The sequence below is a fragment of the Pelobates fuscus genome, chromosome 3 (genome assembly GCF_036172605.1).
Source record: "Pelobates fuscus isolate aPelFus1 chromosome 3, aPelFus1.pri, whole genome shotgun sequence".
Lineage (NCBI taxonomy): Eukaryota > Metazoa > Chordata > Amphibia > Anura > Pelobatidae > Pelobates > Pelobates fuscus.
The window spans coordinates 301,983,637-302,055,725 of NC_086319.1; the positions used below are offsets into that span (position 1 = coordinate 301,983,637).

Below are 72,089 nucleotides of genomic sequence, written 5' to 3' on the forward strand. Positions count from 1 at the left end.
AAAAATGCAAACATGTTCAGAGACATACATTCACACACACAAGGATACTCTTTGTCAGACACACTCTCAGGCACATACACAGGTAGACAGTGCATCAATGTGTATATGTGACACTTTTTTTTGTTAGTGGGGCCTCATGTTTGCGTTTCGCCTAAGGCCTCATAAAGTCTAGAGCCGCCTCTGTGGTAGACCATTGATATCTCCAGTTGTTACTCATGAGACTGCACCGTTACACATGTACACAGGGGTTTTACACTATGAAACCATTCAGTTCCAGGTCATCACCTCTCCCTCTTCACAGTTAGTATTAGGGTATCCATGGTTACGTGCCCACAATCCCATTTTTGACTGGGAGACAGGGCAGATAAAATCATGGAGTGAGGCCTGCCATGAGTCATGTACTATTGAAGTCACGCCTGTGAATTCTATTAATGTTCCTACCACTCCTCCTTTGTCTACGGCTATACCCTCTCAGTATTTATCTTTAAAGACTGTCTTTGATAAAAGAGATGTATACAAAGGGTAGAGGGGAAATCGCTGTCTATACCTATAAAGGAGAAATTAACAGTACATAGTGAAGATCGTTATGAACATGTATCAAGACACGCTAACAGGTACACTCACAAGATGTCAGAAGTTATGCGCATTCAGAACATCACCCCTGTTGGCAGAGGGGGAATATGCAACACTGGGACTGCTGGATGTTTTCAGTCCACAGGTCCGGAAACCACAGAAGAGCAGGAACAAGTAGTATGATTCAGATAATTTATTTGGTAAAATAAGGCACTGGTCCAACGCGTTTCATTCGGTTAGAACTTCATCAGGGACCTCTTAGTTAAAAAATCATACAATATAAATAATCTTCATACAAAACAAATCCCTATAGCGGGTAATCGAGAACTCCTTGCTATCATTTTAGCACTCAAAGAATGGAGACATTTGTTAGAAGGCACTAAGGATCCCATCCTCATATTTACGGATCATAAGAACCTGTCCTACCTTAGTGAAGCTAAAATATTGTCTTCCAGGCAGGCTAGGTGGTCACTGTTCTTGTCTCATTTTAATTATATAATCACCTATAGGCCAGGTGATCGGAACACTAAAGCGGTCGCTCTGTCCAGACAGTTTGAAACTATTGACAAACAGGAGATTGATGTTACTCCTGTCATTCCCCCAGACAGGATAATAGCAACTACTATATTGTCTATTTCCTCGTCCCTCTTGCAGGCCATACAAGCGAAACAAAGCATGGCACCTAGCGAGAGGCCTAATGATAAATTGTTCGTTGACGTTCCCGAGAGACGGGATATTCTGTCACTATATCACGATACTAAGACTGCTGGACATCCTGGTATTTCCAAAACAGTGTCAGCTGTTTCTCGGTATTTTTGGTGGGATTCCTTACGAAAGGATGTCACTGACTATATAAGTGCTTGTACTACTTGTGCATGTATGAAATCCTCTCGTAGAGTTCCTTGTGGGCTGTTGCATCCGTTACCCGTTCCCGAGAGACCTTGGTCCAACCTATCTATGGATTTTATTGTTGAATTACCGTACATACTCGAGTATAAGCCGAGTTTTTCAGCACATTTTTTGTGCTGAAAAACCCCAACTCGGCTTATACTCGAGTCAGTAGTCTGTATTATGGCAATTTACATTGCCATAATACAGAATGGGGCTGTGGGGGCTGTGAGAGAGCGTTACTTACCTCTCCTGCAGCTCCTTCTCCGCGCCGTCCGTTCAGCACCTCGGTCAGCTCCCAGTGTAAGTCTCGCGAGAACCGCGGCTCTCGCGAGACTTACAGTGTGAGCTGACAGAAGAGCTGACCGGACGGCGCGGAGGAGGAGAGAGCTGACAGGAGCTGCAGGAGAGGTAAGTAACGCTCTCTCACAGCCCCCACAGCCCCCCCCCCACTGAACTACCAATGCTGGACCACCAGGGAAGGAGAGCCCCCCTCCCTGCCATATATCAAGCAGGGAGGGGGGACGAAAAAAAAATAAAAAAAATATAATAATAATAAAAAATAATTTAATTAACCCCTTCAGGACGGAGTCAATAGTGCACGTTCTGATCAAAACAAAATGTAAACAAAAACTGGAATTTGCGCTATATGTCTGTTCAACCGTAGTTCCCCTCTTTCAAATTATATGCACCCACACTTATTATATATCATTTTGTTCAGGAGAAACAGGGCTTTAATCTTTCATTAACTATTCATATATGGAACATAATTTATTATGAATAAAATAAAAAAAAAAGGTGAGAAAATAAGATTTTTTTTTAAATTTGTATTTCCGTCTGCCATTTTAGCTGTGAATATCATAATACTGTTAGGTTTTACTGCAAAAAAATGCGCATATTTGTAATCAGCGATGTCTCACGAGTACAACAGTACCCCCCATTAACAGGTTTTATGGTGTTTTGGAAAGTTACAGGGTCAAATATAGAACGTTCCATTTTCAAATTGAAATTTTCCAGATTAGTAATGTTACCTTTGAGACGGTGTGGTAGCCCAGGAAAGAGAATTACCCCCATAATGGCATACCATTTGAAAAATTAGACAAGCCAAGGTATTGAAAGTGGGGTATGTTTAGTCTTTTTTAGTAGCCACTTAGTCACAAACACTGGCCAAAATTAGCGTTCATATTTGTTTTTGTGTGAAAAAAGCAAAAAACTAATATTTGGCCAGTGTTTGTGACTAAGTGGCTACTAAGAAAGACTGGACATACCCCACTTGCAATACCTCGGGTTGTCTACTTTTGCAAATGGTATGCCATCATGGGGGTAATTCTCATTCCTGGGCTACCATACGCTCTCAAAGGCAACATAACCAATCTGGCAAATTTCAATGTGAAAAAAATGAAATGCAAGCCTTATATGTGACTCTCTAACTTTCCAAAACACCATAAAACCTGTACATGGGGGGTACTGTTATTCTCGGGAGACTTCACTAAACACAAATATTAGTGTTTTAAAACCGTAAAACATATTACAACAATAATATAGACCATAAAAGTGCCGTTCGCTTGTAAAAAATGCGAAAAACGTCACTTTTACTTAAAATATCATTGTTGTAATACAATTTACCAGTTTGAAACACTAATATTTGAGTTCAGTGAAGTCTCCCGAGTAAAACAGTACCCCCTATGTACAGGTTTTATGGTGTCTTGGAGAGTTACAGGGTCAAATATAGTGCTTGCGAATTAAATTCTCTGCACTTTCTCCCTGTGTTGTCAGGCATGTCAATCAAATTTTAATTAATCAAATCACATAATTACGTTAAAAGATTATTTAAATATACACGTAGAATTTTAATATATATGCATTTATAGGTATTTAAATTCTACGTGTATACTAATGTGATCTTTTCTGTAATTATATGTATTTATCTATATATATATATTTGCGGTTATTTGTATTTTATACAACGATAGATATATATAGAATGTCATTCTAAGTGTATTTTGTTACCGATATATATATATTAATAACAAAATACAGTTAGAATGAAATTACATATGCATATATAATTTATATTAAATTTTGTTTCAATATTTTATTTATTTATTTTATTATTTTATTTATTTATTATTTTAATTATACATATTTATATATAATATATATATGTACATCTATTATATATATAATATATATACATATTATATATATGTAACGTCATTCTAAGTGTATTTTAATATTAATTTATATACTTATATTAATATTAAAATACACGTTGCATGACGTTACATATATATAATATGTATATATATTATATATATAATATATATACATATTATATATATATTAAAATATATTTAATTTATTTTTAAACATGTTTATTTTATTTTTTTTACACCTCCTACCAGCAGGGGGACTGTCTGATATTTCAAACAGTCCCCCTGCTGGCAGATCCATAGCCAGCTATAGGGGGCCATGTGATCGCTCTTTGAGAGCGATCACATGGCCCCCGGGGGCCTCATTTGCCGGAGGGGGGCTGCCTGGGCTCTCAGTCAGCCCCCCAGAAGAGGATCGCGGCGGAGGTGAGTAGTTGCTGGCTCCTGGGGGCTTAAACCGTTACGGCGTTCCATGCCGCCGCAACAGCTTTAAAGCCCATTTAAAGCGCGACGGCATGGAACGCCGTAACGGCGTTAAGGGGTTAAATAAATAATAAGAAGAAGAAATAATAATAAAAAAATATGAAAATAATTAAAAAAATAATAATAACAATGCCCACCCCCCACCAAAGCTCTGCAACACACACACACACACACACACACACACACTGCACACATACACACACACACTGCATTCATACACACACTGCATTCATACACACACACACTGCATTCATACACACACACACACACTGCACTCATACACACACACACTGCACTCATACACACACACACACACACACACACACTGCACTCATACACAAACACACACTGCACTCATACACAAACACACACTGCACTCATACACAAACACACTGCACTCATACACACACACACTGCACTCATACACACACTGCATTCATACACACACTGCATTCATACACACACACACTGCATTCATACACACACTGCATTCATACACACACTGCATTCATACACACACTGCATTCATACACACACACTGCATTCATACACACACGCTGCACTCATATGCACACTGCACTCATACGCACGCTGCACTCATACGCACACACTGCATTCATTATACACACACTGTAAATAAATATTCAATTAGTATATTTTTTTTAGGATCTAATTTTATTTAGAAATTTACCAGTAGCTGCTGCATTTCCCACCCTAGTCTTATACTCGAGTCAATAAGTTTTCCCAGTTTTTTGGGGTAAAATTAGGGGCCTCGGCTTATATTCGGGTCGGCTTATACTCGAGTATATACGGTACCCCCTTCGAATGATAACACAGTCATCCTGATGATAGTTGACCGGTTTTCCAAAATGGCTCACTTTGTGTCTCTTCGCAAGTTGCCCACATCCAAGGAACTGGCCCTTATCTTCGCTAGAGAAGTATTTCGGTTACATGGCATTCCCTTATCTATTGTGTCCGATAGGGGTAAAGGGTTCCCTTTATTTCCAGGTTCTGGAAAGCCCTTTGTACAGAAATGGGTATTTCTCTCTCGTTTTCTTCCGCTTACCATCCCCAGTCTAATGGAGCTGCTGAACGTGCCAACCAGTCTCTGGAGCAGTACCTCCATTGTTTTGTGTCTCACCATCAGGACAATTGGTCTGACCTGCTTCCTTGGGCTGAATTTGCTCGGAATAACGCCACTCATGATTCTTCCGGCAAAAGCCCTTTTTACGTCGTCTATGGCCAGCATCCCGTTGTTCTCCCGGCTGCGTTCTCCTCACAGGGCATGCCAGTTCTGGATGAGCATTTGGCTGGTTTGCGTAATACTTGGGAGCAGGTTCAGCGTTCTTTGGTTGACTCTGCTGCTCGCCAGAAGGCTCAGGCTGACAAGCATCGCAGAGCGGCTCCTTCCTATGTTGTGGAGGACAGAGTTTTGCTTTCCACGCGGAATATTCGCCTCCGGGTGCCTTCTATGAAATTGGCTCCCCGCTTCATTGGTCCTTATTATACATAAGGTTAATCCCGTTTCTTATGCCTTGGGTCTGCCTAAGAATCTGCTCATACCTAATGTATTTCACACCTCGTTGTTGAAGCCTTACGTGCGCAACCGCTATACCCGGCATGCTCCTCCTCCTCCTCCTGTCTCTGTGGAGGGTCCTGAGGAATTTGAAGTGTCTGCTGTTCTTGACTCTCGTTTCCTTAGGGGTCGGCTTCAGTACTTGGTACATTGGAAGGGTTATGGGCCTGAGGAGCGCAGTTGGATTTCTGCTGATGCTGTTCATGCTCCCCGCCTTGTGCGTTCTTTCCATTCACGTTTTCCTGCCCGACCTAGTCCTGCCCGCCCGGAGGGCGTGTCCTCAGGGGGGGGGGTACTGTAGCGTGACTCACCTTTCCCAGGGGCCGGCCGCGGTCCTCTCTTCAAGCCGCGTGCGGTCCTGCGGCTGCTCGAGCCGCGCGCGGCTCATCCGACGCTTCAGACAGGAAGGCGGGCAGTGACCGCGAGATGCGGTCACATGTCCCGCCTGAATCTAAGAGCGCGCCGCGAGTCTCGGGCGCGCTCTTAAAGAGACAGTGGGAGCCTAAATTGCCAAAAGGCTCCCATTGGCCCCTGTCATCCCACACACCCCATACACTTACCTTTTGGGGGTGTGGAAGTGACAGGAGCCAATCACATTCTTTTTGAACCTATTTATACTTACCCTTTTCCCTTAGTTCCTTGCCCTATCGTGATTTCTGCTACAGTTCCCTTTAGCGCTTGTTGTGTTCAGTTGTGTTCCTCCGTACTTGACCTTGGCTTTGTATTCTGACTTCGTTTTCGCTTTATCCTTGTCTGTTCTGTTTGCCGGCTTGCTGTTTCCTGTGTACCAGACCCCGGCTTGTCCTCGTTTACGCTGTCTCTTTGTGCCCTTGACCTCGGATTGTTCCTGACTCTGTACTTCTCCTATATACGTCGAGTCCGGCCATTCTAAGGTCCGGTAGACGTATCTCTCCTCTGTTCTGCCTTCTGTTTAGCTGGATCCTGCGTGTAGGGGTATATTCTCGTTACAGGTCCATGGATACCAGGTCAATGCACACTGCTCCGGTCTCCCGTGTAGGTCAGCTGTCAGGGACTCCATTGTGTGTATGTCTTCTACCGTCGCTACCCACTGCCTCAGGGTGGGCGCAGTTGGCTGTTTCCCCATCCTAGGGATGAGGGATTTGGCGGCGTTGAGGAGGGGCAATTCCAGGGATTTTTTGTATGCTTTTAGTGGGCTACGGGTGTGATGCAAGAGCATCGGTAAGGGTGCCAGGGGAATGTCGGAGCCTGTGATGTTGTTGATCTCCCTTCTAATTTGTTCCCAGTAGGGGGCGATTACTGGGCATGACCACCACAAGTGGATGTAGGTGCCAGGGTGTGTACCGCAGCGCCAGCATACGTCTGATGTGGCGCAGTGCATGCGGTGCAGTGTGTCTGGCGTTCTATACCAGCGTGTGAGCACTTTATAGTTCAGTTCCTGAAATTTTGAGCTAATGGAGCATTTGTGCGTGAGGGTGAAAATCTTGTCCCAGTCTTGTGTAGTGAGTATCACTCCCGCATCTCTTTCCCAGTGGTCTTTAAACCTAAGCTCGACATCCCTAGTCGTCCGGGCCATGAGATAGTGTGTGAGATACCCCTGGTGATGTGTGTGCGGTGTACGCACAGGGTCTCGAAGTCGGTTAGAGGTCTGTGTATGTGCCCCCGTCCCGGCAAGGAGGAGTAGTATGATTTAATTTGGCAATACCTGAACTGTTCTAGAAATGAGGGTGTTCTGTCGGGGCAAAGCTCTCCGAGCGTTTTGAGACCGTTGGTACTGAGCCACTGGTGTAGATATGGCCAGTCCGACGGCTGAAGTCCGGCTAGGTCCCCGCGCGTCAGCGTATCTGCCAAGTCCGGGTTATGTGTGAGCGGGGTTAGGGGGCCGGGTGCGGTGGTGAGTTGGAGACGGTATCGGGTAGCCGTCCAAACCCTCAGGGTTGCGTCTATGAAGGGATTCTTAGTTTGTAAGTCTGCGTGTGTGGCCGTGTGTAACCATAATTTGGAGGGTATACACCCCTCCGACTGTTCTAATTCTAGAGTGACCCATTGTTTAGTGGGATGTTGTGTGTGCCAGTCTATGAGTCTGTGTAGGTGTGCCGCTCGGTAATAGGTCTCTATGGAGGGCAGGCCAGTTCCCCCCACGCGGTTTTGGTAGTTCCAGTGTTGTTCTTTTGATGCGCGTAGGGTGTGAATTCCAGACAAATTTGCGGATGGCGGTCGTCAGGGAGCGAAAAAACGCTCTGGGGACCGCGATCGGCACCGTCTGGAATAGGTAAAGCAATCTGGGCAGTAGGTTCATTTTGACTGCATTAATGCGTCCAAACCAAGAGATATACTGTGGGGCCCATTTTCTCATATCTGCCTGTATCGATTGCAGCAGCGGGTGGTAGTTTTGATGGTACAATTGGGTCAAGTCTTTAGGTAGCCAGATGCCCAGATATTTCAATTTGGCGGGGCACAACTTAAAGCGGAATTGGGTGTGCAGCGTCGAGGGTGGGTCCTGTGGGGCAGGCAGGTGGAGGGCCTCCGATTTATCTGTGTTGAGCTTAAGGTTAGATAGAAGGCCAAACCTGTGGAATGCGGCCAGAAGATTAGGGAGTGAGACCCGCGGCAGGGTGAGAAAAAACATGTCGTCCGTGTACGCGGCCACCCGGTATTCTCGATGACCGACAGTGAGCCCCGTGATACCCCCATCCCGTCTGACCGCCCCCAGGAAGGGTTCCAGGGAGAGGGCAAACAGGAGGGGGGACAGTGGACACCCCTGACGGGTTCCATTTCAAATGGAGAAGGGGGCGGACAATGCTCCATTCACCCGTATCCGAGCCGTCGGGCTCGTGTACAGGGAGAGGACCCAAGCTCGCATGTGTGGACCGAATCCCATATGTGTGAGCGTTTCCTCTAAGTACACCCAGTCTACGCGGTCAAATGCCTTCTCTGCATCCGTCGAGAGCAAGAGTAGCTCCCGACGTTGCGACCGGGCTACTTGCAGAATGTTGAGGGCTTTGATGGTATTATCTCGTCCCTCCCTCCCGGGGATAAACCCCACCTGATCCGAGTGTACTAGGTGCGGCAGGTGTTTCGCAATTCGGAGGGCCAGGGTCTTGGCGAACAGTTTGAGATCGGCATTGAGCAGGGATATGGGGTGGTAACTAGCGCAGAGCGTTGGGTCTTTGCCTTCTTTGGGGATTACCGTAACAATGGCCGCTAGAGTGTCGGTGGGAAACCGCTCCCCGTTATGCAGTGTGCTAAGACCCTGTAGGAGGTTTGGCAAAAGGATATCACGGAACATCCGCAGGTATGCCAGCGGGAGGCCATCTGGGCCGGGTGCTCTGTGGGCTTTGGAGACTTTTAATGCCGCTGCTAATTCGTCTATCGTGAGGGGTCGTTCTAAGTCCTCTACCATCTCGGGGGTCAGTTGTCGTACTATGTGTTGGTCCAAGTACTCGGCTATTCGGTTGCGGCGTTGGGCCTGTGCGGCGCCCGGTGCAGGCTGAGGGATGTTATACAAGTCAGTGTAAAAGTCCACAAAGGCACGTTGGATACCATCAGGTAAGCTGATTCCGGTTCCGTCTCTCGTTTTGAGTGTGTGTATGTGGTTCGACCTACGTCTGTCCCGGAGTTGTCGGGCTAAGAGCCTGTCGCTTTTATTAGAGTACTCAAAGAAGTGTCGGGCCGACTTCCTCAGAGTGCGCAAGAGTCCCTTAGCTAAAATGTCCCGTCTCCGCCTCCTAAGCTCCGTCAGTTGGTGGAACTCATCGTCCCTCAGGTTTTGTTTGTGTGCCTGTTCTAAGGTGGCAATTTGTGCGTGTAGGTTTGTCAATTGTTGTGCGAGCTCCTTTTTGCGCTGCGAGCATATTTTAATGTAGTGGCCCCTAATGACGCATTTATGTGCCTCCCAGACGGTGAGGGGGGGGTGTCCGGTATATTATTGGTGTCGAAGTATTGGGTCAGGACTTGCCTGGCTAGCTCCCTATCCGCCAGGTCAAGCAGTAGGGTTTCATTCAACTTCCATTGCCGTTCCGCGGGTTTATGTAGGGGGGACTGGATGCGTACAGAAACAGGGGCGTGGTCAGAGTCCGTTATAAGCCCTATGTGGGCTCGCTGGAGCAGTGGCAGGGCCTCCTGCGCCATTAGGATATAGTTAATTCGGCTGTAGCGCTGATGGACAGCCGAATAGAAGGTGTAGTCTCTGGTGTCCGGGTGCGCCACCCTCCAGCAGTCAGCCAAGCCACAGCGGGCCAGCGCCCTCCCTGTTGAGCGTATGCAGTGGCCTGGTATCGAGGTTTCACCTCTGGATGTATCTAACCTAGCGTCCAGGGGCATGTTGAGATCCCCCGCCACTATCAGGAGGCCGTCCCTGAATTTGTTTAGTGAGGCAAGTGTTTTAGCTAGGAAGACGTGTTGGCGTCTGTTAGGTGTGTACAAGCAGGCAAAAGTTCATGTGGTCTGTGCGATTGTTCCCTTAATAAAGATGTACCTACCCCCTGGGTCTGTCTTCTGCTCTAAGCAGACAAATGGGACCGTGCTGGAGAGTAGGATTGCTACCCCAGCCTTTTTCCCGTCTGGGTGATTGGCATAAAATCCTGTGGGGTATCGGGCATTTCTAACAGTCGGAGCGTCCGCGCCACGGAAGTGGGTTTCCTGTAGAAACGCCACAGAGGCACGTTCAGTCCACAGTGTGCGGAGTAGTTGGGACCTCTTTTCTGGGATATTGAGGCCTCGCACATTGTTGGACCATAGGGTCAGTGGCGTCGGCCTATAGTTGGAACCCATCGCTGGCAGTGTGTAGTGTGAGGTGTGTGTGCAGGTGGATGTGCGTAGATAATAGGGGGAGGGAAGGAGGGGTAGGGTTAGTCCGAAGTCCAGGAAGGGGGACAGTCTATCCGAGAATAGGGCAACTTTGACTCGTCTCGGGTTTTGTCGCCTACCGGTGTCAGGTCCCTAAGGGGAGAGTCACCTCAGTGGCCTTCGAGTATATGTACAAGTGAGTCCGTTACGTGGGGTATGTGGTCCCTCTGGTCTGGGTCATCTGTAAATATCGTGGCGAGCTCTTCCCTTGGCTCCCAGCTCACCAGTAGCGTCGGGCGGTAATTCTGTCCGAGCATGCATCCGACCACGGGAACCCCACCCACACCAGTAGTCCCCCCCCCTCCGCCGCCCATGGGCGAGCTACCAAGAGGACAAGGGCCCCCGAGTCTACGTCAGTGTGCTACTATGTCTAAACATTCCGTACATTGCCTAAGCAAACATTAACAAACATTAAAACCATATAACATGTACAGTAAACAATTGTGGAGCGCGGGTCCCCAACCCCACCACCCCTGTGTGCTCCCCGTATCCCCACGCCAGCGACACCCCCCCATCACTGAGACTCCCATAGCAGTCCAGAAGGTGCATGAGTCCGGGTTATCAAAAAGGCCCAACCGGCTAAATCTTTGGTATTAAATCTTCTCGGCGGGCCGCCAAAAAAAAAAAAAGAAACAACAAAAAACTTTTGCTTGGTGGTAGACCCCCGGATCCCACCCTCACTCCACCCCCCACCCAAAGTTAGCTAGTGATCCCGGGCCGTGGCTGCTGAGCTAGTCTTAGCGTGGCATGTTCAGGCATGCCTTGTTTGCCTCGCGGCTAATACGCCCTTGCCGCGGCTTCTGTCGGACCAGTGGAGGGTTGTGTCCGTGCAAGGCGTCCAACTCCCACAGGTGCTTCCATGGGTTGGTGGCCAGGCCACCGGAGTCGTCTTGTGGTTTCGTCCTGCAGTGGCTGGGAGGTCACCGACGTGGGGGCAGGACAGCGGTCGGGGCAGCAGGGAGGGTGATTAGTGGCCTGTAGAGTAGGGCTCCATTATTCTTCGTGGCTGTCCGGGCCGCCCCGCCGAAACCCGCTGCCTGTGAGGCCCGTGCCCGGCCTGTCGTTAGCGGACCGTGGATGCTGTGGTTGTCGCTCCAGGACCCAGTTGGGGACTGCCACTGCGGGTAGGCCCGTGGCTCGTAAGAAGCGCGGTACGTCCGCGGGCCAGCGGATGATGTGCCAGGTAGTGCCAACCTTCGCCTGCAGGCTGAAGGGGAAGCCCCATTTGTAGGGGATCCTCCGTTCTCTGAGGATGGCAGTTAGCGGGCGTAGCGCCCTCCTGGCCTCCAGCGTGAGCGCGGAGAGGTCTTCATAGAGCGATACCTGTCCGTCCCTGAAAGCGATGTGCTGTTGATTTCGCGCCGCTCTCATGATGTCGTCTTTTAAGGCGTAGGAGAGCAGGCAGCAGATTACATCTCTCGGTGGTCCCTCAGTGGACATAGGTCTCAGCGCTCTGTGGGCTCGTTCGATGCCATACTCTGCCGGGGCTCTGTCCCCCAGAATATGGGTGAACAGGTCAGTTAGGAGAGCGGGTAGTGTTTCGTCTGCGTTTTCGGGTAGGCCCCTTATGCGGATATTATTTCTCCGCCCGCGGTTGTCCAGATCTTCAAGCTGTCTCCTCAGGTCTAGGAGGACATTGCCCTGTCTGGAAGTGGCTGTGTCTGTGGCTTGTTGGTGCTGTACAGTCTGGGCTCTGTCTGCTTCCAGGGCCTCAACCTGGTGTTCAAGGGCTGTCAGGTCTCTCCTCACCTCCATCACTTCCTCCCTGATTGCAGTCCTGATTTCAGCCAGCATGTCGGCCTTGTCCGCCCTGGACAGCATATTAGCAGTGATCTGGGCCACATCTGCAGCGATTTGGGTTAGGCATTCCCCTCTGGGCGAGCCCTGCGTCTGGCTGTCTGAGCTGCAGGCTCCTGGGGATTCCGGCGCCATTTTGGCTGCGGCCGGCGCGGACCGCATGTCTCGCGGCGTGTAGACATAGCCGTCCATGGGGCCCGAGGTGCGACCCGGGGAGGCGGCTTGTGAGGGACCCGGCGTGTGGGGTCTCCGGGATTTACCCATCTCGGCTCGGTAAGTGCTCGTTGATGGGTGCAAGTGTGAGCTGGGGCCGCGGAGCAGGCTCGAGATGCGACCTACTCCATTCCCGTTCAGGCCGCGCCAACTTTTGGCAGTTTCTTATTACCATTTGTTGTATGGTATGTTTTGTTGTGTGCAATAGTAATTGGCAACTGTAGTGACTGCCATTTTAGTGATTCTCCCATTGTTTTCTTTACCAGAAAGACGCTGCTGAAGAAATAATTTGGATCTTGAACCTTTTGAATTGCTCCCTTGAGGAAAAAGGCTTTGCAGTTCGTTGTGGATAAGTTGGTTGTGAAGGTGGTTGGTGTGAAGCAGAGGCAGAACCTCTGCCTGCTTTGGGGTTGTATGGAAATCGATGGAATATCCCTGCACTGCGTGAAGGATCCAAGGATCCTCTGATAGCTGTTAATTTCTGCAGAAAAAGAGTAAGTGTTCCTGCAGTAAACTCATGTGAACTGTGGTGAAGCCTGCATATTTTTTACAGATTACTGGTGCAGGACGTTATACTATTTCTTCAAATGACGATATCACTCCCTTGGCTCTCCTCTACCTCCCTCCTATATATTCCATCAGATAGCTCCCTCTTCTTGACTGGTAGCAGTGTTTTATCAAAGCAAGAACAGCCGCAATTCCTCTAGTGGGCCCTAGCCCATATCAGCTGGAACCCCAGCACAGTATAATTTCCACCTTCCCCCCAGTCAGGTTTACCACCCGTTTTACCTCCTTTTACAGACACCAAAGAGTGTGCTATTTGGAGGGGAGGTAGAAAGGAACATTACCAACATTTGCTACCTGAGATCCATGGGTGCCCCCATTTCCAAGACCACAAGAGCACTAGTTCAAAGACTGGCACTTAACCACAACCAGTCTGGAACTCCGCCCTGGGTCAAGATGTGACCAAAGCCCTGTCAAAACATCATTCAATAATACTTCGAGCTTGGCACCTCCGATATGGCTAATATGTGGACAGTACACCTGGGAAATTTAGACCTGTCTGGGGATGTGTATTGCCTCGTTTGCTTGTGTTTTTGAAGTTATTGTACAGTTGTGAAACAACCAGCCCTGGGGCACCCTGACTGCAAGCCACTCGGTGCTGTCAGCATGCCGACCGCAGAATACCCAGTGCTACCCCTAGAACTTAAGGCTAGAACTTTAGCCGATGATGGTCCAAACTTTAATCCAGTGTTATTTCTACTACACTCCATGATTGGGCACTCCAGCATGGGCTATCTGGGGATATATGATGTGTGGGAATTCTTTACTACTAAGTTGTTATTTGAGGTATATTTTGTGTCAGGCTTCTCTGTGCCTGGTAGATAATTAATTAAGTGGTCGATGTCGCAGTCCTCTCCCAGACACAGAGGCGCCGGGGCAGGATCACCTTTACCTTTGCAAGAGACCCTGTGCTGGGGGTCTGTGTTTATAAACTTGCATTGTTTCCAATGCACTGTGTATCGTCTGATGTTTAGATATCTTTGCTGAATTTTCCCTCAACCTGGAAGTAGAGCTGCTTACAGTGTTTATAGCCCAATATCCCCAGTCGGGATAGCGGAGCTCCACTACATGGATTTACCGGATTAGAATTAGGAACGGCAATGGGAGCTACATACCCGCTGAAAGTCAAATTGAGGTTGGAACTGGTATTGTGCAGAGTTATCCTGGTAGAACCCAAGGGCTTTGGTAGGATCTGATGTGCAAAATCAGCTGGTGACACGGACCCGTCTGCCACAACGGGTCCCCATCAATCATCCCCTGTGAATGGGGGCAGAGTTTTTAGAACCTAAATCTTGATCCGGTAAACAGTGCCACTTCAAAAAGAAGTGATCATGGTGGTTGGAAAAACCTTTTTATCTTTTTGGTGAAGTAGTGTAGCTGGTAAATAATATGATGCAGAAACGAAGCAATATAAATATGTTCATATGTCTACAACATGCATTATAAGCAAATATGTTTACCTGGCCATTGGAGTGGAACTTAAAAACCTCCATTTATATAAATATGCACAAAGATTTGGAATATGATACAGGTAACTTTTTTTTTCTTTGGTTTTTAATGAAAAAAAATGTACAGTTGCAAGAAAAAGTATATGAACCCTTTGGAATGATATGGATTTCTGCACAAATTGGTCATAAAATGTGATCTGATCATCATCTAAGTCACAACAATAGACAATTACAGTCTGCTTAAACTAATAACACACAAAGAATGAAATGTTGTCATGTTTTTATTGAACACACCGTGTAAACATTCACAGTGCAGGTGGAAAAAGTATGTGAACCCCTAGACTAATTATATCTCCAAGAGCTAACTGGAGTGAGATGTCAGCCAACTGGAGTCCAATCAATGAGATGAGATTGGAGGTGTTGGTTACAGCTGCCCTGCCTATAAAAAACACACACCAGTTCTGGGTTTGCTTTTCACAAGAAGCATTGCCTGATGTGAATGATGCCTCGCACAAAAGAGCTCTCTACGATTAAGAATTGTTGACTTGCATAGAGCTGGAAAGGGTTATAAAAGTATCTCCAAAAGCCTTGCTGTTTATCAGCTGTTTATCAGTAAGACAAATTGTCTATAAATGGAGAAAGTTCAGCACTGCTGATACTCTCCCTAGGAGTGGCCATCCTGTAAAGATGACTGCAAGAGCACAGCGCAGACTGCTCAATGAGGTGAAGAAGAATCCTAGAGTGTCAGCTAAAGACTTACAAAAGTCACTGGCAAATGCTAACATCCCTGTTAGCGAATCTACAATACGTAAAACACTAAACAAGAATGGATTTAATGGGAGGATACCACAGAGGAAGCCACTGCTGTCCAAACAAAACATTGCTGCACGTTAACAGTTTGCACAAGAGCACCTGGATGTTCCACAGCAGTACTGGCAAAATATTCTGTGGACAGATGAAACCAAAGTTGAGTTGTTTGGAAGAAACACACAACACTATGTGTGGCGAAAAAGAGGCACGGCACACCAACATCAAAACCTCATCCCAACTGTGAAGTATGGTGGTGGAGGCATCATGGTTTGGGGCTGCTTTGCTGCGTCAGGGCCTGGACGGATTGCTATCATCGAAGGAAAAATGAATTCCCAAGTTTATCAAGACATTTTGCAGGAGAACTTAAGGCCATCTGTCTACCAGCTGAAGCTCAACAGAAGATGGGTGTTGCAACAGAACAATGACCCAAAGCATAGAAGTAAATCCACAACAGAATGGCTTTAACAGAAGAAAATACGCCTTCTGAAGTGGCCCAGTCAGAGTCCTGACCTCAACCCGATTGAGATGCTGTGGCATGACCTCAAGAAAGCGATTCACACCAGACATCCCAAGAATATTGCTGAACTGAAACAGTTCTGTAAAGAGGAATGGTCAAGAATTACTCCTGACAGTTGTGCACGTCTGATCTGCAACTACAGGAAACGTTTGGTTGAAGTTATTGCTGCCAAAGGAGGTTCAACCAGTTATTAAATCCAAGAGTTCACATACTTTTTTCCACCTGCACTGTGAATGTTTACATGGTGTGTTCAATAAAAACATGGCAACATTTCATTCTTTGTGTGTTATTAGTTTAATCAGACTGTGATTGTCTATTGTTGTGACTTAGATGATGATCAGATCACATTTTATGACCAATTTGTGCAGAAATCCATATCATTCCAAAGGGTTCACATACTTTTTCTTGCAACTGTATTGGAGCTGATGTGTACTATGGTCATTGCTGCCGCCCAGGAGTAGTGGGAGTTTGAGCGCAGGGCTTATTTTTTTTGTGTATTTGTATTCACTTTTGTATCACACAGCTATGTTACAGTGCTGCCGCCCACCCCATGTTTTCCCTATTAAGGGTTAAAAAGTATGTAGGGGTTTAAAAAAAATACCCCTCTGTCTCATTACAGATTTTCTTTTGCCTTAAGCTGAAGCAAGCAAGGTGAATTGTTAGTGTTTTTTCCTTGACGTGGCAGGTGGGCCTACATTTAATGGCCATTGGAGTTTCTAAAAAAAACTCAATTTTTATAATGTTGATGTTTACCTGTATGTTTGAAGATCTAGCTATATTTCTCTATAAAATGCATAAGGTTTCCTTACATTAAACTTTTTAAAGAAAGTGACACACGCATTTTAGTTGTTAAATTCGTTGAATAATGGAAATAAAACCCTGTTAACAGTTTTATATTCCATAAATATGTATATATATATATATATATATATTTTTTTTTTTTTTACTTATTCATAGAAAAACATGGTATACAGTCTACTTTATCAGAACATTAAATACTCATTATATGAGAAATGTACACACTGGAAGATGTAAGAACATAACAATACAAAAAAAATACAATTAAGATAAAAAAACTGGAATTTATAAAAGCACCTGCTTCATTATGAACCGTCCAAAAGAACATATGTCAGAGCTAAATCTAAAAATATCAAAATAAGAATATTTTTTAAACTGTAAATATCAATTGCCCAACTATTTTCTAAATATTTGAAGTCCGATTTTCTCCAAATAATAATTTTACATAAAAAAAAAAAATCTGTCTTCAGTCAGTAAAGATGGCATAGGGAGGAAATAAGGACTCTAAAAGATTCAGAACCTGAATAATACAATTCTTGATATCAAGTGCCCATATATAAATGTATCACTGAATTCATTGAGATTTATTTCTAGCGAGGGTAATTCTGAATAGCATATCTAATGAAAGAGGAAAACTGTGTTTATAAAACTCAAATTTAGGTGGAGGTCAGTTTGTCGACTTGCGTTGTTTCATTAAATGAAAATTTTAAAATAAAATTGAAAAAATAAAAATACAGTCTTGCCAGTCTTTTCAGCCATTTGAGCTATCATTGTGAGAATATTGATTGTTTTACAATGTCCTGGTTCATTCTTTTACTCCAGTTTCACTTCTCAGGGGTTCTTCTGAGCCAGTTTAATGGTGACTGTTTTAACCTCTGTATATTCTGACAGAGCATACTCTCCCCTGTAAACAAAAAAAATAGTATTTAAGTGTTGAGTTAATGGGAGCAATAAACATCATGTCAATAACCTGTGAAACAACTTATACGCCCAAAGGGAATTTTACTATAAAGACGTTGATAACCTATAAAATGGGTAATGCATTTCTTCTACACACAATTGGATTCGTACAACAACCATGGCGGCCATTTTCCTAGCCTAGAATTTTAAATTAAAGAAGGATTTACACTTCAGAATTAATTCTGTCTACACGTCGATGCTCAGTATAGGGTTCCACATTTTTATTTTTTTAATGAGCAGCACACTCAGCTACTGAACAACTAATTTATATTTGAGCACAAATCTTTAAAATTCTTTGAAGAGGAAGTTCAAACCCAGGGTACATTCGAACAATGTTAGCTCAAGTGTACAAAATGAATTAGATCTGCCACTTGTGATGGAATAGCCCAGGTGTTCCTAACCAATCCCAGATATCCAACTGAAACAAATGGGAAGAGCACTAAACATGCACACACGTGATTTCACATGCACCTGCACATTAAGTCCTTTTTAGACTTGAGCACAAATGCAGGTGCAAACTCAAATTCATTTTAATCCTTTTTAGTCCTAACGAGCAGATCCGTCCAGTCCACAGGTAAATTCCAGCAGATCAACTCCCTTGGACATTAAAAGGAAGTTGATTTGTCTGAACCAGTTGAAATGCATGTGTGCGCATGCCTAGTGCTTTCCCCACAGTAATCAACAGGGGTCATTGCTCATGTGCAGTGCTGCTTCAGTTCAAATTAATTGAAGATGATGCTGGCAACCCTAAGGACATTAGCAATGCCATTTTACCAATTTACCTGAATTGCATGTTTTCATCTAGATTCAACAATTATACATTCATTTTATAATTTTGATACAAATTTGTATCCTTGGAATCCCAGTTTTTGCATTTTTTTTCCTTTTCATTACTAGTACCCTTTTCTTAGTAAACTGTAGTTCAAAGTATATTTTTGTTTTGTATGAATACAGTGTATAGTGTACATATTCATTCTATGTAATATTACCAACTGCTAGATTATCCTGGTTCTATCTAGTCACACAGTTAGTTATAAACCAGGGGTGTCCAACACTGGCCTCCAGTTAACTGTTGGTTGATGTTCCTTGTTATATTTAAACACAATCTATATAAAGCGCTCAAAGTCAATATAGACAAATGTCCTCTATTTCCAATAAACACAAAATCTTACTTACAGTTCTCTGCCATTCCCTGACATCTTGAAACCTCCAAATGGTGTCTGTGCATGCAGGGCATTGTAGCAGTTAATCCTGAAATAAACACAGTCTGTGTGAGATGAAGTGATCATTTTCATTTTTTCCATCTACTCTCCATAGATTTTCTCCATGGATTCCGCCAAACCAAAAAAGATTTTAAGAAGCTGTTACCATGTGAGTGTTTGCTAACCTGGAACACTCCAGCTGCTGTGACACATGTTACCAGGAAACAGACACTAGCTAAGTCACCGTCGTGGGATATGTAGTCCACAACTGAAGGAGTGCCAAAGCTTAGTCATCACTTCCATTTTTTGAAACTTCCATAATAAAAATCATGCACAAAGAATATATAGTTTGAATTGCAACATTATTATTCAAATATAAGTGTGGGTGGTAGATTGGACAGTAGGTGGCGCTGTAGCAAGTATATATAGTTAGAGAATGAAGTATGATTTGTCCCTGTTCTGTGTGTCTGTAAATCTAAAGTTTTCTATATTTTTTCTGCTGAGTGAAATGGGAACACATCTTGGTTGCAGATTAGCGTGATTTTAGAGACAGAGATATACCGTATATACTCGAGTATAAGTCGACCCGAATATAAGTCGAGACCCCTAATTTTACCCCAAAAAACTGGAAAAACGTATTCACTCGAGTATAAGACTAGGGTGGGAAATGCAGCAGCTACTGGTAAATTTCTAAATAAAATTAGATCCCCCCAAAATTACATTATTTGAATATTTATTTACAGTGTGTGTATATAATGAATGCAGTGTGTGTGTGTGTGTGTGTATGAATGCAGTGTGTGTATATGAATGCAGAAAACTGGGCAGACTAGATGGGCCGAATGGTTCTTATCTGCCGTCACATTCTATGTTTCTATGTGTGTGTGTGTGTATGAGTGCAGTGTGTGTGTATGAATGCAGTGTGTGTGTGTGTGTGTGTATGAGTGCAGTGTGTGTATGTGTATGAGTGCAGTGTGTGTATGTGTATGTGATGCAGAGCCTTGGTGGGGGTTGGGCAGTTTTATAATTTTTTTTACTTTATTATTATTATTTTAATATTTTTTGTTTTCTATTATTATTATTATTTTAATATTTTTTTATATTATTATTATTATTATTATTTTAATATATATATATTTTATATTATTTACATTTTTATGTTATTTTTTTTTCGTCCCAACTCCCTGCTTAATACATGGCCAGGGAGGGGGGCTCTCATTCCCTGGTGGTCCAGTGGATGGGCTGTGTATGAGGGGGGCTGGCAGAGAGCTGTAACTTACCTTTACAGCAGCTCCTGTCAGCTCCCTTCTCTCTCCTCCGGTCCAGTCAGCTCCCACTGTAAGTCTCGTGGCCGTGTGGAGCTCTGACCCCGTGGCTCTCGCGAGACTTACACTGGAGAAGGGAGCTGACCGGACCGGAGGAGAGAGAAGGGAGCTGACAGGAGCTGCAGAAAAGGTAAGTTACAGCTCTCTGTCAGCCCCCAACAGGATGTAAGTTGCCATAATACAGACACTCACTCGAGTATAAGACGAGTGGGGGGTTTTCAGCACAAAAAATGGGCTGAAAAACTCGTCTTATACTCGAGTATATACGTTAGCTTTGTTTACTTTTCCTCTTTTTTTTAGTCTAAGAGTACATTTCTGTTTCCCTAATTTTTCTGAGGCATTCATTTTTCACACTTGATAAAAGGGTCATGTGTGAGTCAAAATGTTGTGGTTTGTGTTCCTGCTGTCCACTTAATAAACCTACTGTTATATTTGGAGAAATCTGGACCATTCTTTTTTTGTTTGGCATTTATTACTGGTGTGGCAATACTGGAGATCTGTACAGCATCCCATTTTAGTAACTGCTCATCCATTGTTTGTTATATGTTCACTTTCCGCAATAGTTTTTTTCTTTTTGATTTCCTTATGGGGATCCTGCGTAGCCACTGAATATAAGGAATTGGGTACATTATTTTTACTGTGAATCAAGGATAGTATAATTTCTATATTCTCCTATTTTTTTTCATTCTTTATTTTTGATTTCAAACCACAGACAAGACATTTCATAAATGAAAAGAGCAGTGTGTACATGCAAGAGATAGATATCAAATACTATTTGCGATTCTAAACACCAGCTAAGCTCAAGCCGTGGGATGAAGATTTTTGATAAGGAGTGCGTTCATTGCGTTTAATTAAGTACATTCTTGTTCACATTATCATCATTAATACTACCTAATATAAGGTAAATTGAAATTCCCAGAGTGAACCTTGGGATGCCTGGTCACTACATTAATTAATATGTCATAACTTTTTTACACCTATATAATGCTAGTTTAAATTTTGTTACACCTGGCGTTTCCGATAGATGTGGGGGTATCATTCGGCATGTATAGCTTGGAGGAAAGACGAGACAGGGGGGATATGATAGAAACATTTAAATACATAAAGGGAATCAACACAGTAAAGGTGGAGACTATATTTAAAAGAAGAAAAACTACCACAACCAGAGGACATAGTCTAAAATTAGAAGGACAAAGGTTTAAAAATAATATCAGGAAGTATTACTTTACTGAGAGGGTAGTGGATGCATGGAATAGCCTTCCAGCTGAAGTGGTAGAGGTTAACACAGTAAAGGAGTTTAAGCATGCGTGGGATAGGCATAAGGCTATCCTAACTATAAGATAATGCCAGGGACTAATGAAAGTATTTAGAAAACTGGGCAGACTAGATGGGCCGAATGGTTCTTATCTGCCGTCACATTCTATGTTTCTATGTTTCTATGATTGGTGCTAACTTATTACCTAGCGTGAGAAACAATAGCAAAAAAAATAAATCTGAAAGCATTAAGCAACTAAAGTAAACCAATGTGAACATATTAGAGAGACGGTCTCTCCGTGAGGTGAGTCAGATGGAGTCCTCTGTTGAGAGGTCGAGTGTGGACCGTTGAGGGACAAAAGGTTTTGCCGTAGCCAGATTCAACTTGTGGGGTGTCTGGTCTGCTGCCCTGGGTTCCCGTAGGTGCTAGAGAGTCCTGGGAGAGATTCAGAGTTGGCAGACTTTGTTGCCACTAAAGTTTATTGTGAGCTCAGCTAGATTATAGAGGAGTACGTTTTTACTCCTTCTGCTGGCAACAGTCATTTATTACATCATCTATACTTAAGATGGAGGTGAGATGTCCTGTTAAGCACTTTAGAAATTTGATAGCATCAGTTGGGTGTTTTACTTAATAAGAGGGTTATTTAAATGATATGCTTTATGTATGAAGCATGCTCCTATTTTACATATATTTAGAATAAAGATTACATTATTCCTTCTATACCACTGTTTTCTTTCTTTTTTTTTTTTTTTTTAATGAATTTTACTATCTTTGTTTCAACAGAATCCAGTCCAAGGGATCTAAACTATAGGTGTTAATAAAGAACGATGCATTATGTAAGTAAGAATTTTCGGCATGTATATGTTTGTATTGCTATAAAGTTTCTAATGGTTTCTAATTTAAACTGTACTAAAATACAAGTAGTTGAATACAATATAGTCATTATAATCTTGTTTAAGATCAGCTAGCAGTGGTTTGCAAAGATTGCCTGTGCTAGAATTGTGGCTGCATTACAAGTAATATGGGTATAGTGAATATGATCTATATCTGACCTTTCTGTATGGCAGAAGGAGGTCATACAAGTGTTGCATCTAATGACCGAGTTACACATTTCCTGGATTTCAGATCTCGCAGATTGTAATACAGTAGTTTTATTTAAAAATACCTCACATAGGCCAAAAATAATTAGATTTTTTTTGCCTAGGTGAGGTATTTTTGAATAAAACAATTACAATCTGTGAGATTTGAAATCATTGTTTAGTAAATAAGTGAGTGGGCTGGGTTGTGTGTTGTGTACCTTTACTTACTAAGCTCTGGTGGTGGTGTATTGATATTGATTGTCCTGTATTAGGTTTTGTATACTGAGTATAACCTCCATTATACTAAGCTATGATATTGGTGTATTACTGAATCCCATATTATAGAGCTATACTGAGTATAACCTGCATTAGGCTAAGCTATGGTATTGGTGTATTATGGATTCCCTGTATTATAGAGCTATACTGAGTATAACCTGCATTATACTAAGCTATGGTATTGGTTTTATAACGGATTCCCTGTATTATAGAGCTATGCTGAGTATAATCTGAATTAGACTAAGCTATGATATTGGTGCATTACTGAATCCCCATATTATAGAGCTATACTGAGTATAACCTGCATTATAATAAGCTATGGTATTGGTGTATTACGGATTCCCTGTATTATAGAGCTATACTGAGGAGAACCAGCATTAGGATAAACTATGGTATTATCTGAATTCCATTTTTAGACCTACTATGACTGTACAAATAAAGTTCTGCATTCGATCTGGAATGGTGTGCAGATTTCCTATATATGGCCTGGTAGTAAGTGGTTGATGAAATATCAGTAATTTTGGCTCCAGTACTCACCACACCGTTCCAGACTGCAAGGCCGAGGCAATAGTCAGCGCTTTGTCCAGGCTCCCGGTGAACACAGCTGCTGTCAGACCATACTGTGAGCTGTTTGCTCTCTTTACCACTTCCTCTATGTTTTTGAATTTCAGAATTGCTTGAACAGGCCCAAAAATCTGCAGAGGACAGGAAAGTTATGCTTTCAGCTACTCAGAAGGACGTCATGTATTAATATTAGGCAATATACAGGTGGCATTGTAACAGAAGATGGGAGAGTGCTGTTAATATGTATCCTACAGAAGGAATGTCACATTCCAGTTCCTGAAAATCTCACAAACACTCCAGAGCTCTCCAGCTGTTACAGCGCTGACTCTCCCATGATGCTTTGCCAGCCTGTCAATGCACAGCAGCTGGACAGCTGTGACGTGCAGGAATCATGACAGATGTTGTTGAATAGCTGGGGACCTATGTTTTGGACTATTCTGAGCCACAATATTGCTTTAAAAATGTTAATTAAAGACCAAAACACTTGCAATGCTACGGCTCTCATGAATTGGGTTTGATTCATAGAGAACCAGAGTGAACATGGTAGAAATTGCATAATTTGTGTACATGGTTTTCTGATTTCGTATTGCAGCCCATTACATTAGGGATAGACGAAATGCATGGATCTTAGCAAATGTCACATGAAACTACCTTCAGTGCTTGTCATATAGATAGTCTTCTGATAGGATGTGGAAATGCCTAGTGACATTGTAATAGCCAACTAAACCTTTCATTAGCTTGGCACATTACAGCCCAACAATATATCAGGATATTTAGGTACAGCGCAATGGTTTAGTGATAGTAAACCAGTTGTAAAACCATTCTATTTATAAAAGTGTCAATCAGGCAATCAGAACTCTCACTTCCAGGTTACCAGTGTCAGTTTTGTCCAAACTGTGCATTATACATGAACTGGTCTGGGTGTAACTGATAACAGCCGCAGTATGGCTGCTGCCAGTTTTTAGTTTTCAAGAAACCACTGCTTGACAGTGGGATAAGATCAGCCCTTCATTGATGAAAATGCCCTGCTCCTGATCGGTGAAGAATCTTCATGGTTAGGGAGGGGCCTACCTGCTATTTACTCTTGCTGAGCAAGTGTCAGTAGTTTTATAATCCTTGAAAAGGGATTTTCAAAAATATATATTTTTTATGTATTATTTACAGAATGCACCAAACCAATAGGTGGTCATTGTGCACATGTCCTGATCTTGTATCATTAGCAGCATTTACACAGGCATGCTTTTAAATGATTATACTGGCGTATACCTTTTTTTGAATTGTATAAGTCAATACTTAATTTACAAATTACTGGTTATGTGCAATGCACTGAATGTTGGGCCAATACATCAGTCACTGATATACCTGTGAATGTGTAGTATATCTGCTTAATATATGGTTTTCAATAGACAGTTGTACAGTTTTGCAATTCTCACTGACGATATAACGGAAAGATGTAAGCCACACAGTACAGCTTTGTACAACCGTCTCTGCGTCACCCAAGCAGCTGACATGAATAAGGACTATCTGTACATCCAGTGCTTTGTACTCATGTGTAAAATAATGAGCTTTTTATGTCAATGATGTCAATATTTGGCAATAGCAGTTTTTGAATGGATGCCCCCTTATGGACACCGCTTCAGAAGCTGGACATACACTTGAGCATTTTTATGGAAACACTGCCTTTTCAGAGAAAAGGTAGTGTTTACATTGCCCCTAGAGACACCCCAAAGTGGCCACTCCTCAGATGGGGGGGCAATCCACCTAAGTGGTGGGTTTTGCACTATAGGGTCAGGAATACACGTTCCTGACCCTCAGTGGCGTACACATGACCCATGGGGCCCCGGTGCGAAAATTGATCCGTGGGCCCCCCCCAACCCCCCGCGCTTACTCTGGCGGACCGGGGCCGCAACACATTGCGGCGGGCACCTGGTCGCAGGGGTTGCAGGGCTGCGAACCCTGCGACCGCGGTATGTACGCCAGTGCATACAGATGCACACACTTAAAGGACCACTACAGACACCCAGATCACATCAGCTCAATTAAGTGGTCTGGGTGTCAGGTCCCTCTGGTTTTAACCCTGCAGCTGAAAACATAGCAGTTTCAGAGAAACTGCTATGTTTCACTGAGGGTTAATCCAGCCTCTAGTGGCTGTCTCACTGACAGCCGCTAGAGGCGCTTCCGCGATTCTAAGACACTGAACGTCCATAGAAAAGCATTGAGTAATGCTTTCCTATGGGCGGTTTGAATGCGTGCGCGGCTCTTGCCGCGCATGCGCATTCGGAGCTGAGAGGCGGAGGGTTCCCCTGCGCCCAGGGAGTCCGGCGCTGGAGAAAGGTAAGTGCTGAAGACACACACACACTCTCACGAACAGACGCATACACACTAGCTAACAGACACACACATTTACTGACAGAGACACACTCAGCGACAGACATACATACACACTCACGTACAAAACATACACTCTCACTGACAAACACACACTCACTAACAGACATCAAACAGACTCACTAACACACACACAAACACACTCAGTAACAGACACACACAGTAACACAATCACTGACACTCACTAGCAGACACACACTCACTCACACTAACACTCACACACACACACACACACACACACACACTCACACTCACACACACTCACACTAACACTAACACGCACTAACACTCACACACACACACTAACGTTTTTTTTTATTTAATCCCCCCAGCCTCCTTACCTTTTGGAGTGCTGAGGGGATTCCCTGGGGTCCAGTGGTGCTGCTGGGCTCCTGGGGGTCCGGTCACCCGGTGGGCAGTCAGGCTGGCGGGCGCGCGAGGGAGCACTCTCCCCTGTGTGCTTCCTCTTCAGCTCCCTCGCGCGCCGCGTACTGATACCGGCGCCGGAAGATGACGTCATCTTCCGGCGCCGGCATCCCTACGCGGTGCGCGAGGGAGCTGAAGAGGAAGCACACAGGGGAGAGTGCTCCCTCGCGCGCCCGCAGGACCGGCCAGCCGGGTGGCAGCAGGGCCAGCCTCGGGGGGCCCGGAGGTGGCCGGCTCTAGGGCCCCCCAGGAGAAGAGGCTGGCCCAGTGGCTACATACCGGGTCGCAGGGGCGGCCGGGCCCCCTGGTGGGCCGGGCCCGGTCGCAGCCGCGACCCCTGCGACCCTGGTATGTACGCCACTGCTGACCCTATAGTGTTCCTTTACATTTGCATTTTTTTACGTTTGTGTACAACTGCAATTTAAATCTCTCTCATTTATTGTACCAACACATATTATATACCGTTTTTTAGAGGACAAAAAGGGCTTTAATTTGATGTGACATATACATATATAAATTCTCATTAATTACAAAAACATTTCAAAATAATAGAAAAAAACTCCATGATTTTGCAATAATAACGTGCAAAATATGTCCCGCTTACGAAAAGTAATTCAAAATCAATTCATTTATGTGTCTTGATTTACAGAGTACATAATATGTGTAGGATTTCAGTTTATTTTTAAAGTTACAGGTCACAAAATACAAGGACTAAAATAAAATTTCAATGTGAAACAATTTTAGAAGTTGGTATGTTTGTCTTGGAAGTTTAATACCCATCACAGAAACCAAAATTAGACATCAAAAGTACACCAAAGTAGACCTTTAACCAAAGTAGACATCAAAGGCTATTTACCTAAGGTTATTTTGACACTTTTTACGTAGCTATTCACCGCCAATGTCTGCTAAATATTGTGAGTAAAATTGTGTTTTTTTATTTATTTTGGCATATACACATATAACAAGGTTTTTGTAATGTGTATTTCATAAAGCTAGTGTGTGTATCCCTGTACAGAACCCCATGTTGTGTTCAGCTACATCTGCTGAGTACAACGATACCCCCATTGAATGCCTTTGCCACTATTCTGTGAAGCTACAATGTCATATAGGAGACCATGCTATTTCAGTTCCTATAGTTAGAATTTTCAATGATGGTCCTATGTCTGATTTTGTGGCATTATAGCAGTTTGACTGTACAACTAACCCCACAAAGGCCTTCCATTTGAGAAAGCAGACACTCCAGGGTATCTTAATCGGCATACTTTATACCTTAACTTGCCACCAGTTTTTTTCACCAAATTATTTCACATTTTGTGGTGAGAAAAAAAAAATTTTTTTTTACATACATGTTGCATTTTGTACATTTGATAAGTGTCACTGTAATAAATTCCCCCTAAGTATGCTCAGTTACATCTTCTGAGTAAAACAATATGCACACTGTATGACCTAGACACTATTTTGTGAAGTTACAGTGCTGTAAAAGAAACCTGTCAATTTCAGATTTTTAAGTGTGAATTTACATAGATGTTTTTTTTTTTTTTATGGGTCCATGTTCTATTTTGAAATATTTTATCAGGCTTCTTATTCCAACTACCCCAAAAAGGCATACTATTTCTTAAAGAAGACATCCGAAGTTATTTCAAAAGGCATATTTTGAACCTTAGAGTGGGATAATTTTTCCGCTACCTTGTACCAACTGTAGTGGTAATAAGCACAATCAAAGGGCAGGGAAGGGGTTACATTTTATTGGGAAGGGGTGAGGTGTGTTGAAATTTTACAACTAACGGTTTTTTCTTGCAGAGAGCAGCAAATCAGCACCGATCTGTCTCTCTGCACTTCACAGCTCACATGGAGCTGCAGGGAGACAGATCGGGTTTCACTGCAGCACGTGTGATCGCTCTGACTCCCGGTCAGAGCGATCACATGGGCTGTATCAGTGAAACTGCTTGCTGTAGTGTGCCTCAGACACGGAGGCACACTACAGGAACATCAACCCCACAATTGCTGCAATCTGGGGTTAATTTTAGTATTCCTTAAGGGGAGGTCTGCAATGACGGAAAATGTCCGTCCAGCGTCCTTAAGGGGATACAGTGCAGAGGTAAATTAATATTTAGAATGCTTTTTACCATATACAACTACTCACTAACATTAGTAAAAGGCATTTTAAAAGTAGTAGATAGACAGTAAAAAGTAGCGAGAAGCTTGTATATCTAAGCCTGTACATGTCTACATGTTTTTATTGCAAGATATACAGATACTTGTGGTCATCACATCTACTACAAACAGTGTAATGTAACATATTTAAACTTCAACCACTCTTCCATTTAACAAACGTAAAAGTTCCATCTTTAAAAGCATGACCCATTCCTGTACTTTACTGAACCCCCTGAATTACCTCTTCCTTGGCTATCCTCATGTCGTCTGTCACCTCAGAAAATACAGTTGGTTTAATGAACAATCCTCGGTCCCCGATTGCTGACCCACCACATTCCAGCTTTGCTCCCTCTTCCTTCCCACACTGTATGAAACCCATGACCTTGTTAAATTGTTCTTGGTCGATCTAAGGATCACAAATAGGAAATGTCAGTGAATTCTGAGTTTTCAAAAAATTATCTCCCCCCAAAAATCAAAGTTAATGCTAAAAGTAATAACATGTGTACTTGCCTCATTTCTACACTCCGTTGAGGCTTAGTTTGAAAAGATGAAGAAATGCATATTAAAAGAAATTCAATACTATTATTATATATGTATGTGATGATACACAATTATATATGCAAGTCACAAATGCTACCTTTACTAACGGAAAGGGCTCACATTTAAAACTTTTTGACTTTTGTTTAATCAAAACTGAAACCACTCAATAATATTTAAACAGTGAAGATATTACAAACCCCATCTCTACTCATTTAGGAAAAAGTTTCTTTGTGCAAGGATCTCATAACATACTACCCTCTCCACCCAGAAATTGATGGCCTATACCGCCTAGAATTCTTTAAATGCAATAGACAGGCAGAGAATTATGGGAGCTATAGTTAGGGGGGGGTCAGAGTTTGAGATGCCTGTCACTCTAATGCCTACATTTTCTCTCATTTGGAAAACACAGTGGCAATGTTGAAAATTAAAAAGCCATGATCATCATATACATACATATATTTCATCATGCACACCAAAACAATTAATAATTATTTCATTTATAGTAGTCCCCATTCCACATTTGCTGCATTTTCAAACTACCTCTACAATTAATAAGTAGAATGGTGTCTCACCTCTTGTACCAAATTGCCAATTGTTCTTAGCAGAGAAAAGATGTTTTGGTTTGATTTTGACCCCTAGTCCTGTTTACTGACAATTTCCTATTCCTCATCATATTACTATAAGACAAATGATGGCCATTCATGGACCTCCAGCTGTTGTTGGTCTATATTTTACATAACTCTGTGTTAGTCGTTACCTGTGAGATGCATATGTGAATTTTCAAACAGCAATCTCTGGAGGGCCGTGTGGACACCCCTGATGCAAAATTACTACAGTTTTGTTATCCTGTCATTAATATTACTCTCCACCTTGTGCATTCTAATATTGTTGCATCTTGTAAACAGCCACTGCACACATAAACATACAATGAAATCTCATCTATTGCTCAAGGATCTCTACCTGAGAACCTTGTTCAGTTTTGGGATCTAGTGGGTCCCCCACCAGCCGCCGTTTGGCATGATCCACACTGCGTCGGACAAACTCTGCATAGATAGATTCCTCTACATAAACACGAGAGGCTGCAGTGCAGCACTGGCCTTGATTGAAGAAGACACCTTGATGAGCGCACTCTACAGCAAGCTCCACTGCAGAAAAAGTCCAAACAAAAGTTAAGAGGAAACAAAACACATAAACAATCACAGTGTTAGGCACATCATGGGTGACAAAAAAGAAATCATTAATCATACACTTTCAACAGGTGAACAGGCTGTTCTCCACTCTAGAGTTCTCACAACAATGACAAAATATAACAATTAAATAAAATATATATATATATAATTAAGGTGCGCAAAGTGTCAAATGTATATACAAAAAACTCACCTTACAGAGGTTTTCAACTGATAAATCAATACAGAGAGAAAGAGAGTGAGAAAAAAAGATTGTGGATTTATCAGTTGGAAACCTCTGAAGCTTCTGACAAAGGGGGAAGTATCATAATTTATCAAAAGTTTTTATACATTTGACACTTTATGCACCTTATTTATATATTTTTTATTTCAAAGGTTAAGAGGGCCAAAAGATGGACACCCAAGCTAAAAACCCTCCATGGTAAAGAAAGTGCACAACACTGGTCTATTAGATAAATTGATTCAATTTCCCCAATGTGACTTATTCACTAAACACCAACTTCTCCAACTCTCTAATAGTCACATTATTAAATCTTCTACAATTCAGTGTTCAGTAAATAAGGGGTAAGCCCCATTATTAAAAGGTAATTTTGCAGATACTTAGATTATTTTATTTGTATGTTTATTTTGACAGGAAATAAACAGAATCTGACAGATATACCAATATTTTATTTGGTCCAATTGGTACACAATCTCTCATTTCTATAATGTCTCTATTCGTCTGAAATGTCCTGGTGATAGATTTGGTAATAGCCGTCTGCAGTAAAATTTGAGCAACCGTTCAGAAATGGTTGCATTGTGCAAACTAGTTGTTAGTTTATGTTGAACTTTTGATATACAATGAAATCACTTACTGTCACAATCTGCCAAGACAATACATGGATTTTTCCCCCCGAGTTCCAAAGTGCAGCGTTTCAAGTTACTTTTAGATGCAGCTTCCTTAATTAATTTTCCAACCTGAAGAAATAATATTAGAATGAAATTCTATTTCCAAAAATGCACTTATATTTGTAATGCTTACATTTCATTGATGCAAAAATTTATTTTTTTTGCTTTGCTCTATAGCCACTTTAGTAAGATAAAGTACTTATGCCACCTAGACTATCCCATTAATCAATGTTTTAAATGTTCCACTGCTGGGAACTACAAATAATATGCTATGGGTCACATCCACCTCTAGATGGCGCTGTTTCTATGCAGAACAACAGGCCCAAAGCAACAAACGTGGAGATTATGTTCTTTTGTTGTCCCCCCTCAGTATACCTATTTCTGAAACACAAGTAGCATAAACTTAATAAAGTAAAAGGTGTAATTAAGACCAGCTTTGATTTCCTACTTATTACGAAAGAGTATTATTGGTTAAACTGCTGCTTTAATATATTTAAATAATCATTTTACAATCTATCGACTATTTTATTATTGCATTTATTCTGTTTAAACAGACACTATAGTCACCCAGACCACTTCAGCTCAATGAAGTGGTCTGGGTGCCAGGTCCCTCAGGTTTTAACCCTTCAGATGCAAACAAAGCAGTTTCAGAGAAACTGCTATGGTTACATTTGGGGTTAAGCCAGCCTCTAGTGGCTGTCTTCCGGAAAGCCACTAGAGGCGCATCTGTGACGCTGGAGGCATATTATGCCTCCATCGCGCAGAGCGTCCATAGGAAAGCATTGAAAAATGCCCTATTGACAGCTTGAATGCGGCACTTGCCGCGCATGCGCATTCGGCTGCGCTGACGTCTGCAGAGGGAGGAGAGATCACCAGCGCCGGAATAAAGTAAGCTGCTGAAGGGGTTTTAACTCCTTCAGCGCCACGGGAGGGGGACCCTGAGGATGGGGGCACCCTCTGGGCATTATAGTGTCAGGAAAACCGCTATGTTTTCCTGACACTATAGTGATCCTTTAATTACTCCTTGTTCTACAAAGCATCAATTGGTACTGTTAATATTATGTCATATATACACCCATAATTTTTATAAATAATAAGATATTATACATTAGAGAGAAAGTAAAAAAATATATATCTTATTATGTTCTTCAAAATAGGTGCCCATGTTTACCTATTTCTCTTTTTGGGAGAAACTTTCACCCAATTCTGGTAGTCACTGAGAGCATAATTATTGTTAATGTGATAAATAGGGATTTAGTGAAATTATGTAAATTGGGTCATTCTTTAGTGCAAAAGCCAGCAAAGCGAATCTTACCTCTGTAGAGCCAGTGAAGGCAACTTTGTCAATATCTGGATGGTAAGAGATGGCTGCTCCAGCGGTAGGTCCATAACCTGGAACAATATTGACTACTCCGGGAGGGAAGCCAGCCTGAAAGGATACACACATAGTGTTAAGAAATAACACAGGTGAGCTGTACATTATTATTATTTGTACATTAATAAATATTGTGTGCTGTTTAGATAGCACTTTATACAGTAATTAAAAGCATAATACAACCGATACGTGGGTATTAAAGGTCTTGCCAACAAATTTACAATCTAGATAAAGTGTCAAACAGACAAGGTATTATGCAAGGAGGCTGGAAAACAGTGTTATTTGAACATGTTTAAACACTAGCAAATTAGGGTTCAAGCTATATAAGTAGGTAGTTTTATTATTGAAACAGTTTTTAAGGAGGTTGTTGCAAGTAATGACGTGAAGTCCAATGTAAGAGGAGACTAAGAATACTCCTGGAAGATTGGAGAGCCTACTTTTAGCAGTTAAGGTGGATGGGTGAGATGCCCTGCAGAGTTCTGTATAGGTACCAGTTGGTATTTTCAAAGAGTTTTTTTCAATGATTGCCTCATGCCTGTTTCCACAGAATTGATATAGGCTTGACAGGTCTCAAATAACTGTTTTGCTTTGTTTTCTCAGTGTGACATGGATTCAGTCCTGGTGAAATGGATTTCCTGGTGGTTGCCAAAACTGTGTGTATAAATTTGGTAAGTATTCTGCAGCTGGAGAGGGTGATGCCTATTATTGCCATCATCTGTGGCGCTGGTGGTAGTATTAGGGAGGCAATGGTGGTCAGGTATGATTAAACTTAAGTCCAGAACTGGGTCAACTTGCCATGGGAAGAAAATAAAGACTGTGCAAGGGAGTATTTAGTGATGGAGGAGATAAGCATAGGGCAGGGGATAATATTATAGGGACTGTAATTTTTGTATATAAAAAGACAATTCAATAGTAAAACGTATGCTAATCTGCAATACTACCTCTTTAATTAAAGATCCCATGTAGAGCGACGTGAGAGGTGTCTGTTCTGCTGGTTTTATAACAAGTGTGTTCCCACAGCAGAGCGCTGGACCCATCTTCCAGATCAGCATCATCAGCGGGAAGTTCCACTGAAACAGAATAACATAGATCACCTTAGCATAATATCTTCAATAATGTACACTTCGTAGCTCAGTTTGCCAACTTGTACCATTCTATGCCAACTTCACTAGCAGTGCGTTACCCTGGTATACTAATATACTGCAGTGAAATATCCCCAACAGTTCACTAACTGATCTATGGACTTTTGGAGCCTCCTCAGCATGCTCACCTTATTCTGACCATTTGGATCACAATATAGGACATGTTTTAACCTTTCAGCCAGTGCTCTGGCAGTACTAGAATGTATTTATTTGACATTGTTCAATCACGTGTGAGATTCGATTTTGTGTCCACTGAGTGATTTAATGCCACTGAAATGCCAAACAGATTCCTGAGAAGGTCCTCAAAGCATGCAGCAGGTGCAATGGTTGAAGTGTGAACTGTCTGTCTGGTCTTGTCTGGCCTGGGAAAGGGAGCAGTATTTGGTAATGTGAATCCCAAAGGTGCAATGGACCCAAACATTGGTTAGGTAATCTATAGTGACTTGTATACTTTACTGAGCACAAGTCTTTTTTAGCATCGGTCACACACTGACTACAGTGATAAATTATTATTATAATTTATTTTTTTTAAACAGTTAATGTTTTTTTTTTTATTTTGCATAGGGCATCATTTGACTTCCCCTGAATACAAACGGAGAGAATATGATGTGTACGGCTGCCCTTAATGTCAATGCAGGTGTGCTATACAGCAGGAGTCAACAAGGAGGCACACAATGTTTCCATTTAAATCAGTCTCATCTAACATAATATCAAGAATTCTGCAGTGTTTAGTTATTTATACCCACTAATAATTGTTGTGGCTTAGTGATTAACACGTTTTTAGCTTAATCTATATGTACAGTGCAGATGTTACAGATTCCAACTATGTGGTTCTAGATCACTCAGATTAATTAGTCCCGTCAACCATGACTCATACTTACAGGGGTAATGGCCCCACACACTCCGATGGGTTCATGCACAGTGAAGCAGAGGAAATTTTCATCTGAAACAAATCACACAGGACATTAATATCTTATAAAAAATAATACAAACATTATTACAGTAGTAACAGTAGTAGTAATAACAGTAGAATATTTTAAGAAATTTTCATAATCCTGTATTGATAAAAATTCCAAGTATATTCAACGTATTGTTGACTAAAAGATTATGCTTTGACGTCTTTTTATTTTTGAAAATATATAAATATATAGTCAAATGGAGAATATTTAATTAATGAACAGTTTATGCTTAACCCTGCAAGTCAGTTTCACTTCAACTAGGTGCCTATACCATAGAATGGAGCCAAGTGAAAATAGACCAAGTTAATCACCCATTTAATCGCAAGCATATACTGTGTAAAATGCTATCTGCCTTGCTTATGGTACATAAATCCTTATTGAAAACCGAGGATAAGTTGTGACAAAAAAACGGACATAGAACCATGACCGGAACTGTTCAGGAGAATTCTGGTCATGACCATGGGTGATGTTATGTACCTGAGTTATATAAAATATACATAGTCATAGTACGATACTAAATTACTGACCAACTGGGACAGTCTTTCCTTGTATCTTGTCAGCCCAGCCTGCATAATAACGCAAAGTCCTAATGCAGCCCTCGAGGTCCACCATAAAGGCATGGAGGAAAGGTTTTCCTGTGTCCATTGTTTCCAGTGTCTACAACAGGAGGGAGTAGAAATAAAAACTGAATAAATTGACCTAGGAAATTAATTACAAGATACTGAGAACAAGGGGGGAGCACATGGAGCTTTCATACTGCTGTCATCTTTATTTTGCATGTTAATATAAAGAACCTTGACCCATCCTAAATTACAGTTGGACAAATGCAACGCATGCCAAACTCATCTTGGCCACGACTATCGGAATATAAGTGTCCTTGACTGGACAATATAAAACCAAATTTTAACCAATGGTAAAGTATGCATGAGTGAATAGATGTCACACTAAATACATTTATCTTGTGAAAGTTAATGGCACAGTTTTAATGGTCTAATCAATATTTATGCCTCACTGATGATGCCTAACAAGGCTGAAATGATTGTCTGGGGTTGCTGTGTCTCTTGTGCAGAGGGAACTTGCTGGCATTTCGGATCTGGACTGCCCGTATGGGTGGGACCAGTCTGATATGGTTCAGAGATGTTCTCTCTGTAATGGCAAAGATGAGCAAAAACCAGCTTGAGATCTGAGCGGGGACCCACCAAAGGGCAGGCTATTTCAGCTGCTGCCAGTTCTCAGAATACTCTTGCGAACCATTTTTTTTTCTCTAATCAATATTTATATAAAGTTCTTATTTTACTGCCTCCATGGGGAAAGAAGAAAATAATGCATATCGTGTTTTATGTGTGTGACAAAAACAACCCTCTTACAGCCAGGATGATTCTGTCTCGTTCTAGGAGGTCAGCCAGCCGGTGAAGCAGTTTTCCTCTGCCAGTGGCGTCCAGCGTTCTCCATGGGGACCCTTTTTGGAATGCCGCCCTCGCAGCTTCGACTGCCTTGTCAACATCTTCCTGTAAAACACAAACATCAGCAAAAATAAATAAATAATACCATAAAGAAAAAACTGCACTGTAATAAATGTGTGTCCTGACAGATGATACATTTCGTCCATCTTAAAATGATAGCAAAACATGCTAAAGCTGAAGGTTTCCACATGTTCTCCTTTACTTTTGCTGGTTGTATTCTTTGAAAGTTGCCAAGAGGTTTTCCTAGGCGGTCTTCGGCCACTCTTCCACCTGTCGCTTTAAGCCAGATGGAGTCTGTTCATTTCAGTAAGGGATTGTGATGTCTGAGAAAAGCATTTTCTGCCAGGTTTTACATACATCTATGAATATGATCATTTACAGTGCAGAGTTGTGGGAGTGTGGAAAAGTTATCAAGCATATATAACTGCTGGCGGTGTGGGATAATGCATGTGTACAAACACGAGCAGCTGTAGAACCGGAATAGTATTCACAGCTAGATTGCTAATCTTTTTATTATTATTATTTTTATTATTATTTAATATTCCTTTGTGCAGTACAGTGGATGTACAACGTAGTTACAGATAGAACCATAAATAATAAGTTCTACCGGCACAAATTGAAGGAAATTGCATTGACCAATTCAAAATCCTAGTAGCCCTTTAAGCATGTTTACAGTGTAATTGATGTACTTAGACGGCCCACCACTATGTATTGGGGCCCATTTTCCAATATACGAAGAAATTCACCAAGTGCTAATGTTACACAAAATAGTTAATCAGATGTAGTTTACTGACCTTGTTTACACGATCATACAGCCATATGAATAACTTGTATTAATTGCTTAAGTTAATTAAGTGTTTAAATTAATCAGTATGAATGGTGTAAATATGCAGTATATAATTAGTTATAAATGTCTTCTACAAACAAATTTGAATAACTTTATTAAATAACCTTATATAATAAATCTCTTGATCTGAAAGTCTGTATTATTAATTGGGCACTGGGCGGTGTATTATACTGCTGCAATGCTCATCCTCATTCTAACATTAATACCTTATCTGCCTCCTCCACTTCACAGATCTTCTTGCCAGTGGCTGGGTTGGATACAGGAAATTGTCTGCCGCTCACGGAGCTGTGCCAATCATTGTTAATGAATATCTGAAAGAAATTGAATTAAATGTTTTCAATTTTAATTTTAAAAGAAACTTATTCCTGGACAAAACTGAATGGTATGAAAGTCATGTATGAGGTCTTTGATTTACTCCATGCACTGGCCATACACCTAAACATTCTATCTTAATCCATTTTACAGTTTGCTTGTAATTGAAGGTGTAGTCCCATAGATAGTCTCAGAACGTGCTTTAGTTTCACAGAGGGTATTAGAAATCTCAAAATTCAGCATTGATAATGAGAGAAGCCAAGCTTGTGTGGGCTGCATGAAAGAGTGTGTCTCACTGCATTCCATCTAACTGTAGGAACTGTCTGGAAACTGGGATCTGATGGCTAATTCAGGAATTATTGTTCTTTGCAAATAGTGTTTGTTTCTGGAAACAATTTTTATCACTTATATTCTAAAGTTCTTGATTGATGATGTATAGGATCATTTTACCCCACTCCCCCTAGAATGTAAGATTATTTAGCAGGGCCTACCCCTCAGCAACTTCTGTTCCTGTACATCCAACTGGTCTTGTTGCAAATACATTTTTGCTAGTCCACCTATTGTGCAGTGCTGCCAAATCTGGTAATGTTTTATAAAAAATAATAATATTTATCATCACCTTTTGGTTGCCTCATATCTAGAATTTATTGCTATGGTAACAATAAACTACCCGTGTGTGCTTTATGGATGCTAAATGTGATTTTCTACATAAGTTTGTGTTTCTTCTGTTTTGACCTAGCTAGCTCATGAATACCATGAATTTCACCTTGTATAGTTGTGCACTCCTTTTTTGATAGCAACATTTTCTGAGCTTTTGTCTGAACTCTGCTACCACACTTCACCATCGCCTATATTTTATTCGTTACAGTTATTTCCAACTCAAGCACTACTTCTAGTTCTTTATAGAGTGTCCAAACCATGTGATCTAAATATTCCTTTTTGGAACGTCAAATTACAAGGGCCCCATGAACCTGAAGAGTTGGTCCCTGGATGTTAAACAGTGCAACTTAGGACAATGGGATTGGAGAAATATTATCAAGTAAAACGTGATAAATATCATGACAAAAATACATATCATAAAACATGATATAGACAAGTAAGAATGTTAGATTTACCATAGCAGCACGTTGGTCCACCTGAATATTGACTTTAACATTTAAAGAATTTTAGAAACCAGACTAGTAAATGTTTAATGCCATACCTCTAACAATGTTCCCTACATAGCTTGTGTTCTTAAAAAAAACATATATTTTAATTTGGATACCCAAAGGTTTAAATAAAGAACGGAGGGGGGGCAGCGCCAAGCTGCAGAAGCAACCGGTCGCATGTTTACTGAGCTCCAAGCCATACAGCCCTTCAAAGCTCATATTTCACCATAAAACTTACCTTGGCTGAGTCTGGGGGAACCCCTTGGCTATCACAGACCCAATGGGGCTCAAAACAAAAAAAACCTAAGCCGGACAAGCCCAGGTCAGGGCGAACAATCGTTGATATGTGGCGGCAGGCACAGGACGCGCGTGGACTCAAGATGGCGTCCCTTGCGGGAGATTGCTCCGATTTATCAGACGACTTGTCTTGCGATACTGAAGTGGGCACTATACACGATCTGATATCACACCTGCCAAACCAACCTGTTCCTCAGAATCTGCACCAGTGACCACAGCAGTCCTGCGAGACCTCCTGGCAGACCTGCATAAAAAAATCTCGGCAGACGTGTCGGCGCTGCATGGAGACCTAGAAGGCCTAATGGGCAGAATAAGTAAACTGGAGCATACCTCCCACACAGAAATACAGCAGATAACTTCACTCCAGCAGGCGGTGAAGGAACTGCAGCAGCAGAACCAATCCTATGAGCACCGCTTGCGGCCCAAGAAGATGCCATGTAGCGAAATAACATCAAAATCAAGGGTGTCTCGGAGACCATACTGGAACGCGAGCTGACACATTTTATTAGGCGCCTACTGGTAGTCCAGCTGACACCATGGATCACCAAAACTACAGCACTTGCTGACATGTTCCACGTGCCCCGACCCACCAGAGCTCCAGCCACAGCATCAAGAGACCTGGTTCTCCCATTTCAAAATGGCAAAGACAAAGCAGCAGTAATGTCTGCCGTTAAGGGACAGTCATCCTATCACTTTGAAGCGATGGATTTAATCTTCTACACAGACCTCTCCGGCAGCACTCTGGCATGGAGACACTTCTTTCGGCCACTCACCACCCTCCTGCAACGAGAGCAAAACGCTCCTGCAGAGTCTGGGACTACGAGCTGACTCTCTAAGCTAACATGGTCAGAACGCAACTCCCAAGCAACGACACCTGTGGAACCCGGCGGGAGCCCCCGAGTTTGTTTCAAGAACGTCCACACCAGACTTATGTTTTTCACAGCTCCTTATTTCAGAATTGAAAGTAAAAAGTGAAGTAAACTTCACTGTACCAGGGAAATAACCCATATAGACTCAGACCGGAAGATTCCCAATCATATGCCCCCTCCCCCTTGACATCTGAGGGTGATACAGGTGGGGTGTGCTACACCCATAGTTTCGAAAGGGCCCAAGAACAGGGTACTTATGTATGCATGCAACATACACACCCCATTAGCTTGCATTAGCCTACCAACGAGTACCATCGCTATTCTCACTTTATAAGGAAACTCACACATAGGCTTATTAGCGTTTTGTTTTCAGCCTCATGTGCATCCCATAAGAAGTTAGCAACCTGCAGGTAGACATACAAGACAACGCTACACTTATGCTATATGACAGCATGTATTACGTTCAACAGTTCTTTTACTATTTGTGTTTTATTGTTTTCTTTTTGTTGTTGCTACCTGGCATTTAACACCACTTTCGACTACACACACTGTCTAGTGCAGTGTTTCCCAACCCAGTCCTCAAGGCACACCTACCAGTCCAGGATTTAAGGATTACCCAGTTTTGTCGAAGGTGTTTTTTCTTTTTTTTTCTAAAAACACCTTAGACAAAACTGGGTAATCCTTAAATCCTGGACTGGTAGGTGTGCCTTGAGGACTGGGTTGGGAAACACTGGTCTAGTGAACCATCTCAGTCAGCCAAGCATTCCCTGTGCCTCTAGACTTGGTGGTATAGCAGATTAGAATGGCAGCCTGACTAAGCAGATCATAACATTTAATATATCTCACACATGTCTAACTATTTTGGGCTTATTATCTCCACTCTGATAATGCTGAGACAGACACGCCGACCTAGCTTGTTTAATCATAAAATTAACATAAAATGTGCAGTTTTATTCGTGCCAAGTCAATATCTATGTCCCGTAATTGTGTGCTGTTGTGGCATCTCTACTCTGATTGTCATTTCTATAGCACAGAAAAATAAAGAATTTATTAAAAAAAAATAAAAAATAAAAAAAAAGAAGAACGGACCAAGGATTAGGTTGAATTCAGTAACACATGAACTTGAGATGAAACCACAAGATCATTTGTAACAACAGGTACTGAAACCAAGGCAGGTTCAATGGTTTTTGGTGCCCTAGGTGTATAAGGTGCCTGGCACTTTCCCCTTACATCTCATTACCCCCAGTTTCATGGCGTTGTGTTTTGGTTGCATAAGATGTCACACATTATGAAATGTATTCAATAGAAATGTGTATTTTCCCTTCCTGATTACCTTTGTGCAGGGAGAAGGGCTATGATCTTGATTCCCTGGTGGCCCATTGGAGACTATGATGCTACTCCTAGCAGAGCTTGTGGTCTGTGCCTTGTAAACTTCTGATCCAGGACCAGTGGTTGTGATCTAAACCTGTTATAGGCTACATGCTTCCTCACAGTAATGAGAGGGTGCAGGGCTGATCAGTGAAATATTTTTATATCCGAGTGGATGCTCAAGTCATTGCATAATAGCAGCACTGGTCCTTATGTGCCCTTCTTGGTGCCCTAGGTGTCTCCCTAAGTTCACATAATTGACAGGTGACCCTGACAGCAAAATGAATCGGTGGCTGATGATATATGATATAGATATAAAGGAAAAACATGTCAAAGCATCAATGTTCTAACGAATTGCTCTGGACAGTTTAAAAATGTAGATGTTGCTTCCTACACATCTTCCCAATCAGGTCCCTCAGTGTGGCCATGTTTGTGATATCCAGATACCCTTCCAATATTTCTGACAACAAAGAACAAGGCTTGACTAACCTAAGATGCAGATAGTTGTGAAACAGTGATCTATAAGCACCCACTTCCTGGCTTCCACCATGAGCCAGTAACTGGGAAATGTTCCAGAGACAATGATATTGGAAATATTCGATTTATGGCGTACCTTCCTCAGCCAGTTGAAGTGGTTATGGGGTTTGGAGTGTTCATTTAATCATAGTATATGTAAATTAAACAGATATTGATTGGGAAATGTAATTTAGTGAATAAAAGCGTTTTTGAACTCATTAAGTGACAGTTCATGTCTAAACAAGCCGGGCTAAAGACTAGACCATATCTGTCTTGATCTAGTATAAAAAACAAACAACATCCATAATGTAGAGCTTTTCTCAAACATATGAATAAGGAGAAATATTTTAACATAGAAAATCCCTTTATTTTTCTACTAAGAAAAAATTAATTACTTCTACTTAGCAAATTGGCTTCATAAAAAAGATGTGCAAAAGCAGTTAAATAATGTTAAATAGTAAAATTAAAAAATATAACAATAATATTTATTAATAAAATATTTTACCAGGAAAGATACATTGACATTTCTCTCATTTTCAAGTATGTCCTGGGTCCACAAAACAATGCATTGATACAATAGGTTACAATAAAATACAAAAACAATATTAATACACAATGTATACAAAATGTAACATAGAACAGGTAGGAAATATATAATCAACCATGATGCATGCATTCTGTTTTGAGGTATGTAGAGAGGGATCTCTTAAAGGACTTTAGGCTTAGGGAAGATTTGAAAGTGTGCGGGAGGCCGTTCCATAATTGGGGTGCTCTGTAAGAGAAGGAGGATCGGTCAGCTTTCTTTTTGTACTGAGGTAGACTAAATGAAGTGCTGGTACTGGATCGGAGGTTATAGGAGGTGGGAACAGCCGAGGAGAGCATTCTGCTCAGGTAGGGTGGGAGCTTCCCAGAAAAGCTCTTAAACACAAGGCTGGAAAGATGAAGGGTGCGTCTGGATTCCAGCGACAGCCAGTTTAGTTCTTTTAGCATGTCACAATGGTGGGTCCTGTAATTACATTGTAGCACAAATCGGCAGAACGAGTTATACAATGTATTGAGTTTATTAAGGTGGGTTTCTTTTAAATATAGTCTCCTCCTTTACTGTGTTGATTCCCTTTATGTATTTAAATGTTTCTATCATATCCCCCCTGTCTCCTCTCTCCTCCAAGCTATACATGTTAAGTTCCTTTAACCTTTCCTTGTAAAGGAACTAGCTTACACAAATCACACATATAAATCTGCCACATTGCCCATTTCTCCAAAAAATGTGTGTAGGGGGTGGCCAGAATAGCAAATTCCTTTAGATTTTTTTCATTTTTAGTATTTTTTTTTTTTTTCGTTGAGGGGTAAATTACTATCTACTGTTTGCAATTATCAAAATGTTACCTGCTGTTACTGAGCTTTTAATGATGTTGAAGTAATCACTATATCACCATTCCGATACCATTACCGGTTCTGTGAAAACGGCCTTATACTAAATACGACTTTGTTCAGTGTGCTAGTAAGGCTAACATTTCTACTCCATTACGGAAGAAGAATTATTGATACATTAATCTAACACTTAGCAAATTCAACAGCAACAGAAAACAGCTAGAAAACATATCAACAATGGATTGTAATTTGTAAATTTATCTAAATACCATATAGAAAACACATGATGCCTGCCTCAAATCCTCATAGATTGTAAGCTCATTTGAGCAGGGCGTTCTTCACCCCTAAACATCTTTCGATATTTGCAAAGTGCGGAGGCATATGTTGGCGCTATATAAATGCGAATAATAATGATAATTCACTTTCTATGTAATAATTTCCTTGCATAAAAAAATTAAACAGACTTTGTTATTATTATTATTGCCATTTATATAGCACCAGCAGATTCTGTAGCGCTTTACAATATTATGAGAGGGGGGATGTAACTATAAACAGGACAATTACAAGAAAACTTACAGGAACGATAGGTTAAAGAGGACTCTGCTCAAATGAGCTTACAGTCTATAGGAGGTGGGGTATAGAACACATTAGGACAGGAAATAGCAATAAAATAAGGTGGGAGTGAGGCAGACCTGGAGGAGAGAGTAGAGCGCTGCTCTTTAGGAGAGAGCAAGAGACAGGTATATGAGGTAGAGGTTACCCTGGGAGGCCATAAGCTTTCCTAAAGAGATGGGTTTTAAGGCACTTCTTAAACAATTAAAGACATGGGAAGAGTCTGATGGTGGTAGGCAGGTTATTCCATAGGAAGGGAGCCGCCTGCGAGAAGTCCTACAAGCGTGAGTTGGCCGTACGCATGCGAGAAGCGGACAGAAGAAGGTCATAGGCAGAGTGGAGAGACCGAGAAGGGGCATACCTATGGATCTGTGAAGAGACATAAGAGAGGCTACAATTGGTCAATGCTTTATTGGTATAGGTTGTCACTTTAAATTGACTCATATAGGATACAGGAAGCCAATGTAAAGACTGACAAAGGGGTCAGGTGTGAGAGGACCGACTAGAGAGGAAAATCAGTCTGGCGGCAGCGTTCATTATGGACTGTAGCAGGGCAATATGTTTTTTGGGAAGATCAATTAGGAGAGGGTTACAATAATCCGTGGGGGAAATTACTAGAGCATGGACAAGCTCTTTGGTACCATCTTGCGTAAGAGAGGGGCAGATGCGGGCTATGTTTTTAAGATGTAATCTACAGGACTTGGTAACATGCTGGATGTGAGGCTCAAAGTTGAGACCAGAATCAAGTATGACACCAAGACAGCATGCTTGCAAGGATGGACTGATGTGGAGTTTTAGAGAGATTTAGTTTTAGAAACATCCAGTCAGAGATGGAAGAAAGGCAAGCAGTAACACGTTGCAGGACAGCAGGGAAGAGATCCAGGGAGGAGAGATATATATGGGTGTCATCAGCATACAGGTGGTAGTGGCAATAAGTTTACCAAGAGAGGCAGTATAAAGAGAAAATAGAAGGGGACCAAGGACAGAGCCTTGGGGGACTCCAACCGAGACAGGACGAAGGGAGGAGGTATCATTAGAAAAGGAGACACTGAATGAGCGTTGGGAGAGATAAGAGGAAAACCACAAGAGAACAGAGTCACAGAGACCGAGTGATTGAAGAGTTTGAAGAAGGAGAGCATGATCAATGGTGTCAAAGGCAGCAGAGAGGTCAAGGAGAATTAGTATGGAGTAGTGGCCTTTGGATTTAGCATGCGATTAGGTCGTTAGTAACTCTGATAAGAGCAGTCTCAGTAGAGTGGAGGGGGTGGAAGCAAGATTGAAGAGGGTCAAGGAAAGAGTTGGAATTGACGAAACAAGTCAGATGGATAAAGACAAGTCTTTCCAGAAGCTTTGAGGAATAAGGGAGCAGAGATATGGGACGATAGTTAGAGGGGAAGACGGGTCGAGATATTTTTTTTTTTTTAGGATAGGTACTACAGTGGCATGTTTAAGGTCAGCAGGGCCAGTGCCAGGAGAGAGAGAGCAGTTGAAGATGTGTGCTATGGAAGACACAAGACAAGGGGAGAGTGATCTGATAAGGCGAGATGGGACAGGATCAAGCAGGCAAGTGGTGGGGCGAGGGGAAAGGAGGAGCATAGCCACCTCTTGTTCAGTAGCCGGGGAGAAAGTCTGAAAGGTGGGAAAGGCATGATCTACGTTTGGTTGAGAAAGAGAAAGGCAGGGTGGGGACAATTCTTTCCTTAGCTGTTCAATCTTGTCGGTAAAGTAGCATGCAAAGCTATCGGCTGTAAGGTTCGTTTGAGGGGTGACCACAGCAGGGTGAAGAAGAGAGTCTGCCTGGGTGTGAGACTTCTGCCTGGGTGTGAGACTTCCTCCAAGAGCGTTCAGCACAATGGGAGCATCTTTGCAGGTAGTGTGTTGATATATACAAATAAAAGTACAGAGTCACAGCGTGTTACCCAAATAGATCCCAAAAACACTCAAAACACCCGTGTGGTAACCTCTCTATCCACACTAAAAATCACAGCAAATCATATACATACAGTGGGTGGAATGTTTCGGTTCAGGGTTAGATATGATGGTATTGGGGTAGATGAAGTAACTGTGGAGATAAAAGTGTACAAGCACCTAGTGCAATATTGTACTGTGTAATAAAATTTCAACATACAATGTATAACTCAGTACTCACAAGGAGGGAGCCAATTGGAAATGGCTCAGTCCAGACGCCTGTGGGATAGTTAGAAGGGATCCCACTCCCTTCCAAAGTGCAGGTGATGTTCTGTATCTCTCAAAAAGGAATGTCCACACCAATATAGAATTGGGGACTAAGTCCTTTTATTGATAAAGTTAAAAGTGGATGTACAACACAGTAAAATAAAATGAAATAAAATCAAAACAACAAACTTGATAAAATCCACTAAAATGGTACTAGAGTAAATGAGTCCACTGTGGGATAAAAAGGATTGTGTTGATATAGTATGCCACAGTAAAACTAATACTACATCAATTGGATGACGATAATAGTTATCATTATATTTTAATGATCAAAAGCTTAACAGAGATATTTACCAAAGATTAGCAATTTGTTCAACTGGCTGACACACAATATTCAATTGTAGCAAAATTATAATACAAATAAACAAGAACCAACCCCAAAAAAAATTTGACCTAAACCCAACTAGCTTTAAATTGGACCTGAATTAAATCCTGAATAATTCTAAAACAAATAACAAGATTAACTGATTCAGTAGAATCATAGATGAATAAAACAATTAATTAATTGGGAAATTCCCTAATAATCAGGAACACAGGATCACCTGCTTAACCTATAAATCCACATGTGGGTGGATGGGTTAAAGATAGAAGAGGCGGCTGGCCTAGATACCTTCTACAATCTTGTGCTACCTTACACAATGTGCAGAGGGTATGGTAGAATGCTCTAACCAAATGCAGTGTAAGCACACTGTAAGCAGAAACATCTGTACCTATTTATCACCCCTATTTTTTGGTCTGGATTTCTTATCAGACATTTAAATTGAAACTTCATATCTGCATTTTGTCTGCTGACAATTATTACGCTAGTTGCTAATTATTTTTTTGTTCTATACATGTTTGGGGCCCTATACATTATTTTTGTATTAGATGTAGAAACATATGAAGCATAGCTGGGCTCCGAGAAATCATAAAGGAGGTGGATTGGAGGTGACACAACAGAATGACTTTCCTCCAGGCAGTCACAATGACTTGTGTCTCACTATGTAGCCTGCACTCCTACAGCTACACTGTAATCCTGTAAATAAATCCAGCATTCTACCAATAGCACTGACATCACAATGATCACACACATTTCATATGCCCCTCTTTACCCCCCTTACTGGCACCTTCCCAAATCCTGGACGCCTAAGCAATGATAACTTTCTCTCAATTGGCTATTACTAGATACTGATCTGTTAGCTTATTAGCTTACTGTGTGCTTATTAGGAAGAGCAGGTACCACCTCCCATTCCATTTCCACCTTATTATTTCCATACCTGAAGTCCACATTTTTCTAATCCAGACTCACTCCCCTTTTGTCATATCTGGTATGTTTACCAAGGCTTGTAGAGACAACTGTATGTCTTTATATGACATTGACTATTTGGATAAATTCAGAGAAGGCTTGAGATCACACAGGGATCTAAGTTACTGGTTTGGTGCCCCCCTCCCGCCCCTTCCTTCTTCACATAGGAATGCTAAATTGGTCCAAGCAATATGGTTCTGAAGGGCACTTCACGTTTTATTCCTTCTTGTTCTGACACTAGTGACCATCCCCTTTACTCCCTACGTTCTCCATTCTTTGTCTAATGTACTGCTGGTTTCTATCATAACACCTGATACTGCAATAGTACATTATTTTGGTTTCGGTTACTATCAAAATGAGTGACTGTGTGGAAATCGTAGAGAGAGCAGAAAGTTTCACGGTTGTTTTGTGTTTTGCTGGATGGCTCACTGATGACTAAAACGTAACATGGTAAAGAATTTAAGCTGTTTGTTTTTCTTTCTAAATCTCTCCCTTTACCTCAATAACACAATGACAAAGCCTAGGAGTAACCCATGTACAACCAATCTCTTCTACCTTCATAACAGAGTAATACATCTACAAATTTATGTCACAAGAAAAAAACCTTTTGCAACATTGATCTTTTTTCTGATGGACTACTGCAGCTCTTTATTCATTAGTTTACCTAATACCCTTTATCATGTTTTGTTCATTTTTTAAAAAATTTTTTTTGCTTAGCCCGAAGAATAAATTTTCTCTAATCTAAAACCACAATTGTCACATAAAATAAACATTATGGATTCCAGTAAAGTTGTAAGCCACTCTTCTTACCTTCAAAGCTCTCAATCTCCCCCCTCCCCCCCCCCCCCCATCTCATATCTCATCAATGAACATCCTTTTTACTCCTGTATACCCACTATGGGTGTCTTGTTGATAATCTCCACTATTATATATAGACTAAAACCTTTGTTTTAAATGTAAAGCCATATCTACACATTGCTATAAATGAGATTGAGATTGAGATACACAACAATCCAGCCTTGCTGTTATTGGGAAATAAAACAATATTATTATTATTTATATAGCGCCAGCAGCTTCCATAGCGCTGTATCTGGTTTATTCACTAAAGTGAGAATTCAAAGTGAATTACGAAGTTATGGTCGAAAGAGCTAAAATGGAAAAGTTCTACAAGTCAGCTATTCTTTCACTTATGCTACTCTAGCCTTAAATATGAAATTCACTTTGTAAAGAACCCCGCAGGTGTGTCAACTGACTACTGAGTGTACATGGATATACTACAATCTGGATGCACTGAAAAATAGCCTTACTGAGTATATGTACCCACTCTGTAACATTGGACTCCCCACAATGGAAGCTTACTTATTCCTATGCATCCTTCTTCATTAATACATTAAATCGTAACTTCACTGATACCCTTATTCAGCCTTGCAACATAGCCTGAGTGATATCAAGGCACAATATGCAATGACACACTTTGAAACTTGACCTTAGTGAGACACGTCTGTAAACATGTTAATAAGTGTCCTCAGCTCAACTTAACTCAAACTACTACAAAAATAATCTGCACACAATGAAAAGAAATGCTACTCATTTAATTGTAACCAACGTCTGTATGAATTTAATGCTTTCATTGGAGAGGCAAAAAAAATGCACTGAATTAATAGAAAGCTACGATAAAGTACAGAATATAATATATTTGAATACAATAATTTAGTTTATAACACAGTATACAGTTACACTTTCTTTTGAAGACTGCGGTAACATTGTCTATCAATAACTTTCTAGAGCGCGGTCTAGCCCTTTCAATGTGCCTACTAAGTTTCTAAGTATTAACTATGAATTATTATAAGGACCCTTATTATATAGTCACCAGAAAAGGGTGTAAGTGCGCATATACATGCTCTTCACTATACTTATTATCTGTCATCCCTTTGGTGAGCCAAATATTTTATGTGGAATTCATTTCTTAGCCTGAAAGTGGGGCATAGATCATTCTACTGACAACTATTGACTCTTTACTGCACAGCATAGCATGTCACCCTAAGAATATTCCACAACAAAACCTGTGTAAAGTAATGAGTTTTAATGTAACAGCATGTGAAGTAAACAGCTTCTTAAACAGATCTATAAGCAAAGACTCACAACTGAGTTGGAGCACTGTAATATTATAGCACATCCCAAATCTACATTATGCATGTCAGTGAGGTAGCTCAGTTGGTAAATGCCCTTACTACTAAGCCTGTTCAACAATGCATGCTCAAGGTTCAAATCCTAACAGGGTCAACTCAGCCCTCCATCCTTCTGAGTTTGATAAAATGAGTGCCATCAATTAGGTAATCTATTATGCAGCTGCTGATTTGGTTAATTCTGAGAGTGTGTGCTGAGTCCCAGTCCAATCTGTATTCTACCCAAACATAGAATTCCAGCGTACGACATAAATTACTTTATTAGAGTATAGGTCATAGAATATATAATCTCACGCTTATACAATTCTATAGAATGTATCATATCTAACACCAGGGTTTCCCGATTAGTACATCCAAAATGGCCGTTATGTCCCCGGAAGTGGGAAACAGGAGAGATCGTTAGACTGTGATCTTACTCTTGCCTGCCTACAGCCATTTCAGACTCACCTGATTGTGAGAGTTACGTGTAGGAAATCTCTCTGTCTTTTATGCTCAGCTATTTTTCAATCAGTATTGTGCCCAATGTGGCTTCACGTAAGAATTATTTGTTTTATTGTGCTGCCCTTTATATAGGCGCCCAATGTGGCATCTGAGTACAGTTATTTGTTTGTTTTTCTAGAGTCAGATTGTGCTGGTTAAAAGTGTGCTGCTGAAAATATTTGTATATCAAATGTTTCCCCTATTTACTTGGGATGATGTTTTTTTTGATTTTGTTAAATTTTATTAGAAATCATTTTATTTAAAAAAAATAATAATAAAAAAAAAAAACATTAAAAGGTTTGTGCTTTGACGCAAATGTTTTTTTGAGGGGTTCCATGATGTTGGCACACCATGCCAAAGGGTTCCATGGGAAAAATTAATTTAGAACCTCTGTCTACCACTATCTCAAAGGACTGTTATCTCTCAGTGTTTAAATGATGGTATTTGCAAGAGTGTTAGGTTCCAGTGTATAGGCGTTGCTATGTGTAGAGTTACGTTGTACCATATAGGTGATGCTAAATGTACAGGTGTCATATTATATTGTTTAGATTTATGATACATGTACATCTATTATATAACAGTGTATAGCTTTATTCTATATTCAGTTGTTATATTAGAGTGTATAGGTTTATGCAATGTGTACAGGTGTTTTACTAAAGTGAATAGGTTTAAGGTATATGTACAGGTATTATATTACACGGTATAGCTTTATGATATATGTAAAGGTATTACATCCCAACGAATAGGTTTATGATCAATCAGGCTTTCATCCAAGTCACTCAACTTCAACTGCCCTCTTAAAAGTTTGCAATGCCATCCAAATTGGCATGGAACAAGGAGACTTATAACAAGATTTTCCTTGATTTTGCCAAGACATTTGACATAGTAGACCATGGAATTATTTTGCAAGAACGTAAAAAACTCAGGCATTGGTGATTGTCCGCTAACCTGGATTCGATCTTATGTTTCAGACCGATTGCAATATGTGGCCATTTCTGAAAGCGCTTCCCTCCCTCTACCAGTCACGTGTGGTGTTTCCCAAGGCTCCATACTCTGCCCCCTGCTATTGACATTACTTATAAATGATCTGCCTAATGTCTGCAAATCCTCAACTGTACACATGTATGCAGACGACACTGTAATCTACGCTAGTAAACCCAAGCTACCGCAGCTTGAGGCTGTGCTCCAAAACCAATTCACAGAGGTAGAAAAATAGATAGCGGATAACAAACTCTTCCTAAACACTGACAAAACTGTTACAATGATCTTTGGAACTGTACCTAAATTACGTAAACTACAAAATCAACAATTGTGCATCAGAACAGATTCAAATAGCACACTGACATCAGTCTGTTCTTTTAAATATCTAGGTATGTTGCTAGACCCCAATCTATCTTTTGGCCTTCACATTGAAAAAATCTCTTCAAAACTTTTCCCAAAACTAGGTGCCCTGTACAGAAACAAATCCTGCCTAAGCCCTACAGTAAGGAAACAGATAGTGCAACAGATGCTAATGCCGGTCATTAATTATGGGGATGTAGCGTGTGCACCTGCACCGCAAACCCACCTTAATAAACTTAATACGTTATATAATTCGTTCTGACACTTTTTACTAGATTGTAATTACTTTACCCACCACTGTCACATGTTAAAAGAGCTACACTGGCTGTCGCTAGAATCCCGACAAACTTCATCTTTCCAGCCTTGTGCATAAAAGCATTTCTGGGAAGCTCCCACCCTACCTGAGTAGAATGCTCTCCCAGGGTGTTCCCACCTCCTATAACCTCCGGTCCAGTACTAGCACGATATTTAGCATAGCCCCATACCAAAAATAAAGTGGCTCGATCCTCAGTTTCCTACACAACACCGCAATTATGGAATAACTTCAGGGACACAGTCAAATCTTTATTCCATCTAAACTCTTTTAAGAGATCTATGGCAACATACTTCAGCACAGAATGCACCTGTCATGGTTGAATATATTTATGACCAGTTATGTATTACATTTATATATGTGTGTGTATATAGAGTTTGTATATTGCATTTTTGTAATATTGTATCAATGCAAAGTTTTGTGGACAAAGACCCAGGAAATACTTCAAAACGAGAGAAATTTCAATGTATCCATCCTGGTGAAATATTTTATAAATAAATGAATAAATATATCTACAAATGTTATATCCCAATGTATATGTTTATGCTATATCTACATGTATTATATAACAATGTATATGTTTATGATATATCTACAAAATGCTATATCCCAATGTATAGGTTTATGCTACATATACATATGCTATATTGCAGTGTATATGTTTATGATATACATGCAGGTGTTATACCACAGTGTATATGTGAAGGGTATATCCACAGCTGTTATATCACATTGTATAGGTTTATTATATTATGTGCACGTGCTATATTACAATGTATATGTTTATATTATATGTACAGGTATTATATTTTAATGTATAGGTTTATGATATATTATATGACAATGTATATGATATATGTACAGTTGCTGTATTACAATGTATATGGATATGCTATATGTACAGATGATATAGTACAATGTATATGTGTATGTAATATGTACAGTTGCTGTATTACAATGTAAATGTGTATGCTATATGTACAGTTGCTGTATTACAATGTATATGGATATGCTATATGTACAGTTGCTATATTACAATGTATATGGATATGCTATATGTACAGATGATATATTACAATGTATATGTGTATGCTATATGTACATTTGCTGTACTACAATGTATATGTGTATGCTATATGTACAGTTGCTGTACTACAATGTATATGGATATGTTATATGTACAGTTGCTGTATTACAATGTATATGAATATGCTATATGTACAGTATTGCGATGTACATGATATAAGTATAGGTGTTACCTTGCGATGCTGGATCTCCAGGTTACAGAGTGGTCTGGGCAGTATGGGATGCTTTTTGTCTGGCTGTCCGTTCTCAATGGTCCCATTAGTGGTTGTCATGTTTGTAGTCCCTGCTGTGAACGAGTCCCCGGTTCCTGAAATACAGAGCTTGTCTCCTCCACTAATGAGCGATGTCCAGCTCTGTATGAGCTGCCAGGCGAGCTCCTCTCCCTTTAATAGCTCAAGTCAGGAGCAGGGCTGCTACTGGCTCTGTGAGCTGGAGCTGATTGGTCGCTGGGAGCAGGCGTGCCAGTCTATATACCACCCAAACATCTTCCCCTGTTTCCCAGCCCTGTGTGGGAGAGCCCCATAGAGCAGTGTCTATGGATTACATTAGCTGCATGGGATAAAGCTGCTGGGTGTGCTATATACAGAGGGGGCTGCTAGAGATGCACGCTGTCAGAGAGGAGACATTGATTAGAATATTTTTATTAATTCTGGTGCAGTGTGTATGTCACTCGTTCCTGTGAGATTGTTACATGTAGTCCATGGTTCTATTCTAGAATAGGAGCTGTGAAGGATAATATGTGTTACATGTGTGAGAATAAGAAGGGGGTGTGGTGTATACAAATAGCTGGATGACAGTGACAATTCATTATACTGACTGGAAAATTGGATTTGCGTGTCTTTCAGAGAAAATGTTGGTAATGATAATGTGTCCTGATGTCTGTACTAGGGAGAAATAAAAAAAATGTGAATGTTCTGATGGCTGGATATTAGGAGTTGGGAGGTTTTGTGCCTTAAAGGACCACTATAGGCACCCAGATCACTTCAGCTCAATGAAGTGGTCGGGGTGCCAGGTCCATCTAGGGTTAACCCTGCAGCTGTAAACATAGCAGTTTCAGAGAAACTGCTATGTTTGCATATGGGTTAATCCAGCCTCTAGTGGCTGTCTCATTGATAGCCGCTAGAGGTGCTTCCGCTTCTCACTGGGAAAATAACAGTGAGAAGAGGCCAGCGTCCATAGGAAAGCATTGAGAATGCTTTCCTATGGACTGATTGAATGCGCATTCAGCTGATGACGTCGGAAGGAGGAGGAGAGTCTCCAGCGCCGAGGGAGCCCAGCGCTGAAGAAAGGTAAGATTTCAACCCTTTCCTCCCCCTTCAGCCCTGCGGGAGGGGAGCCATGAGGGTGGGGGCACCCTCAGGGCACTATAGTGCCAGAAAAACGAGTTTGTTTTCCTGGCACTATAGTGGTCCTTTAATGTTTCCTGGTGTATCTGAAAGTAGATGGTATTTCTCTTTCTCTGATGTGTGTAATAAAAGGAGGTGGGTGTTATGTGTCTTGATTTCTTTCTATAAGTAGAAATGCATGTGTCCTGGTATAATATGTGTGTGTTAGAATTTAAATGTACGTTATCTGAATTTGTGTATGAGATAGGACATATGTGTCACAATTTCTTTGTATCAGCAGAAAATTAGAAGTTTGTGCCGATGTCTGAGTAAGTTCATGGAATGGATAATGACTAAAGTGTCAAGAATTCAAAGGAAAGTTAACATTTTGAACGAGAGAGCTGAATTGGAAAAATACACTAGCCCTCTGTGTTTTAAAGATACACCCCACTGCCCAAATACAAAATAAATAATAAAATCAAGCATTTTGTAGATATATCCCAATGAAAACATACATGCATTTAATTACACATATTGTTCATTTTGGGTATATCTAAAAGCACCCAGCAAAAGCTGCAGATCTCTTGTCTGCTGCATTTGCAAGCCCTCCCTTTCTAACCCCGCCGAGACTTCCTGAGGCTGTCCAAGCACATATTTCCCAAAGCAGCTCAATGAGAATCAGGGGCTCTGAGCAACTTGCATCTTGAGTTTAGCTCCACTGAACTAACCAAACCAGGCAGTATCAGGACGTGCTGTCTGATTGAAAACCATCACTTTAGGGTTTATTAACTAAACTCTGAATTGTAGTAAATTGGACATATTACCACCTGTTAATTAGTTTATAAAATGTTTCTACATAATTTAAACAATGTATAATTTTTGTAACATAGTGGAGAGTACCTTGTACCAACTATTTTTGTCAATATTACAACCTAGTTATTTTCCCACTTAAGTATTGTTGACGGAACAGGGGTTGGAGAAATTAATCGTATCAAGTCTATGGCTTTGGAGAAGGGCCTTTTGACACCCTTGTAGTTAAACCATGAACAGGATAGGATCTCAAAACATTGATAGTTACAAAATGTTTGAGTCTTAAACAGGCAAATAATGATTGGCTTGGTAGGGAGAATTCCACTTGTAGTTGGGGAAAGGTTTTGATAATATTTCCTTTCCCAGCCGTTATCCAAGTTTTAATGTTAGGATCCTCTATAAATTGTTCTAATGTATCTATTTGGAGATACAGCAGGATTGTTTTGTCCATTTTCATAGTTCTTTTAAGACATTCCCACTCATATGTAAGATTGTTAACTACTAGGCTATTGTTACATCCCATCTCGTTCGTATCTTTTTTCCCTTTGAGATTCCATATCAGATTATCCCAATTTTTTACCCCTGCAAGGTTACATTCAATTTCTCACCAAGGTTCCTCTCTGGAGGACAGCGGTTGAGATCAATAGATATGAGTTATCATGGTGGCTCTGTAAATATGTCCAATCAGGGGCATATTGACTCCTCCATTTTTTGTTTTGTTCACTAGGACCATTCTATTGATTCTTGGTCTCTTGCCCTTTCATATGAATGTGTCAAAACTATTTTGAATCATCAAAGGCCCACTGTTTGGGATTTTTAGGGGGATCATCTGGAACAAGTATTGCCATTTAGGTAAGATGTATGCACGTATGGTGTTCATTCTACCCAACCACGAGATACAATCTTATCTCCACTCCCTCAATTTTGCATTGGTTTGTTTAAATACATGGAGGAAATGTATCTCCATTGTCCTATCCTATCCTATCTTTAGGATATCTCCATTGTCCTATCCTATCTTTAACAATTTTAACTCCCAGATAGTCAAAGCACCTTTTTTTCCACCTTTTTTTTCAAGTGATATTGAGAGTGAATTTCCTCAATGTGGGGTTTATCCTCATTTACTAGCATCATGATAGATTTAGACATATTTAATTTAAAGTTTAAAACTTGGCTGAACTCATTAATTTCTTTCATAAGGACTTGTAGGGAGTTTAAGGGGTCTGTCATAATCACGAGAATATCATCAGTGTATAAATTAATTTTGGCTTCCTGGTGGTTAACTATAAGTCCCTTTATCTCAGAGCAATCTCTGATATTAGCTGATAATGGTTCGATGGGTACAATAAAAAGTAGGGGGGAAAGAAGGCACCCCTGTGTTGTGCCATTGGAAAGTTTGAACCAATCTGCAGTGCAATTAGATCCAATAGTGAGAGCAGAGGGAGTTTTATACAGGGCAAGAATAGCTCTTATAAAAAACCTGTTAAACCATATTTGTTCAGAGATGCCTCCATAAAATCCTACCTGACTCTGTCAAAAGCCTTCTTGGCATCGAGTGACAGAGTCAGGAGGGGGAGACGTCTCTTTTTAGCGAAGTCAAAAATGATCTTAACATCTTAACGTCGACGTTTATTAATGATATAGGTCGGTAGTTTTAACCTCTGTGTTTTTTTCCCCTTGTTTTAGAATTGGTATAATATTGGCTCTGGTCATTTCAGCTGCACAGTCTCCTTTTTGGGTAATGCTGTTAAATATTTAAACCAAAGCTTCAATAAATTTTTGACTGTATAATTTATAAAATTGATTGGTAAATCCATCAGGGCCAGGGGTCTTGTATTTTTATAATTGGGTAATTACAGCCTGTATCGCTTCTGTAGAAATAGGTTTTTTTAAACAATCTTTTTGGTTCTCAGACAAAGTGGGGAGAGAAGACCTCTTCAAATATATTTCAATGTGACCTTCGTTTGCTTGAGGAATCAAATTATATAATTTAGAATAATAAGAATTGAAACATTTCCCAATATCTTGAGGATTTATATCAGTATTAGTTCCATCAATTAGTTTAAATAATCAGTTACTTGTTTGTTTCTTTCTCAATTTCTTGGTTAATAATGTATCTGCTCTGTTAGCCTTATAATTGTAATGTCTCTTAAGATGATTCAATTAATGGATGGAACACAACTGCAGAAATATTGATTAGATATTAACGTAACGTCTGTAGAATGCAGAAACTAATCTGTCTGCATGTACAACGGAAGAATCTTCCCATGTGTCTTCATCAATCCCATAACCTTTCCATCTAATTAGGTACTGTAAAGAGCCCCTATGTAGATGTGAATCTAGAATTTTCTGGATTCCATATTCCTCTTCACCCTGAACTATGATAGGTTCAGGAGAAGTTATCATATCTCTATGAAAAGGATCAGGGATATGAGGTTTTAGTAAAGACATATGGAAGACAGGATGAAGTTTGACAGTTGGAGGTAGTTTTAATTTAACAACGTTGTTGTTGATAACTGATATTATTTGAAAAGGACTGAGGAAGAGGGAACTTAATTTTTTCGAGGGACGATTGGTGGCTATATTCCTAGAAGAAAGCCATACAAGATCACCAATTTTGTACCTAGGAGGAGATTTTCTCTTGGTGTTAAAAAACTTATTTTAGTTCGCCAGAGCAAGTTTAAGATTTTTCCATAATTTGAGAAATAGAGAGGACATGAAAGCGTTACGATCCGAAACAGAGGGGTTAGAAGATGGAATAGTTTGATTGGGGAATGAAGAAGGATGGAATCCATAATTTGAGAAGAATGGAGTCATTTTGCTACTGGTATGAATAGAATTGTTGTAAGCAAATTCAGCCATAGGTAACCATGTAATCCAATCATCCTGCAGGTATGAACAATAACATCTTAGATACTGTTCTAGGCATTAATTGACTCTTTCTGTTTGTCCATTGGTTTGTGGATGATAGGCAGAGGAAAGTTTGCGTTGGATTTGAAGGGAAGAACACATCTCCTTCCAGAATTTGGAGGTAAATTGAGTTCCTCCATCTGAAAGGATTTCATCAGGAAGTCCATGAAGTTTCACAATATTATTGATGAAGGTTTTAGAAAGTTCAAAAGATGAGGGTAATTTCTTTAAAGGATTAAAATGGGACATTTTCGTGAAGCGGTCTACTACAACAAGAATTGTGGTATGATGTTGGGAAGGAGGGAGTTCTACTAAGAAATCCATAGAGATGGATTGCCATGGTCTTTCTGGAATAGGTAAATTAACCAATAGTCCAAAAGGTTGATGATGTTCGGGTTTGGATCTCTGACAAGTCGTACATGTTTTAACATAAGATTCAATGGTTTTGTCCTGACGTGGCCAACAATAGTGTCGTTTAGATAATTCAAGGGTCTTCTTAATACCAGGATGTCCAGCTAAAGGATAATCATGAATCATTTTAAGTAATTTTTCCCTAAATATGGGGGGAACGTAAATTCTGTTTTTAAAATAGTAGAACCAATTTTGTTTTGTTAATTTAGGTGAATTGGGGAGTTCGAGATCTTCTTCCTTTAGATTTTTTATGTCCTCACATAGGGATGAAATAATCCCAATAATCTTATTGGGAGGATTATGTGACTCAGGAGGATCATCTGGAGAGAGGCTCTGAGGGATTCTAGAAAGAGTATCGGCCTTTTTGTTTCTGGATCCTGGTCTATATATGATTTGGAAATTAAACCGATTAAAGAAGAGATTCCATCTTACTTGTCTAGCTGAAAGGGTTTGTTAGAATAGATATATTCTAGATTCTTGTGGTCTGTATAAACCACTATGGGGAGTTGTTTGTTCCTTCAAGAAGATGACGCCAAGTTTCAAAAGCTGCCTTCATACTTAGTAATTCTTTTTCACCGATAGGATAATTTTTTTTCAGCAGATGTCAGAGTTCGTGAAAAGAAAGCAATTAGATGCAGAGGATCTTGAGGTGTTTTGTGTTGGGAAAGGACTGCTCCAATAGCTGTTTCTGAAGAATCCACTTCTAGGACATATAGGAATTCAGGGTTAGGTAGTTGAAGGATAGGAGGAGATGTAAATCTTCTTTTTAACCCCTTACGGACAGATGACGGATATATTCCGTCATGATTCCCTTTTATTCTAGAAGTTGTGTCCTTAAGGGGTTAATTCGTTGAAGGCTGATTGAGCGTTTTCATTCCAGTTAAATGGACGTTTATTGCTGTTAAGGAGGTTGAGATGATGAGTTATGTCAGAGTAGTTTTTAATAAATTTCCTGTAGAAGTTGGCAAACCCGAGGAAACTTTGTAATTCCTTAGTATTATGAGGGGTAGGCCAGTTAAGAATACATTTTATTTTGGAGTAATCCATCCTTATGGAATTAGGTGAAATAACATATCCAAGAAAAGTGATTTCATTGACTTCGAAAATACATTTTTCTGGCTTAGCATATAATTTGTGAGTTCTCAGTCTAGATAGCACCCATCGTACGTGTTTCCGATGTTCTTCAAGATTGTCGGAATATATCATGATATCATCCAGATATATGATAACACAAATGTCCAGTAAATCCCTAAAAACATAGTTTATAAAATGTTGGAAGGTAGCGGGGGCATTACAGAGCCCTGAATGGCATGACAAGATATTCATAAAGACCGTAACGGGTCCTGAAGGCGGTTTTCCATTCGTCGTCCTTTTTTATTCTAATCAGGTTATATGCCCCATAGGAGGTCAAGTTTAGTGTACACAGTGGCAGTTCTTAATCTTTCAATTAGCTCACTTATCAGAGGGAATGGGTATCGATTTTTAACAGTTATTTTGTTTAATACCCTGTAATCTATGATAGGACATATGGTTTGATCTTTATTTCTTACAAAAAATATGCCAGAAGCAGCTGGTGAGGTGGAGGGTCTAATGAACCCCTTACGTAGTTTGTCATCCAGGTAATTTTTTAGGGTTTCTAGTTCTGTTTCCGAGAGAGGATAGATGTGTCCATAAGGGATAGGAGCACCAGGTATGAGATCTATTGGACAGTCGTATATCCTGTGGGGTGGAAGAGTCTCAGCCTCTTTTTTACTAAAAACATCTGCGAATTCTGAATAGTGTATAGGTATAACCGGTTCTTTAGTAATTTGTAGAATGGGAGTATGTTGTAAGCATGTTTTCTTACAATAATCATAGGCGTAGCGCAGCCTATTGCATTAGGGTGTGCACCCTAAAGCACAAGCACACGCGGCGTATATATATATATATATATATGTATATATATATGTATATGTATGTATGTATATATGTATATATATATATACACATATATACACACACACACACAAAGCTGTGTGTGTGCCTTTTTGAGGGTGCTGGTAGTGTGATGTGTGTGTGAGGGTGCTGGTAGTGTACTATGTGGGTGAGGGTGTTTGTGTGTGCGTGCTTGTGAGGGTGCTGTGAATGTACTGTGTGTCAGGGTGCTGTGAATGTACTGTGTGTCAGGGTGCTGTTTGAGTGTGTGTGCACTTGTGAGGGTGCTGTAAATGTACTGTGTGTGAGGGTGCTGTTTGTGTGTGAGGGTACTGGTAGTGTGCTGTGTGTGTGTTTGTTAGGGTCCTGTTTGTGTTTGTGAGGGTACTGTTAGTGTGCTGTGTGAGTGTGAGGGTGCTGTTTGTGTAATGTGTGTGAGGGTGCTGTGTGTTTGTGAGGGTGCTGTGTGTGTGGGTGCTGTATGTGTGTGTGGGTGCTGTATGTGTGTTGGTGCTGTGTATGTGTGTTGGTGCTGTGTATGTGTGCGGGTGATGTGTATGTGTGTGGGTGCTGTGTATGTGTGTGGGTGCTGCGTATGTCTGTGGGTGCTGTATGTGTGTGGGTGCTGCGTATGTCTGTGGGTGCTGTATGTGTGTGTGTGCTGTATGTGTGTGGGTGCTGTATGTGTGTGGGTGCTGTATGTGTGTGGGTGCTGTGTATGTCTGTGGGTGCTGTATGTGTGTAGGTGCTGTGTATGTCTGTGGGTGCTGTATGTGTGTAGGTGCTGTGTATGTCTGTGGGTGCTGAATGTGCGTTGGTGCTGTGAATGTGTGTGGGTGCAGTATGTGTGTAGGTGCTGTGTATGTGTGTGGGTGCTGTGTATGTGTGTAGGTGCTGTATGTGTGTAGGTGCTGTATGTGTGTAGGTGCTGTGTATGTGTGTTGGTGCTGTGTATGTGTATAGGTGCTATGTATGTGTGTGGGTGCTGTATGTGTGTTGGTGCTGTGTATGTGTGTGGGTGCTGTGTATGTGTGTGGGTGCTGTGTATGTCTGTGGGTGCTGTGTATGTCTGTGGGTGCTGTGTATGTGTGTGGGTGCTGTGTATGTCTGTGGGTGCTGTGTATGTCTGTGTGTGTGTGTATGTGTGTGGGTGATTGTGGGGGTTGGAGGTGGGGGTACATTACTTAATATCCCCCCTCCCTTCTTACTTTATGTAGGGAGGGGGGATCCTTCCTTGCTGCCTTCCCTGGTGGTCCAGTGGAGGTTGGGGTACATTATTTAATATCCCCCCTCCCTTCTTACTTTATGTAGGGAGGGGGGATCCTTCCTTGCTGCCTTCCCTGGTGGTCCAGTGGAGGTGGGGGCAGATCAGTTAATATCCCCCCTCCCTTCTTACCTTATGCCTGGGAGGGGGATCCTGCTGCTGCCATCCATCCCTGGCGGTCCAGTGGAGAGTGAACTCTAGCCCCGCAGGGCTAGAGTTCACTCACGCGAGATCTGAGCATTGCCGCGGCAACGCTCAGATCTCGCGAGAGGAACCCGGCGGAGCTGCTGGCAATAGCTCCCTGGGTCCTCTCCTGCCTCCCTCCCTGCCTGTGGGCCGGTGAGGGGAGGCTGAGAGCAGAGCCGGCGCTCGGATAGCGCTGGCTCTGCATGAGCAGACAGGGGAGATCCTGAGATCTCCCCTGCCGGTCTCAATACATAGGCATGCCGCGGGGATTAGGGTGTGCCCAGGCACACCCGGCACACCCCGTGCGCACGCCTATGATCAGAGATGAAAGTGAGAGAGAAAGGAGACCATTTAATTAATGGATTATGACTTTTTAACTAATTAATTCCTAGAATAACTGGATAAAGAGGAGATTTGATAACATCAAAAACAAGAAATTCAGAATGAATGTTGTTGGAAATCACTCTTAAAGGAATTGTTTTGTTTCTTATGGGCCCAGAGGATATGAGGGATCCATCAATAACTCTAACAGAGACAGAAGTGCTTTTTCGAACACAAGGGATTTTATTATTTGTTACAAAGGATGAATCAATGAACACCCCATTAGCACCAGAATCGATAATGGCCTCAGTCATAATTCTTTCTTTGTCCCACTGTAATATGAGAGATAAGGAAAAGTGAGTGGATTTTTTTTTTTTATGGGGAGTACGTTCAATACAGAAGATATAGAATTATGCTTACCGCCTTTTGAACGTTTCAGTAGAGGACACTCTGGAATTAGATGTTCTTGTGAGGCACAATACATGCAGAGGTTTAGATTTCTTCTTCTTGTTCTTTCTTCGGGAGTAAGAGGACTTCTTATTATACCTACTTCCATAGGTTCTGTTTGTGGGGATGCCTTTTCAGGTAGTTTTGGAGGAGTAAATGATTTTTTCCATGATGAACTGGAAAGGACCTTTTCAGCCTTTCTTTCCCTAAGACGTCTATCTATACTGATGGAAAGTTGAATCAGTGTGTTTAAAGTAGGAGGGAGTTCAGTTCTTGAGAGTTCATCCTTTACTGTTTCAGATAACCCAAGACGAAACTGATTGCGTAGGGTTATGTCGTTCCATTGGGTATCTGGTGCCCATCTTTTAAATTCAGCAATATAATCTTCTACAGGTCTATTTTTTTGTTGTAAGGTTCTGATAGTCAGATCTGCTGTAGCTTATTTATTTGGATCTTCATATAGGAGGGACATAGCTTCAAAGAATTCATCCAGTGAGTTTAAAATGGGGTCATCATTCTCTAGAAAGGAGTGAGCCCAGGCCATAGGTTCGCCCCTTAAAAAAAGAGATTACAGAACAGACTCTGGATCTTTCAGTGGGATAAGATCTGGGTTTTAAGGATATTAATAATTTGCAGGAATTCAAAAATTCCCTATATTTGGTTCGATCTCCATATTGTCAGATCAGGTTGGCACAACTGTGGGGACCGGGATAACCCCCGGTCCGGGAGGGGGGAGGGAGTGCAGAATTCCGCAGTGTATATCCGAATGTGGCGTCCAGAGAGCGTCCCTCTCTCCGGCGCCCATCAAGCTTGAAGGCCCCAAATAGTGAAGGGAAGTTATTCCGGTTCAGAATGTGGTATCAAATTTGTCACCAGCGTGCCCACGATGCGGTACACTTGTTTTGCAGGGAGTAGCTGCAGTATAACAGTGAAAAAGCTTATCAGGCAGGCTATGAGCAGGCGCTTGTTTATCATGCAAATTTCTCTGCTTGCCAGTCGGGCACCGACCCCCCCCCCTCCCCCCTGTCCAACCTTTTAATTACTGTCCAGTAAAAAAGTTTGTAATGAGTGACAGAATATATTTCGAGTCATATATCTGAATGTGGCGGAACCAGCCTCGCCACTGGGCATCGGAGAAGACTGATTGCCAGCCTCCTGCCATGTGACTATGGTCCCTGGGATGTATTGCCTGCTCTCCTGTACTGCTGAGGATTGCTACCAACTAGGTGGATTTGGCTATGGAGCTTGTGTAGTGCCCTCTGTTGGTAGCAACAGTAATATGCACTACCTGAATAGCAAGACTGGTAATTTGCATATTCGGGTAGATGTGCATATCGCTAATTCTGCATGCAGGAGAGACATTTTGTGTTAATTATGGTCTTCCTCACCCATTTATAAATATGTAATTATGTTATAATAAGTCACTGTATGTTGCCTGCTATGATTTGACTGTTTGTAATTTTATTGAGTTTTCACAGCAATGTTAATGTAATGACCATATGGGCTAGTCCCAATTAAATAAAGTTTAGGACAGTTCTACTTCACTCTCAATATGGAGTGCCATCTCTTATTGGTGGAATCTGCTAGAAGGGATTGCTATGCTTGTCATACTCCCTTGCTAAATCACTACTAAGCTCTTGTAAGAGCTTGTTCCTGCCTTGCTCTCTGGAGGAGTCTACGGGGGTTATGGTGTCAGCTGGAGTGTTTGGAGCCCTCAGGAAGTGCTAGGAGCATTTATAAATGGAGGTACCCAGTTGGGGTGCCAGGTGATCCGTTACACTGAACAAAATGTAATATTTGAAAGCATCTGATCTTTGTGAAAAGCTATTCATAAGTGCCTATAATATATGCTAAAGCTATTGGTGAGTATTGGAGAGATGAGTGTGAGGTTATCCAAATTGTTGGTATGTGTTGGTTTCTAGGAATGTTGATAATGCGGCCCCATTTTGTGTAAGGTGAATCATTTGCTTAACCTATCCCCTCAGACATTCCTCTCCTACATGCCAAGGAATGTCTTCTCTACCCATGAAAGTATAGAATGTGTTAATCGCCTTGGCAGCCAGTGACCATTGTCCATTTTTTATCCTCCCACCCGACATTGTGCTTCTTTATATAAGCAATATTTAAAATGTGAAGTGATACTAAATGTTTATGCTCCATTGTATTCCTTCTGTGAAATAAAATATGATAATAAAAAAACAACATTGCTACTCTGATAAGGAAATGACTCACCCATGACATAGCTTTTCTTATATACCATATCAAATCCCTTAGATACATGCAAGATGTGAAAAGTGGGTTGTTAAACTAATTCTGCATTTGGACATTTTTTATTTAGTATGCCATAAAATGCCATATTTAATTTTATATTCCTAATTAAATGCTTTGTAGTGCGTTTGTGATTTTAGAAGTGGTAGGTGTCTGTATGTGCATACTGCACTTCCTGAGATATTTGCACTTTTGTGACTCAAGTGACTAAAGCTGGCTCAGAACTTTCTTCTGTTCTTCCTAATATCACCATAAGCAATTCAATTTACCATGAGAAAAGCAATTAGTTTAAGCAAAGTTCTCCTTCTCTCCCAGTCCCTTTGTGTATTTTACTCTTCCTTTCACCCCAGCCCATCTGTCTCCCCCCAGCCCCTCTGTGTCTCTTTTTCCTCTTCTCCAGCCCCTCTGTATCTCTTTCACCCCCAGCCCTTGTTTCCCCCCCCCCCCAGGCCCTTCTGTGCGTTCTGTGTCTCTTTAATCCGCAGCCCCTCTGTGCATCTTTCTCACCCCAGACCCATCTGTGTGTCTTTCTCCCCACTCAGGCCCCCCTGTGTGCCACTCTCCCCTCCATGTCCATTAGTGTTCATCTTCCCTCCACTTCATGTCCCTTAGTGGTCCCTTCCCTGTCCCTTAGTGATCCTCTCCCCTCCCATTTATGTCCATTAGTGGTCCTTTCTTCAATGTCCCGTAAACTCCCCCCCCCATCCTTTAGTGGTCCTCTCCCCTAGTAATAGTTTGGAGAAAATAGTTTGGAGAAAAATGATTTACGGTAGTTTATTATGAACTGAATAAGCAGTACTTTTATTTAAAGCATAATACTTTTATAAATGCTTCATTTTATGTTCCCAGTGTAACAAAATTACTTTCAGTTTGTCGGAGTAGTCCACTCCAGAAAAGAAAAATGTTTACAAATTTCTGGATATGTTATACCTCTATGCATTGGACATATATGACTAAACTGATATTTGGCCAAATTGGTTATAGCTTTGCAGGCATACAATAGATAAAATCTGTTATTATATTGCCCACTTAGCTATTGTTATCATGTGCGCTTTGGTGTAACTGATATGCGGGATGAAGGAGGGATAACGAGGGTTAACGAGAAAACACAGGATAGATTGCAAATTGGAAATTGGAACATGAAAAAAAATCCTAAAATCTTCAGCTGATCTCTCTCAATCGAGAAGCTCAGTTCTGCTCTTTATCTAGGACATTCTCTGCTATGTAAAGGAACAATAGCTCATGAGACCTAAAGGAAGCGTCCGAGTTGAGAAATCGTAGATCTCACTGTAAATGAGGCAGGGAGTAGCGCCAAGCCAACCCGAGGTAAGAAGTCAAATCATTCTAAGACGGTTTGACTCCTTACAGTATAGGGAGCGCCAGAACATTCCTGGAACCATAACCATGCTGCTTGGAGTGTCTTTTAAGGATTCTAATCATTCCCAATTGCCTAGAACCTAAATATTTCCTATCCCATTACATGTTCTTGCTAAGTTGGGTGGCACTGATCCCAGTCACACAGTGAACAGCCCTTCAGAGAACCATAACATCTACAGTTGAATTTCCAGTTGAATTTGGGGAAACCACTTGTATCATTCGTTGTGTTGAGCTATTTCAATTTCTTCTGTTTGATTTGTTTGCAAATTTTGACAATAAACCTGGTTTTCAATGGGGATTGAATAATTTTGATTACAGTATGCTTTTTTCATTTTCAGACAGCATGTTATTAAAACATAATACTTGAAAAACATCCTCCTGCCATGTCAAGCAAACACAATTCATTGTTATTGTTATTGAGTGTGATGTGGTATAGTATATACATGGACTGGTTACCTGGTAGAGCAGGTAGGGTTGCTTACAGCACAGAAAGATTTAATTTGGTTGTATAGAAACATGGAAAACATTTTCAAAATCAATCATTACTTTAAAACCAGGTATCCATTTTTATGTATGTGCTGTGACTATCTTTGTCCATAATTAAAATTTCTTAAAAATGTCTGTCTTTGTTTGGTAAAGGATCACGATACCTGACGAGGCCGATATAATAGTATAATCAAATATAAGATATTAGTTAAATTTGTGTTTGTGGGTTTTTACAATCTACTTTGTTTGGGGAATCAAGGTTTTTCATCTTATAAATTGCCTTGGTGGTAGAAGCTTTTGATACTATAGTTATGCGTGGGTAGTGTTTAGAGGGCTTTTTTTAATCATTATTTTCACTTTAGTGCAGATAAATAGTGATTTTGTTAATCCTTTCACCCCCAGAGCCAGGTCTCGAGCACACTTAAAGTAGTGTGCGTTCATAACAAACCTATTCTCTATAGAACATATACAAGGAAAATATACAAATACATAATCTGAAATTCCCAGCACTGTAATCTTTATGTGACATACTTACCTATGCTGTGTATTTTTAAGGTGAGGAATGGATAAATAATTATTTACACATTTCTGTGTCAATAAGAAATAAAAAAAATAACATGGAAGAAAATGGCAACTGCCTACTGTGAAGAAACTTACCCCTGTTATTTTGTTACTTTTGTTTTTCCCTGTTCGTTAAATAAAACTACCACCACCCCTGGCTCATTCACTTCAAAGCAAACCGCAAATTAAGAGCTCTCTCTGTGTGGCTGCCGTTCGTATAGGCGAATGCCACGTGCAAGAGAAAATAGCGTCCATCTTGTTCACACTAAAGGAGGCAGCGGTACTTGGTCGTCGAGTGTTGGGAGATAATTGAGTTAAGTATAGTGCTTGACTCAATTATCTCCCCAGTACAGAGGAAAGATTATATTATTGTATATAGGAGTGCCCTGGACCTGAGCGCCAATGTAACTGCAGAATGTATTTTGTCACTGTCCCCTCTCCAGTGGGGAATGCCCCTGGAATATGTCAACGTAAACCCTGTATATTGTTAACTGCATTTAAACCGTGCGGTTAGCTTTAATAAAACATTCCTGTTGTACCCTTCATCTAGTTCAGGCTGATGTTTGTATCTGTCTACTTTGCTGGGAGAATATATTTGGATGCTGTAATTCATCGGGAGAAACGTTCAAGTCAACACCTGAACTGCAAGCTATAATCACTCAGGCTCTAGCAGTTCGGGAGAAAATAGGCGAACGGGTATCTGTAATACCAGCGTTCGTTACACCTACTATCCTACTATATGTCAGGACCAGTTTACGGACCCTTTGCAAGATGAGAGGCAGCAATCCTAACAAGGCAAAGAATGAAATACAAGAATTGGTGTATTACCAGATGTTATAGTGCACTGTAAAGCAGGAACCAGAAAATAAGCTAGAAAATACTTCATGTCAAAGAGGTACACAAAGAAATAGAAAATAAAAAAAGCTGTGTACAGGACAAAAATACAGACTGGTTGAGGGACAACAAAACATAGTCAAACGGGCCAGAGTCAGGATTATGGGCTGGAACAGGTTGATACTCAAATATAAGAGACCAAGAATAGTCAAAGGACAAGCCTAGTTAATAACAGGAACTCAATTCAGGACAAACTAGAACCGGTTGTGTAATTTTTGGAACAAAGGTTTCTGTTTCACACAACTGCATCACCTTGAGAAAAAGGACCAGAAATTGACATGGAGTTAGTGGACATTTGCGTAATAGATGCAGAGACATCAATAGAGTTAGGTTTTCTGACACTACAAGCATCAGACAGATCAAACGAATAACATGTAGAAAGGCTAGTCTAGCTCATAAATGTATCTCTTTTTAGATAGAATTTTATGATATGTCAACACCTGCTAATCCATTATTTTTTGATTCCTAGTGTCATATTTTCTCTAGTTGCGTGTGTCTATCATGTGTAACAATTTCAGGTTAAAAAAAAAATGTCAGTGCCAAAAAGAACAGTAGTGCTTCCATATTTTTTCACCGTTCTAAGTCCCTCCATTCATGTGATAATTGTTACTGATGATGGGTAATAAACCACTAATCCCATAAATGCCTTTTGGACAGGATTATGGGATTAGATGAGCACACTGTAGCAGTTACAGTGCTTGGAATGTTCTTTAAAAGTACTGATTTAGCTAATGTGTGAGTGCATTGTTTTTTCATTATTTCTTACCCTTTATTATATATTCATCTTATAAATATTTCTTTCCACTATACATTAGAAAAAAGGGACTTCGTTTTAGTTTAACAATGCTCATTCAGTATTAATTGCAATAAAAGTAATTTTAATATGTTTGTTTAAAAGTTGTGTAACTTTATTCAATTGCTAAGATATGTAAATAGGTTTCAAACTGCTATTTCATGTTATAAAATGTAAGAGAATCTGTTTAATTACCCATGATTTTAAAAGTGAATCATGCTAACTTCACAGGCTATGAAATAGAGAGAGGAAGACTTTATTTTACTGCTCTGAAGTTAGTTTATTTCACTATGCAATTTATACAGCACTTGGCTCACTCTGGTGAACATAGACAACCGAAGACAAGTGTTCAATTACAGCAATACAAAGGGAGATTAGTTAAGATCGAATTTTGAGCAGGAGAACAGTAGGGATATGTCTTCCTCTCCCTTAATTGTAATGTCTTGGTGGGACATCTTGGAGAGAGCTGCAGACTTTGTCTCTCCCAATTCCATCTTCTCTCTTGCTTCACTTCACCTATGTTTGTTTATATGGGAACTGCTTCTCCATCTTTGTCTGTTGACAACCTCTTCCATATTAGGAGAATAGCGCTGTGGCTAGCTCTCACATTTCCCCATCATCATCTGATACTTGCTCTTTCAGTTCAACGTCTTGGTGAAGCCTCCTGTCTTCCTCTCACATTAATTCTTGTCTGCTGCCTTTCTGCATTGTTGTTTGAAAGCCATGCCGGAGCTCAATAGCTTAATGTAATAATAATGTAAAATATTAATAACACTAATAATATATAAAAGCTTTTCAATTAAACGCTTGTGCTTAACTTTGTATCATAATGACTGGCTGGTTATGTTTAGATTTATTTTGAAAGAGTACATAGATGATTTTGATGTGCGTGTCTTCCTGCAATGACTTATAAGTTTGTTTGTTTTGCTTTATAATAACACCTTGGAAACAACTGGGTAATCCCTAATTCCTGGACTGGTAGGCGTGCCTTGAGGACTGGTTTAGACACTACTGCTTTAGTGAATAACTCTGTTTAAGTTTGCATTTGGTAATGGATTTGGTCCTGCCATGCCAGAAGAGGAGGATGTAGACTTTGTGAGGCTATAGGTAAAAAACAAGATCCCGTAATAACCTCTTCTCCATAGCCACATGAAATAGTTATCAACATTTGAAACAATTGCCAGGGACACTTTAGGGGAAATTTGTCAAAGTATTGCCAATACTTTTGTGTTTTAGTTTTGGCAAAATATTTGGGGCAATTTGTTAAATCTGTAAAATTTTTCATCTTTTGCTTCTTTTCCACCATAGTGTCATACTATCAATAGATTTTTCAATCTAACAAAGATGCAAGGGAGCTGTGTTCTGTGTCAGTATCGATGCCCTTATGAAGCTTCTCAGCATCAAAACTGAACACAAGCATAGACCGGGTCAGGACTTTGAGTTTGTTTGGTGTCCATATCGATGTGACTATGGCACAGATCAGTACTTTTTTTGTACTATGTTATTTGGCGTAAAAAATGATGCATATAGGAAGTGGGGAGGAACAGAGCCACAGATAACCTTATGTATGGTCACACACAAATATGCACACAGAAATAAATAAACACTACTACAGCTCTCTGTGCACCAGGAGGAAGGGAAGTGCGATCCCTCTCTCCCAGCCAGCTGACAGGGGCCAAGGTACAGAATGCAGTAATCATGTTACAATATCGTACATTTATTTTTGAATGTTAATTTCCCAACCTATCTCACCCTCTTCCATCCTTCTCTCTATATTCTGCCCACTGTTGTCCCACTCCCCATATTCCCCACTTGTGTCCCGCTCCCAACATCCCCCATTCCCCTTGTGTTTATCTCCTCATATTCCATTTATGTCTATTTATGTCTATTTTCCCATGTACTCCATTGCGTCTATTTTCCTATGTCTCGCATTCTGTCCATGAACCTTTTGTGTGTATGGTCCCATTCCTTTCATGGTTATATTCCTACCACTAACCAGTCCCCATTTCTCCATGCCACCCTAGTGTCCTGGCCTCCCCTTGTCCCCACTTCTTTACAAAGACCCCTTTGTAAATAGTGTTTTGAAGCATGGCCAGAAGTATGGGAGTGTGGGCTCTGAGGGCAGGCATGCTCTGTCAGGACTCATGTTTAGAACCAGGCGCATAGTGGAGAGGGCAAATAAAGGTGTATATACAGTACCCAAAACCAGAGACAATAGTCGCGGCTGCATGTTTACTGTCAAGTCTCTTAGTTCCACTCTGCTCAGATCATCCCCAAAAAACTGTAAATAAAACGTTTGCCTGCTATTCATCCCACATGGGGTGTGCTAGAAGAAGAGTGAGGCCATCCGATATTTTCAGCTGTGCGCAAAAGGTCAATGCATGAGGCCCAAGCATGTGTGGGGTCTAAGGCGCCTTACATACTTAATGCTGGGGTCACCAATTCAATCACAACTCTTTTTAGGTAAAGCTATATTCCCCCGCATTGGTTTTACAATATGCCATCCATTTGAGTCACTTGCATCCTCCCTTTTTATTACACTCCTCTAAACACTCCCCCCATTCCCTCATCTAAGCATATTTTGTAGCCTTTCCTCTTATCTTAGCATTTACAGCCTTCTCATGGCCTGAGCTTTCCCGTCTCACCTGAGTATCTGCGCCATAAGTTCCCGTCATTTCCTTCCATATCTCTTCTGTATTCCCTTAATCTGTACTCTCCAGTGATGCCACCTATACTCAAATACCATATTTGCATCACCTAAACATCCTTATCACTCACTTCACCCAAGAACCATCATCCACTTATTCAGTAAGTTGTTACCTTTTCTCAATCTACCCTCATAGCCATTTTTTCATTCAATCATTCACCCTTCTTCCTGGTTACACACCTCTTTCCAGGAGATATTTTCTCATCTCTTTCTTCATCCTGTAACCCTATTCACCTCTCGTACTTCTCCAACCCATGTACAATTCCTCCTCATTGCTGCCTTCCTTGATGCAAGATGGTCCTGGATATTAGCCTTACTATCCATTAGAATTCAGCACAATTGCCCAAAGTAATACAAACTAATAGTTAAAGGAACGCTGCAAACTATTAGCTTGTTGTATTGTTTACGGCTCATAGAATCTTTAAGCAAGAATTCTCCACAATTCGTGTCAAATCATTTTAAAGCTTCTTGACTAGAGTCCGAGCTCTATTGGCTGGCTAAAGCTGGCTAACGCAAAAATTAACTGTGTATGTCAATAACTAACTAAAAGAGACGGACTATCTTGCCTCCAGTCTATGTTTGCTGTCCAAACTGTGACATTCTCCTATATTTCTATCTCTGTTAATAGCACTAACTTCATGCATACACATTTTTTATTTTGTTTTGTTTTTTTACTGTCTGTCGTCTGGCAACTGCTTCTGGTACTGTATGCACAATCTTTCATTGTTTAGGTTTTTCAAGAAAGGACATCAGATGCAAGCAACCTGAAATCCCTGATTTGAACAACTGACTAGGTTATTTTTTATAAATTGGTTAAAAGCTGTAATATCTGGCATACTATACTTTGTGGCAAGTTTGTTCACTATTTCTTTTCCCACACAGCCACTGGGATTGCTTCCTGAATCGAAACGGACCTTTGGTCCGGTAAATGACACTGGACGTCTTCACGCTCTGCATGAGGACATCCAGTGTCCGAATTTTCTCCATTGGAAATAATTGATTCAATGCTTTCCTGTGGTGAGGTCTAATGCGTGTGAGGCATTTGTGGCAAATGCGCATAAACGCCCACTCCTCCGGGACCTCGGAGGGGGCGGACCATGGACCCAGCGCCGAGGGACATCAGAGCTGGGATCAGGTGAGTAAATAAAGGGTTTATTTAATACGGGGGGAGGGCGGGGGGTGGGGCTGCGAGGAAGGGGGAGGCAGAGGGATTGATAGTGTCCTTATAGTATCACTATAGTGTCCCTTTAAGCCTGGCAGTATAAGTCCATTATCAATAGATGACTTTGCTATTGACTTGCCTTTGTTGAACAGCTTAATTTTAA

The 72,089-nt window shown here is 41.0% G+C and overlaps 1 protein-coding gene across 1 annotated transcript; it reads right to left on the bottom strand.

The window, feature by feature from the left end:
• Positions 1-17,361: 17,361 nt before the first annotated feature.
• ALDH1A3 (aldehyde dehydrogenase 1 family member A3) lies at positions 17,362-52,461 on the bottom strand. Its single transcript, XM_063448823.1, has 13 exons — positions 52,267-52,461; positions 36,881-36,985; positions 35,732-35,872; positions 34,892-35,021; positions 34,287-34,348; positions 33,205-33,333; positions 32,204-32,317; positions 30,855-30,957; positions 29,774-29,958; positions 28,515-28,679; positions 23,279-23,436; positions 18,784-18,858; positions 17,362-17,551 (listed from the first exon to the last, which is right to left on the bottom strand). The coding sequence occupies exons 1-13, from the start codon at positions 52,363-52,365 to the stop codon at positions 17,479-17,481; spliced, it is 1,539 nt and encodes a 512-aa protein (XP_063304893.1). The 5' UTR covers positions 52,366-52,461; the 3' UTR covers positions 17,362-17,478.
• Positions 52,462-72,089: the final 19,628 nt, after the last annotated feature.

What these genes read in the sequence shown, in the direction of transcription:
- ALDH1A3 (XM_063448823.1), bottom strand. Translation starts at nt 52,365, where the DNA reads ATGACAACCACTAATGGGACCATTGAGAACGGACAGCCAGACAAAAAG. An exon ending in TGTGTGGGGCCATTACCCCT is followed by an intron (nt 33,334 to 34,286) that starts GTAAGTATGAGT and finishes ATTCTGTTTCAG; the next exon opens with TGGAACTTCCCGCTGATGAT. An exon ending in TGGGATCTTTAATTAAAGAG is followed by an intron (nt 32,318 to 33,204) that starts GTAGTATTGCAG and finishes GTATCCTTTCAG; the next exon opens with GCTGGCTTCCCTCCCGGAGT.